Below are 72,089 nucleotides of genomic sequence, written 5' to 3' on the forward strand. Positions count from 1 at the left end.
CTAGAAACTAGATGAAGAACAATGAATTTTCTATTACTATGGTTATCAGCCTTTTGCTCACCACCTCTTGATGAAGCAGTATCCTGATGGCTCATCCTCTAGCTCTACTCTTAGAAGACCATACTATTAACCATGACCACAGATACCAGTAGGTCCAGGCACCTTAATTGCCATTCTAGCCTTACCACCCATAATAACTATGTCAAGCTTACAATTGGCCTCTGCCATCCTGAAACTTAATTATTCCCATTGCTACTAGGAAGTTGTGGTAGCATCTTCTCCAGTAAATTCCAGCCAATAGAGGACAATCACTATCAATTTCCTCAAAATACCAGTGTTCCTGCACCAGTGCATTCTTCATTTCTTTCAGTTAAGTAATGCCCACTAGACCCTCTCAAGAGACATAATCAGATGATGGAGTCTACCATCTCACATAATAAATTCATTAAAGTATTTCCACTTCCCTACCCTACTGATCTCTAACCTTTAGCATCTCTACTTCATTTATGTAGACCATTTCCATGCCTAGAGATCAAGAAACATTCTCAGCAGTGTATTAGGACTGGTTCAAAGTATTCTTGAAAGACATTAAATCCTTAGTCACAGAAAAGTGCTCTTGTATAAAAAATTCTTTCTTATCCATTTTGTATTCTACCTTCTATAAAACAACACCAACTCCCATCTATAACCTCATAGTTCCTGCCAATACAAATGGACCAGCACTTTCAACTCCTAAGGTATGTCAGCTATTTCTCTCCAAAAAAGAGATTGTATTTACCCAAAAGCTATGTTGAGACTTCTGTTGCTTAATCTTACGTGTGAACTAGGCAAGTCTGGTATCAATTGTTTTTTCAAACACCAGTCTAAATGTTGTTATGAAGGTATTTTTTACATGTGTTTAGTCGATAGACTAAGTAAAACAGATTAACCTCAATAATATGAGAAGCCCTCATCCAATCAATTGATGTTCTTAAGAGCAAAGACAGAATTTCCCTGAAGTAGAAGGGATTCTCACGCCTGCAAATCCTGCCTGAGTTTCAAGACTGTTGCTCAGTGGAATTTGAACTCATGATATCAACTCTTACCTGAATTCCACATAAACTAGTTTCTTAAAATGAGTCTCATTTTTTTTAATCTCTCATTCTCTTTTTACACACACACACACACACACACACACACACACACACACACACACACACACACACGCACACATACCCTTGTTGGATATATATTTTGGTTCTATTAGTTCTCAATCTCCACAGAACTAAACGCAAAGCCTCAATTTAATTATAGACCTGAAGGCAATGAGTAGGGACAGGTTTGATCTTGAAAGAGGATGCTCACTTACAGCAGGAGCATTCATGTTGACGATTTGTTTTTTAGGGTTACTTCCTGTTGTTTTGGTCCGGGTTCTCCCAGAAGCAGAGCCTGAGGCAAGATAGAGCCTTGAATTCAGGTGTTTATCCTTAGAATTCTCTGGCCAGAGAATGAAAGGAAGAATCATTTATCTATCACTTTGCACCCTCCATTGTTCATGACTGTGCTTCATATTGTAGCCACATGGGCACAATATGGACTCACTTCCTCCATAATGGACCTTGAAACTTGTCACATAGTTACATAAGAAGCAAAATAATAAACTCAAACATTCTATTCTCTGACCATAACCAACCTCCTGTAATTTAATTCTTTTATTTTCTTACTTTCATTTTACTTGCTTTCCAAATCCTAACTTTTGATTTCTGCATTTTGTCCCATTCAAAGCCCTACTGGTTTCAAGTAATCTCAAATCCTGTCTTCATCACTTACTAGCTCTCTGACCTTGAGGAAGTTACTTGAACCCTAGGCCTCAGTGTTCTTGTCTGTAAAATGGGATAATGACAGTACTAACTTTTTAAAGTTATTATGAGCATGACTGGAAATAATGCATGTGAAACATTTAACAGTGATACATAGATAACAGTCATTAAATCATAGTTATTATGATTATGATGGTGATTATAATAATGATATTTGTCTAGCTTAGGTACTATAGTTCATTATTTCATCCACTTCTTACCATTTGACATTTGGGCTTCTTTTGGTGTTGACCAACAAACTTTAAACCTTATTTTATAATCTCTTTATCTGAGTTGAAATACTATAGCAAAGTTAGATATAATTACCAAAAAAAAAAAATAGAGAGAAGATTAGGGCTTATATCTATTCAGGGTCCCTAGCTGAATTCTGTCCTAATCTCACCTCTGCTCTACAATGAGGTCTTTACTTTTGAGTGAAAACTAAAATTCTGACACGAACCACCTCAAAACCTCTCTCCTCTCCTTGCTTGTATGCACATATATGGGCATCTCATCCTTCCTCCCTGCCTTTCCTATTGAGAAGATACTTTGCACCATTGTCTAAATCTAAGAATCTAACATTTGTTCTTGCTTCATTAAATCAACAAACCTTGCGTTACCTAGATACGTTAGACAGGGTGTAAAACCCAGTCTTAAAAGAGCTCTAGAACTTGCTAGGCTCCCAATTTTTGCTCTATCATTTCCTAGCAGTATAGTATTGAATATTTGGAAAGCCATTAGCCCCTGGATTTCTCAGTTTGACCTCTAATAAAATAAAATGTAATTAATTACATAGGGTGGTTGTAAGGATAAGTTAATATCTGTAAAGTGCTCAGAACAGGGACTATAATATAATGAAGGTTGTATGACAAATAGCTGTTATTCTTCTTGATGTATGGGGAACATCCACTGAGAGGCTCAGTGGGAGGCAGTGTAAAAGGGAGATGCCCTCACCCTGCCTTCTGGAGTCCTGAGCTAGGAGAGTAGATCCCCCTTCTCAGGGGGGATACCTGAGCAAGGAAAACAAAGACTGAGGAGTAGGGGAGAAGATTGTTAAGGCTATGTCAGGGACTTTCAGGGTGACAGTGTCAAGTGTCCTCTGGTAGTGTTGTCAGTGTGACAGGACCTTCACTGTGCTTTCTTATGGCCAAGTCTCCCTAGTCCTGCCCAGTTGTCTGAGCCTGGTTCATCAGCTTTTCTATTGATCCTGTGATGTATTTGTTACTACTTCATTAAACTTATTTTCTGTTATGTTAACTGGTGCCCATTTCCCCGGTTTGGGGCCAGGAATCCTAGTGACTACAGTGATCACTACTGCTTCTGAAGTGCCCTCCTTCCATGGGAAACATCATTCTCTTGTTCCTACCTGAACACTCTTCACATTCATATTTTTCTGATTTTTTTGCCAAACGGTGATTTTTAACTTTATATTATCTTTCTGTTCCCTTCCTGGATTTTATTTTTCTTTCATTATTTTCATTTTTTCTAATTGAGCTCCCCCATGCCAATGTCTTCAACTACTTCAATTTTAATTGAAATGATTCCCACATCTCTCTTCCCACTTAACCTATCAGTCTTAAAGTCCAGATGCAGTGTCTGACTTCCTACTTGTTTTGAGACTGGGACGAACTGACTTTATCACCTCTATACCAGAATCGGCTCATATCTCTGCACTCTCCCAGTAAGTGATATATAAGCCAAAATTATGCAGGAACCATTCTAACTCTTCCCTTTCCTCCTATTTTCTTCTCCTTTTGTTACTGCTTTATTTCTGATCTCTCTTCTTCAGACTGAACAACTTAAGACATTCTAAACCTGTACATGTAAAAATGCAAATCTGAAATGGCTCTCTGTTCAACTATTACAGATAGTTTTGATTTTTTCATGTCACACAAAGTAATTCTAGTCAAATTATTTCCATTCAAACTCATCAACTCAAGACCATTGTGGAGGCCTTACTAGGAGGTATGAAGGACTAGAAATGCGAAGACACATACAACTGATTCCTTACTCTTAGAAAGCTTAATGTCTTCTGGGAAAGAAAACACAATGTTTCAGACACTTCTCACATTCCATTTTAGGTCTCTCAGTGTTGCCTTTCCCCTGTCTCTCTCCCAGATGTGCATGATTCCTGGATTGCTTAACACAGACACAAAGCATTTTGCCTCCTGTTCACACAGATACTCTCTTGCCACTTTCTTTCCACATTCCAGTCATCACACAGATCGGGAGTGACATAAAGTCTTAAATGTCGTTCAGAAAATATTATTTTAATTTAATAAAATTTTAACACATCAGCATTGATTATAAACAGAACCTAAATAAGAATGACCAAGCAAGCATGGAGGATGTTTGGGAATTTAATCCTTATATATAATTTTATATTGTCTCTAGTCACTTCTAGTTTATAATAATGGGAGGTATCTTTTTAAATAATATTCTCCCCATAAAGCCAGCAGCTACTTCGTTGGAGTGATGTATTAAACAAGTAAACATACTAAGAGTATTGATTAATTCTTTTTTTTTTCTTTTTTGTATTTTTCTGAAGCTGGAAATGGGGAGGCAGTCAGACAGACTCCCGCATGCGCCCAACCAGGATCCACCTGCACGCCCACCAGGGGCTATGCTCTGCCCATCCAGGGTGTCGTTCTGTTGTGACCAGAGCCACTCTAGCGCCTGAGGCAGAGGCCACAGAGCCATCCCCAGCGCCCGGGCCATCTTTTGCTCCAACGGAGTCTCGGCTGCGGGAGGGGAAGAGAGAGACAGAGAGAAAGGAGAGGGGGAGGGGTGGAGAAGCAGATGGGTGCTTCTCCTGTGTGCCCTGGCTGGGAATCGAACCCGGGAATCCTGCATGCCAGGCCGGCGCTCTACCACTGAGCCAACCTGCCAGGGATTAATTCTTTTTATTAATGAAATTCCCCTCAGTCATTAAGCTAAAACTAGAGTTTAACATTTTATATCCTCAATAAAATAAAAATTATTTTATTAAATTAAATTTATTCAATTTTCTCAAATTATTTTTATTAAAATGTTCTCTCTTACAAATAAAAAGTTAAGTAAACAAAATTCCTGCAACCACACATCAGGATGTTTGCAGTAAAACATATTTACATTTTAGGATCACTTATAAATATTTGCTTAAGACATCAAAATGCCTTGACTATTTGACTTGTGCATCAGCAATTCAAAAAATATTAAGACATATGTGTCTATATTACGATCTTTGTTTTTAACTTTGAAATCTTGTATTATGAGAGAAATTTATACTTACACAAGAATTGTGCAAATAGCGTACATTCTGTACCCAGCCCTTTCACACATTAACATCTTACATAATTCTAGACACATTATAAAAATTAAGAAATTAGTCTTGGTACAATACTATTAACTAACCTGCAGAGTTGGAGGAGGGGTTCTACAATTTCTTTACGAGTGCCATTTTTCTGTTCCAGAAGCTAATTCAAGATGATATTTGCATTTAATTGTCTTATCTCTTGATTTCTCCAATCTGTAACAGTTCCTAAGTAAACTTTTGGCTTTCATTACCTCAACATGTTGAGAAATATGATCAACTATGTTGTAGAATATCCCTCAATTTAAGATTGTATGATGTTTTCTCATTATTAGATTGAGGTTCTACATTTTTTGAATGATACCACAAAGGTAATACGTGCTTCTCGGTACATTGTAGCAAAAAGTATATGGAGTTGATATATATTATTAATGATGTTAACCTTTATTGTGTGATTACTGTGGTCTCTGACAAGATTCTCTATTATAAAATCATAATTTTTCTTTTATAATTAATATTTTAGCCGAGATACTTTGAGGCTATGCAAATATACTATTTATATATAACTTTAATCCACACTTTTTTATGACCATGGATGGATCTTGCCGGTGGCAGTTACTATTGTGGCATTCTAAAGGTGATTTTCTATTTCCATCTTTCCTTGTACATTTATTAATTAGAGTTCATCTATAAAGAGGATTGTCTATTTACTCTATTTATTGGGCTAGTTATTTATATCAGTATAGGCTTGTAATAATGTAATGTTTGTTTCAATTTTGGTGTTATAATTCAATAATAATATATAATTATTTCATTCTTCAAGTTGTTCTAAATTTGACTATTGGGAGCTCTTCTATGTTGACTTCTGTGTTTTTTGGCATGCCACCATGCCTTTTTCTTTTTGAAAATTTCCCTACTGTCAGACAAGTTGAAAATGCTCTAAGCTCAACTTATACTTTTCTTGCCCCAGACTTGCAATTGATCAATTATCAAGGATATTTGGATCATTTATTGGAGATTTAGAAACTAAGATCTGAACACTGGGTGTGCTCATTGCTACTAGGGCATCAGAAATTATAGAATAAAGAAACATAAGAAAGAGACAAGGCCCTGGCCGGTTGGCTCAGCGGTAGAGCGTCAGCCTGGCGTGCGGGGGACCCGGGTTCGATTCCCAGCCAGGACACATAGGAGAAGCGCCGATTTGCTTCTCCACCCCCACCCCTTCCTTCCTCTCTGTCTCTCTCTTCCCCTCCCGCAGCCAAGGCTCCATTGGAGCAAAGATGACCCGGGCGCTGGGGATGGCTCCTTGGCCTCTGCCCCAGGCGCTAGAGTGGCTCTGGTCGCGGCAGAGCGACGCCCCAGAGGGGTAGAACATCGCCCCCTGGTGGGCAGAGCATCGCCCCTGGTGGGCGTGCCGGGTGGATCCCGGTTGGGCGCATGCGGGAGTCTGTCTGACTGTCTCTCCCCATTTCCAGCTTCAGAAAAAAAAAAGAGAGAGAGAGACAAAATTGGCAAAGGAAATTCCCATGATGATATTGAGAAGTCTCAGGATCTGAGCTATGCTGAAGGCCTATATGCCACAAGACCAAGGAGGGGCAGGAGGGTGGAGATGTTTAGGAGAATGCCTGCAAGACATAAAAGGAACTGAGCAACTACTTGATATGTCTGACCTCATTAGTTGTCATAATATGTAGAAATTGAATATTGATTTAATCAAAATTTGAGAAGGAAGTTAAGTGGGAAGTAGAGAACTAAAGATGGGGCTGATATAACAGAGATAAGAACATATTTTTTACAGCAGAAGGTCTGTAAATAATAGTCCAAATTTAAAAAAATAACAATTCCTCTAAAATTACATTATTCAGTGATATGGTGAAAAATAGCAGAAAAATTGGTTTTAAAAGTTGAATGTCATTGCTTTTAAGGACTAAGAATGGAAATGTAAGAAGAATGAGGCAATAAACTGCTATTTTTTAAGTTAGTGTATTCAATATCTACACGCTTCTTTGTTATAAATAAAAAATAAATTTAAAAGGGAAAAAGAACACAACCACAAAAGTTACAATAGATAAATAATTTTGGGTCTGCCTTTATTCCAGAAGAAGTAAATTCAAAGAGAAATCCACATATAGAGTTATATTGGCAATTTTTTTCACTCCAGGTCAAAAGAATTCTAAAAGTACACAGGCAAAAATATAACAATTAACATAAAATAAAATAAAATATGTTAAAGATAAATAAAAACTGTGACCCAAGAATATTATACCCTGTCTACTTTGTATGAAGTCAATGGAAACTCCATTTCAAATATTTTAATGTTCACAAAACATATACCTACTTAGAACAATTTTTCATATTTAGTCTAGTTGACAGTGCATTTTACAGGTTGAGTGATTTGCAGAGAAGTTTTTTTTAACTTACTCAAAGTAACTATAAAAGGAGGAACTAGCACTGAAACTCTGGTCTGTTAGACTTTCCCCATGATGCTGGGTGGGAGCATTATTCTGGGAGCTTGGCAATGTGTCCTCCCCCCCTTCTTCCTTTTGTTTTTCTTTATGTTTGTGTGTGTGTGTGTGTGTGTGTGTATGTGTGTGTGTGTGTGTGTGTGTGTGTGACAGAGACAAAGAGAGAGACAAACAGGAACAGACAGACAGGAAGAGAAGAGAGATGAAAAGCATCAATTCTTCATTGTGACACCTTAGTTTTTCATTGATTGCTTTCTCATAAGTGCCTTGACTGGGGGGTACAGCAGACCAAGTGATCCCTTGCACAAGCCAGCGACCTTGGGTTCAATCTGGTGAGCTATGCCCAAACCAGATGAGCCCGCGCTCAAGCCAGTGATCTTGGGGTTTTGAACCTGGGTCCTCCACATCCCAGTCTGACACTCTATCCACTGTGCCACCACCTGGTCAGGCGTGTGTGTGTGTGTGTGTGTGTGTTTATATTTATCTCTCTCTTTTATATGCTTAAAATATTAAAATATATAAACAAACTCTGTAACAGAATTTTGAGGAAGGAGTTCCAAACTCAAAATACAAAAGTCTGTTAATTTGTTAATTTTTCTTAAAAGGAGAAAGAGAGAAATAATTCATATCCATATGTATGGTTTTTCTAATAAAACCATAGCAGCAGCAAAAGAGACAAAACCTTTGTGCTGGACACTGCTGGATTCTACAATGAGGAACAAGACTGATATGGCCCCATCATAACAAAGGGCATGTTTTAATGGGAAAAATAGAGACAAAAGAACAAAAATAAGTCAAATATAGTAGTACCTATCAGGTTGTAATAAGTGCAAAGAGGGAAACAAAGAAAGGCTATAGAGAAAATGGGGACTACTTTAATTTGGGATCTACTGTAAGATGTGGGGTCAGGAGAAACTCTGAGAAGATGACTCAAGCTGACTCATGGTAGATGAGAATGAGCAAGCCATGTGCTAGCTGGTGAGTAGGCATTACAGACAGAGAGACAGGCAGTGACCAGACTGAGAGAAAAAATGACTACTGAATTGTGTGGTCTCTTGTGGACAAACTTCTTATTACTTAATCCTGTCATTTTTTCATTCAACAAATATTTATTTGGTTCTTCTATGTGGGAGGGGTAATTCCAGCCATTGGTCAGACACAGTCCTGAAGACAAAGAGTTTATTTTCCAGGAAGGAAAATCTACAAGTCAACTGGAAAAGACTAACCAGAGTGAAGAGGCTTCCTGTGAGAAGGGCACCTAACACCAATTTGGGTGGGGTAACAGAACTAGGAAAGGTTTCCTACACAGGGAGTGTCTAAGCAGAAACCTAGACATGCCTAGGACTTATATGTAACAGTGCATGAAAACACAGGGAAGTTACTGTTCTTTTTCATTGGATTTGAAAGAGTTAAATAAATAACTTCAACATTGTTAGGGGTTGAATTGTGTTCCCCCTCCAAATTCATATATTAAAGCCCTAACCCCCAAGTACTTCAGAATTCAACCTTATTTTGAAACAGACACATTGTAGATATCATTTGTTAAGATGAGATCACTAGAGTGGGACATAATCCAATACGACTGGTGTCCAAATAAAAAGGGGAAATTTAGACACAAGGACACATATAGAGGGAAGACAATGTGGAGAAGTAGGGAAAAGACAAGGCAAAGAGAGAAGACTGGAGCAGATGCTTTTTCCAGAAGGAATCAGCCCTGCTGACATCTTGTGAACTGGGAGATAATATACTGCTCACAACAATTAGGGGATATTTCAAAAATGAATATGAAGCGATAAAATATCCCCTAATTGTTGTGAGCAGTACAGGTTTCTGTTAAGTCATCCAGTTTGTAGTATTTTGTTATAGTGGCCCTAGAAAACTAATTCCAACTATATGACATTCTGGAAAAGGCAGAACTGGGAATAGTAAAGAGATCACTGGTTGTCAGAGATGAGGAAGAAGATAAGGATGAGCAGGCAAGAACACAGGGTTTTATGGTGGTAAAACTACTTTGTATGATACCTTAATGATGAGCTCATGTCCGTACATTTGTCCAAACACAATGTATACCATCAAGAGTAAACTCTAAGGTGAACTATGGACTTAAGATGATAATGATGTGTCAATATGTCATCGATTGTAACAGATGTAGCACTGTTGTGGGAGATGTTGATAATGGCAGATGCTAATGTGTAGGGGTGGAGAGTTTATGAAAAATCTCTACTTTCCTCTCAGCATTGCTGTGAACATAAAACTGCTCTAGAAATAAAGCCTATTAAAAATGTTATACCTTGTTTCACAGAGCAATAAATTAAAATGGACCAAAAATTATGTGAAAGCAAAATAAATTTTTCTAATTTAGTAAACACAAATTATGTTTCCCTGTCTATTCAAAGAAAATAGTTACAGGTAAATATGCCATATTTGTAACTTTTACTTGATAACTATATTAATTCTCTATCTTATTGCATAAGTAGCAAGGGAATTCACAATTGATCTAAACTAGAAGTGTTAAGCATACTCAAAAAAAAAGGTTAAGGTTTTCTCCCACAATATTAATCCTAATCATGTTTTAACTGCACAGTGTGCTGCATTTTCCTGGGCTTGCAAACTCTGAAGATGGGAGCAACCTGACTGGGGACTTGATTATATTCTTTTATTTAGATGCTTATTGGAATTTTTTAAAGTTAAAGGAATGTATGTTCTTTACATGATTGAATAATGAAAATAGAAAGGTAATTTTCAAATAACAAGCAGGTATTTGTAGACATGGGGTAGGCTCAAGTTAAAATATTTAGGAGAATGAATGAGATGTCCTTAGAAGTTGTAAATACTCAGAATATGAATAATTTCATGTTATTTCCTCCCTTTCACTTTTTTATCTATTCAAAAATGAACACATAAAATGACAAAAGGAAGGAATAGATTCCCCTCTTTGTAGTCATCAAAATATCTAGAAATGCCCCCAAATTGCTATCTTTTCTTCTAAACTTCTATATATATCCACAGATTGGACAACAGGCATTTTTGCATGACTTCATTTGTTCCTTTCCTAGAATAGTACTCTGTCAAATTATTGTTTAAGTAGGCCACTGGTTCATATTCTTGGCAGCATATAAAACCATCTGGATGGTTGTGTGTGTGTGTGTGTGTGTGTGTGTGTGTGCGTGCGCGCGCGCACGCGCGCACGCATGCTTTTAATGAAGGTGCATGTGCTCCAATCCTGGAGATTCTGATTTAATTGGTCTGGGATGAGGCTCAGACATCAGTATTTATTTTTTTTAACTTTACAACTGATAGAAATGTGTTGCCAAAGTTGAAAACTCCTGATCTAAGGCAGTGTTTCTTGTCTTTGGCTCCTCATCAAAATCACTTTGAGCACTTCTTAAAAACTTAGATTCCTAGGCCACTATCTCAATATAATTCTCTAATTCTAAGGTGGACAAAATAAATCTTGACTTTTACAAGCACCCTCAGTGCTTCTGATAATTAGCCAAATTTGAGAAACATAGACATTCAATATAAATGCAAAACAAGCTAGACTGGTCTGCTTTTGCCTTAAGACAAAATTTCCTCAAACACATCTTACTGCTGCCTCTCATTTAAAAACATTTTTCTTTTTAACATTTTATATTTTTTCTGTGTGTGTTTGTACATGGGTATTTGACTTAGCTATCCATTAATCCCCCCACAGCATTGAAGAACCAATTTGCAATGTTTATTTTATAGAAACATGGCAGATAATACATTAAATAGTGGTAAAATATTTGTGTATGCGTAATCACTCTAAACACACACATGAACACTTTTTAAAATATTATTCTTTGGGGAGCATATATTTCTTTACAATCAGATACTACCTTCCTCATCAATTCTGAATCACCATGTTCTAACCAAATTTGGTATTCTTTTTGTTGATGTTATGTTAGTTACAGGTGTACAGCATAGAGATTAGGCATTTATATAATTTACGAACAGCTCTCTCTGAAGTTTAGTGTAACCACCGGGCACCATACAATATTACAATCTTAAAGAATATATTCCTTATGCAGTACTTTACATCCCCGTGACTGTTTTGTGATTACCAATTTGCACATTTTAAAACTTTCATCTTTGGTATTCAAATTTGGTATTCTTTTTTTTTTTTTTTTAAAGAGAGGCAGGGGGAAAGAAAGAGACAGGAACATAGAGGAGCTCCTGTATGTGCCCTACTGGGGAATTGAACTGGCAACCTATGCTGTCTGGGACGATGCTTCAACCAACCAAGCTATCCAGTCAGGGCTTAATTTTTATTGATTTTTAGAGAGACAGAGAGAGGAAGGGAGAGAAAGGAAGGGGAAGGGAAGCATTTGTTGTTCCATTCAGTCGTGCATTTTCTGTTTACTTTCCGTGTGTGCCCTGACCGGGGATCAAACCTGCAACCTTATTATTTCTGGACGACACTGTAAACCAACTGAACTGACCAGCCAGGGCATTTGGTATTTTTAACTGACATTTTTAGAGTCTGATAGTATTGGGTCTCAAATGCATGTATTCAAACACACTTCTTTCAATTTCCTTCAGGTCTTTCCTGCTGGAAACACTTCATTCTCATCCCCATTGGGGAGAGAACAGCACTAATTGGGCTGAGAAGGGAGTTCCATTCTGCTGACCAGCCTGTTCAGGTGGCTCTGCCCAGTGAGACTCCACAAAACTGCTTCTTGTTGAACAGGTATCTGTCAACCAAGGAACAAATTATAACTACCAAGTCCCGGTGGGTGGGGTGGGGATGATTGTCGTATTTTCACTATTTAAATACTATGTGCAGTATTCTAATTACAGTATCTGTTATGCATGTTTGTGCTTCTCAAATTGACATGGGTTCTAGAATTATACATTTCACCTAAAAAGATATTTTTGCAACTTATTTTCATGTAATATAAAGTTGTGGCTACAGATACAGTAGGATTTCCACATTAAGAGAACAAATAAAAGAAAATACAAATAAATAAACAATATCATCAACAGTAACAAAAGCACACATTTTCAGACAACAAGAAATCAGGTTTTCTTTTTTTATTTCCTTTCTTTATTATACACTTCCTTTTTAACCTGTGGATACTTTTCAGTTAGATCTTCAAGCCCTCTGTATTTAGATTTTTTAAAACATAGTCTCAATACATTTATTTTGTTTTAATTCTTCTACCAGAAAGTAAAATGCCAGAAAATATATTTTCTCTTATTTTTCTCTCTCTCTCTTTCCTCATAATTGGAAATAGAATAAGGTGGTCCGGGTCTAAAAACAAAACAAATCATATTGAATAGGCGATCAATGTTATACTTATTGGTTGTTTAACAACCAACTCTCCAGAAAACAGAAACAGAAACAAATAAAAAAAAAACCTTCTGATTTTGAACATTTGTGATTGTCACTATTGGAAAACCTGGCAAAATAATGGGCCTATTCTGATCTGAATCCAAACTCTGAGAATGAAATCTGGAATTGCCTAAACTCAGCATTTTTAAGACTCACTTTCCCTAAATTATTCCATTGCAGGGCAATTGTCTGTAAACAATTGATTGCAGAAGCTCTATAATGTAAAGGTAATTTGAGCCCAGTGCCCAACTGAGGCTATTTCATAAAGGGAGTATGCTTTAAAAGGGGTGTAATTTCTTTTGTTGAATATTAATCACTCCTAATCCAGTTGCATAAAGGGAACCACAGTTAACACAAATTAAAGTGTATTTTTGAAGTAGTTTAGTCTAAAACTATTTATGAGTTACTATCTTCCCTTTCTCCAGCCCATAACTATTTTATACACTATTTACTATATCTGAAAGTTAAAAGTTCTTTTATACTTTATTAATGAAAATAGAACTACTTATATGTAGATAATTAAGAAAAGGTTTCTTTCCATTCTTTTTTGTCTATTTTTTTTTGTATGATATAACTAATAACATAAAAGATTTTTACACCGTGGCCAGTTGGCTCAGTGGTAGCACATTGGCCTGGTGTGTGGATGTCCCAGGTTCAATTCCTGTTCAGGGCACATAGTAAAAGCATCCATCTGCTTGTCCACCATTCTCCCTCTTGCTTCTCTTTCTCTCTCTCTTCTCCTCCTCTCCTGCATCCATGGCTCAATTGGAGCAAGTTGGCCCCAGGTGCTGAGGATGGCTCCATGGCTTTTGCCTCAGGCACTAAAAAAAATATGGCTCTAGTTGCAAAGGAGCAAGCGCCCCAGATGGGCAGAGCATCTAGTGGGCTGGCAGGGTGCACCCCAGTTGAGGCACATGCAGGACTCTGTCTCTGTCTCCTCTCCTCTCACTAAAAATAAATAAATGAATGAATGAATGAATGAATAAATAAATAAATAAATAAATAAATAAAAGATTTTTACCATCTTTGCTATTTCTTTTAACTGAAATTCACTGCAAAGTTTCCAGAATTTAGAAATATAAATAACATATTGCAATGATAAGCATTTAACATCTACTTCTAGAAATTATGATTATAAAAAAGAAACACTATTTTATAGCTTTGATTTTAAAAAAATTTTTCACTAGTTTATTGTTTAAATCAGGAAGCCAGATCTCTGGACTGATAGAAAGACTTCTGACCAAGATTAATAGTGTAATCTTGGTCACACCGTTTTTCTCTCAGCATTTTCTCATTTGAAAATGGAAGATTAAATGAGATAATGTATATATAAAGGTTCTGTAAACTGTAATATGGTGTTTTAGTACTTTTAAGAAGATACTCATTCAAAATTTTAAAATTTGAAGAATAAAAGGAAAACCTGAATAACTAGTAACCTTAGAAGTTCCATTGTTGAAGGCCTTCAGCATCAATTAACAATTTAACAAAATTTAACAAAACAATGAAAATTTAACAAAATTTTTGATGAAAGCAATTTTACACTCATTCAAACTTTTCCAGTTAGGTCAGGACACATGTAAGGCACTCAACACAAAGGTATTATTCCAAGTTGATTTATGATAATTTCCTTAATCAGCTCTGAAATAAACTTCTGTTTTATTGTGTCTCCCTTTGTTCTAGCCATGTAGAGCCACTTTGATCTTGTTCTCTCTCCTCTGTGCCATTGTTTATTGCACTATCCACATAGGAAACCCTTCTCTCTTTCTTCTTTTATCAATAAACTCTGTAATAAACTCCTGGACCTTCCTCTAGCAACATTTCAAAGGTCATGTTTCTGAAAAGATTTTACTGACCTTTCCACTCTGAGTTGGTTAATTATCACTCACTTGTGCTCCCATCAGAGAGTGAGCTTATTGTGGTCAGATCAACTTTCACTTTTATTTGAGTAGATCCTAATCTTGAGCATGGGATGTAATCAGTATTTAATAAACTAGTTGAATCAATCATTCTTCTATCCTCCTGTCTTCTATTTTTTCTCATGCCTTTTCTCTTTCCTCTAGTATTTTTTTTATCTCTTATTCCTTTTTAATATTTTTGTCAAGCATATTATTTTAAGATTTACAAACTTGGATATTCTTGGATATTTTTTATTAAGTGTTTGCTATCAATGCTATCTAATTTTATGCTATAGAATTTAAAAACCATGAATATTGTGGTTTTGTTCAGATGCACTGAGATGTGTGCAAATATTTTAACAAAGACTAAAATAGTAGAATGCGTCATATTCCATTTTAAAAGTGGTACAGCTAAACTACTTCCTCAGTCTAGTATTCATTTTCTAGTATCCATTTTCTAGCTTAGTAGGTAAACAAAATATTTATTTATCTACCAATAAATCAACAGGAATTGCAACCTGCTTCTTGTCTGTGACCCAATTTCTCCTGATTCTCTTTCTAGCCATTTTATCTCTCTTTTTCCATATCTAATATATAAATTTAAAATTATATATTTAAAATTATAAATATATAATACATGAAAATTTATAATATTGAAAAAAATTAAAACAATTCAAAACCGGAATATTCCACTCAAGTCCAAGTAGAAGAAGAAAAAGAAAAAGAAAAAGAAAGTCACCAGAAGTTATTTATTGATTCTACTTCTTAGCCTGGCCCAATATCTTGCCTTCAGTTGTTCATGGTATAAGTTTGTATATTCTCTTCATTAAGATTAATATTCATTTTCCTTCCCCCACCAGATCAGTATAAAGAACATAATGGTAAAACCATGCATTTCCTAGAATTCAAATTATTTGGTTTAAAATAACGCTCTCAGGACTTCAGCAAAACATGCAATAAATAATGTGCTTCCCTTTCAGAATAGCGGTAAATTATCAAGAGTCAACCTAACAGTCAAGGCTAAATTGAAGTAAAGCTGAGCTTTTTCTCTTGACCTGAGACCTCTGATCTGTCTTAGGAGAAACATAATTTGTAGGCACCCATATATATACATCTTCAAAGTACAGGCAAAAATTCTCAGAAACATTCTAGTTCAAATTCACATGGGGAACGTTTACCAAACGACAACCCAATGTACAAAGTGTTTCTCTGTCCACACAGGAGGAAGTGTTTTGTTTGATTATGCAGTTTCTGTTTCCTATTATCATCTTTTCCATCATCTTTCTGTACCCAAGAAATAGTCACAGCTCAGAGTAACCATTGTAAAGACCAGTAATCTAATTCTCATCTTCACCCTTAGACAAGAAAAGCGACAACAGGACCACTGAAATGACAGTCTGTTTAATTTAATCTTAGGCAGGAACATTCTTAGGGAAACACATCATGAAACACTATACAAAGTCTGAGCAATAGGCATTGATTTTTGTTATATCCAAAACAAGCTGCAAGAACCTTGGGGAATGGGTTTTATTTTTAGTTCAATAGCAAAGAAATTAAAAATGGTTCCTTTTTAAAGTATGTATTACATTTGCTATATAGAGATAACAACACATATTTCTATCTAGTAGACAAATCAATTGGTAAAGCTCTGGTCGAATTTTGTGGTTGTTAATTCAGAAAACACCAGTAGATTCTCAGAGAAGATTAACATTTCAATGGATTTATAAGGCAAAAATACATTTGCAATATCATTAGATTTAATCACAAAGATATAATATATAAGAATAGAAACTAAAAGGATAACAACCTCTTATCTCAGAAAAGCTTCACTGAAGAGTTTTCATTAACTTGTTTGGCATGAGGGGCTAAGTCACTGGCCTATTCAAATATACCAATTTCCATATAGTTCTAAATGTATGCCAATGTATTGAAAGAGCATATACATCATTAAAAATAAATTGGCTCGACCTATGCCTGAATTTACAATATCCCTGGACTTTCCAATGACATGATCTAACACATCCCTTTTATTTTCAACAATTTTGTTTTGTTTTGTTTCTCTTAAACCAGTTTGTTAGGTGTGTGTGCTGAATAGAGAAAATTCTACATCATACAGAGATATATACTGACATTTCCTTTTCATAGGATTGCCAATGGTTTTTAACAGTAATAGGAAGTTGTCATTTTGTATAAAATGAATCAGCATTCTGTGTAAAGAGCCCTAACAAATCATTGCCAGTAATTGTTAGTATCTTTGCGGTTACTTCTAATTTATAATAACCTTTTACCTAGATAAAAGTCTATGAGTCCAATGGAATTGAAGGGGCTTTCCACTGAAAAACTGAACTAATGGGACCAAAATGCCCTTTAAAGCTAAGACTTTTTTTTCTTTGTTCATATACTTCTATTCTCCCATATGAAGATCACACACCCTGTTTTACACCTGTAGTATCTCTTATCTTTGGTCATGCATATTTAACACAAAGAGCCTGTTATGGCTTCCTTAATGTGTACAACATTCCTACCAGTCCAGAGTCTTTTAGAATAAATTGGATCCCCTGACAGGTAGTAATTCTATGAATAAGTGGCTATTTTGGGGCCTGGAGTTTATTTAAACCCAGCACTTTGTGCAAGTTGGTTGTGCATACACATAAAATTTGTTGTTGTATTTCTATAAGACACCTAGTTTGACTTTCTGAAAAAAGCATATTTTCTTGACATGCCTTTAGTTAAAACCTAAAGAGCTGCAAGAGTCATATGGGTCTTTAATTTAAATCTTTATCCATATGACCATAAATTTGTGGTGGAAAATAAATTGTGTAACATTTACATATTTAAAATAAATTCTTCCCTTCTACAACAGACTCTGCACTAAGAATGTAATTATTGTGTATTCTTAATTTCTCTCTAAATTGCTGACGTATTTGATATTTGCTACAGTGCCTCTTTTTACCCCATATTTTGTTATTCTTCACAAGGGATGTCTTTTTCTTTTTTTTTTTTTTTAAACATTTTATTTTATTTATTTTATTTTATTTTTTCATTTTTAGAGAGGAGAGAGGGAGAGAAAGACAGAGAGGGAGAGAGGAGAGAGAGAAAGAGAGAGAGAAGGGGGGAGGAGCTGGAAGCATCAACTCCCATATGTGCCTTGACCAGGCAAGCCCAGGGTTTCGAACCGGCGACCTCAGCATTTCCAGGTCGACGCTTTATCCCCTGCGCCACCACAGGTCAGGCTGTCTTTTTCTTTTAAATAAGATTTCTTTATTATTTATTCTGTATATGGTACTCATTGCCTAGCAAAATTCCAGGCTTAATATATGGACCCTTAAATATTTGTTGAATAAATAAATCTGTTTGTGTATCTTTAGAGAACTATTACCTAAGATACTTGGATTGCAATAATTTTGTTTGTTTCATTTTAACTTCAGTCTCTTTAACTTTTTATTGCATACCTAGGGAATTATATGGTGTAAAAACTAATGTGTTGTGAGCCAGACCCTTTTCAAATTGCTTTCTATGTAATATCACATTTACCTTTATAACACCCTATAAATTAACAGCTATTATTACTCACATTTTATAGATGAAGAGACTGAGGCACAAGGGTTAAGTAACTGGCCTATTCAATTAAAGTGATTTTATTTTATTTTTGAGAAATCAAATTTCAATGCAGACACAAAATACATTTATTGGTGGTTATACCTTTGGCAATAAAATACTACAAAATACCTTTTAGTTCTTACTCCAGAGTTTTTATTTCTCAAGTCTTTCTGGCCCGTAATTTTAAAGAAGCAGTTATATTATTATTTTTACCTCTATTATAGAAGAAAGAATTGCTCTTAGTGTGAAATTAACAGAAGGAATTTTTATCCTTTACTCAGCAGCTTGCGTATGTTGGTCTTGACCTTTACTTTTCAGTCAAGCATAAGTTAGAAACGTAAGTAGCAAGAGCAGGAAGAGTAATTTCTAGAATAAATATTTATAAAGTAAGCAGTTTAACAGACATTTTACTTAACTTGTGCATAAGATTACTCTCACAGAAGAGCCCAGATGCCAGTATTCTAGAATGTTAGCTGTTTCTAAGAGGTGTAGATTATAAGTGCTTCTGAATACATTTTTTTTTAATTTAAGTGAAAGGAGGGGAACTGGAGAGGCAGACTCCCACATGCACCCAACTAGGATCCACCTGGCAACCTCTTTCTGGGGCCGATGCTTTGCCTATCTAGGACCATGCTTGCAACCAAGCTATTTTTAGCACCTGAGGCAGAAGCTTCACAGAGCCATCCTAAGCACTGGGGGTAGGCAATTGCTTGAATCAATCAAGCCGTGGCTGTGGGATGTGAAGAGGGGTGGGGGGGGAGGGAAGGGAGGAGAAGCAAATGGTTGTTTCTCCTGTGTTCCCTGACCAGGAATCAAACCCAGGACTTCCACATGCTGGGTTGATGCTCTGCCACTGAGCCAACCAGCCAGGGCCTCTGAATACAGTTTACTAGTCTCAAACTGGTTTATTGCTCAGCAAGACAGAATCCTCACATACCTGATCATCCTTTTCAAAATGACCGCACATTGTTGACAGCCAGACCTGGGTTCAAATGTTTAATTCTCCATTGTCTATGGACTAATGGGCAAAGGATGATTACTTACTTTCTCATGGTTTCATCATTTGAAAGGCGTCCTCTGCCTAGCCTGCGATGGTGTGGTGGATGCAGCATCAGCCTGGGGTGCTGAAGTCCTGAAGTCGCCGATTCAGGACCCTGAGCTTGCCTGGTCAAGGCACGTTTGGGGGTTGAGGCTTCCTTCTCCTCCCAGCCTTGTCTCTCTTTTTCCTCTCTAAAATGAATGAATGAATGAATGAATGAATGAATGAATGAATAAACAAACAAACAAACAAATAAATAAATAAAAGGTGTTCTCATAGGGCTACTTGGGAGGACTCACTGAAATGCTTGTCATGGTTCCTGATTCTTAGCAGTAGCTCAGTAAATAGGACTTTCAATTTTCTCTCTGTACCCCAAACTGAGAAATTGCCATTTGAAAATATTTTCCCTCCTTTCTTAAATTCCATTGCTGATATTATGCACGATTAATAGTGAACTCATTAAGTTGTGATGGCAGAAATTATGCTAAAGTGCTCATTGCAAGGGTCCTTAGTATTTCAAAAAGTAAACAGTGAATTATTGTACTTTTAGCCTAGGATATCCTACATGTACCAGTAATTTGGATGTATGGAGTGATTTTAAAGATAGTTGGTCCCAGATAATAGTAGTTGCTTTCAAATAAAGGTACTTAAGAAAAGGATATTGCTTCATAAACAACAAAAAGAATGTAATAACAAAATCATATCTTGGCTATTTCTTTATCTCTTACTTTTATGAGGTCTATATACATTCTGGTAAATCCCTTGGGACATCTAGGACCAAACCACAGGGGACAGATATAGGAGGGAGTAGACAGTGCATCTCCAAGGTTACTGCTGTGGGTGAGTGCCAGCTCTCCGAGGGCTGCAGTGCTGTATGAGACAGCCTCCACCTGAATGCCTAGATGGGGAGATAACTGCTGATGAGAGGATTACACGTGCATGTCCCTGGATTTGCCAATGGCAGCTGAGTAGGTATCACTTCCTTGCATGGGGTTTGTGCACAACTGTACCCAGGGGCAAGGTAGGTTAATAAGGCTGAGAAGGAGGGGAGGACGTGGGAGTGGGTAATAACTGGGGAGGACTTCAGAGCATCAACCTGGGGGGAAAGGGAGGAGGGCCAAAGATTGAGGGTGTTTCCTCTTGCTTCTGCGTTATGTGTCAAGTGGCAGAAGTTTTGAAAGCTTCTGTGAGGAGGAGCTAGTGATTGGGTTTGGGGCTGTTTTGTACTTCACCCTCCCCACTTGTAGGGAAACCTCTTTCCATTCAGAGGTAACTGAATCGGATGGGGAAAGACTGACCCAGGAGTAGGAGGAAAGCAATTCTCCTGTGCTCCTCCTCTTGTCACTTATCACGACTCCTGACTATTCTCCAAATCCAGCTGGTCTGTGCCAGTGTTGCAGCAGAATACCCTGTACAGTGCCAGCTTTTGGGACTCTGCTTAGCTGCCTGTGCGACCGCCCTATTCTCCCGTCACTGTCCCTGACCACTGGGACCATTTCTGATGGCTGTGGCCTCCGCTGCCCCAGGGAGCCTCTTCTGTAAGCAGCTCCTTTTCTCTCTCCTGGTGAGTAACAGCCAAAGGATTAAGGAATTCAAACAGGTCTCTACGTGCTTCCTGCCTCCAGTTTGGGCTTGAAAGAGAGTAGGGATGGGAGCGGAAGGCAGAAGAGTCAAACTGAGAAAAACAATAACAGATACAACAGAACTGGGGAAAATCCAAGGAGGAGTAGAAAGACTTGGGACCCCGGTGGCAGGTGTTTCGCTTACTCTTTAAGTGTGCAAGGCCAGATTGTTAGTTTTTTGTTTGTTTGTTTGTTTAGTTTTTTAAAAATCAACCTTTTGAGAGAGAGAGAGAGAGGAACATCAGTTTGTTGTTCCACTTATTGATGCATTCATTGGTTGAGTTTTGTATGTGCCCTGACCAGGGATGGAACCTGAAACCTTGGCATGTCAGGACAACTCTGTAACCAACTGACCTACCCAGGCCAAGGACAAGACTGTTAGTTTTTTTAAGGGAATCCTTTGTTCAGTTTTGCTGTGGTGTTTTCCTAAGTAGTACTGAACAAATTCACTCTCTAGGCATTTGGCCCAGAAGGTTCTGAAGTTTGCTTTTGCTGCTAGTCATTAAATAAGCTCTAGTTGTTTAGCATGCTTTGTTCCATTAAGCTGTGAAAAGATGAAAAGCATTCTGGGTAAAGATATGAATTATCCAAGACATTCTTAATTTTTTCAGGAAGAATTAAGAGAAGGGTGGAACTCTTAGTTCAAGCAAAGGATTTTGGAAAAAAGATAATAAGAAAAATGTAACAGTCATTTAAAAAATAACATTAGCTTGGCTTCTACTTATGTTTTTAATGGCTCTGTAAGTGGGTACTCAGGTGCTAATTTTTATTTTGGTAGGGAGGGGAGAGGGGGAGTTGCCTACCTAATATAGCTGGCATTTTTAAGCACTGAATTTTTTTTTCATTTTAGCAAAAATATTTTAACTTCAAATTATTTTCAAAATATACAAATTTTATCATATGGAGATAAATATTTTCTCCATATAAATAATATACAATGATGGTTTTGTTCTCATCCTGTGACTGCCTGGGGGGTGAATAAGACTCGAAGACCTATTTGATTAGTATTATTAGTTAGGTAAAGGTGAAGGCTTTCCAAGGGTTCACCCAGATTTCTTTTGTTTTTGGTCTGTTTTGTCCAGCAGCTTTTGGTTCATTCCTGCCCTTTCATCCTTTATCCTCATACTGATCCACTTCCCTCCAAATTGCTAAACTGCTCATTTAACCTAAAGACTTGGGCTGGTACTTCTAGAGCCTTTCTTTGGCTCTACTGGTAAGGCAGAACCAATTAAATGGGCAGGAAGGAAAGAAGATGGATGTAGGAATGGGAATGTGGATATATTCTATGAGAATAATGAATATATATATGCAAAAATATGCATATATGTATATATGTATATGTATGAGTATATTTGGATATGTATATATTTCCACTTATAAAATGCCCTTTCCACATTATATATATTTAGATTATTAACAATAGAATTCTTTATGCTCAGCAAAGTTTTTAGATATAATCTAGTTTGTTACTTGGCACTAAGAATAAAAATATTTAAAAAGTCAAATTAGGTAAAATATCTCATATTCTAAAAAAGTGGTTATTTAAATTAAAACTGAAGGCAAATCTGATCTCTGAAATTGCAGTTTTTGGCAATATCTGCCTAACAGAGTTTTTGTAAAATTACAAACTATAATCTTGCACTACCTAACAACACTAGGGTCGACAATGAGACCACATATCCAACAGTGGTCCCATAAGATTCTAGTGGACTTAAAAAACTTCTATCACCTAGTGACATTGTAGCTGTCCTGATGTTGCAGTACAACACATTACTCACATTTTCGTAGTGATGCTTGTGCAAAAAAACCTTCTTTTCTTGAACTATTTAGCTTTTTAAGATGATGATAGTTGTAGCTTGGATTTAATTAGAATGTCTACCCTATCTAAGGCTACTTTCTATATTTTGAAATACATATAGTTTAGTTTTGTGAATGAGATTATTTAGACTTTGATGTTTATAACAAGCCAATCCAAGGAATGATATGATTTCTGTGAATATTTGAGGGCAGTGATCTTTAAGAAGTTAAAAAAATTTTTTCAAATATTTTCAAGATTTAATCAACTATACATACCTTCAAAATTTTGAGGTCTACAAAAATGATAATTTGTGTACAAATCTGTGATTATTATATTCCAGAATGAAGTACTTTCTTTATGCTGAATAATCAAAATGACACTTTTGAATGGCTTTAGAGATGATAACTTCTATAAAAAATCAATGATTTATAACACATTTTCTTAAAATTATACAGTATGATTTAAGTTCTAAGAACTACTGTTCACATTAATTTTTTCATTGATACTAGACTATGTTGTCCCTACAGCCACTTTCTTTGCTGTTTCTTTTTAAAATGAATATTCAATAATTGAAAGATAGGAAGATGGCTTAGTTGCTGAAATTGACAATATTCTTATCAATAAGAAAAAACTGTACTGTGAATATTTGTAATCAAATGTAATTCCTGATATTTTTTTCTCTCTCTTTTGAGGTTTTAATATTGTTTTGTGATGCTTGTCAGAAAATTTCTCTTCAAGTTCCTTCCCATCTCGAGGCTGAAACCCTTGTAGGCAAAGGTGAGAAACAGCATTAAGAATTTCATAGTTTTGACTGCTATATTTAGCTTCAGGCTGCTCTTGTAAAGTTCAAGATAAAAGCCGTATAGTAGCTACTTGGCATTAAAATCCAACATAAAGTGAAAGATGAACTACTTGTTTTTCTGATAGTGGTTACAAACAACTAAAGTGCCAAATTCATTGTGTACTTTTCATGCCAGAAAAATTAGTTAATATGAGAGGCTAAATTATCTTAGTTTAGCTCAAACAAAGTAAGACACCGAAAGCAGAAGCACATTTGAATTCATATTGACTAATCTGCTGCCAAATTCCAAAGCCAAGATTCTTTAATTGATTACATACAAAATAGATGTGTCAAAATTTAAATGTTGCTCTGGCTGGGTAGCTCTGTTGGTTAGAGCAGTGATCCCCAACCTTTTTTGGGCCATGGACCAGTTTAATGTCAGAAAATATTTTCATGGGCCAGCCTTTATGGTGGGACGGATAAATGCACAAAATAAAATTATGCAACCGGCGTAAAAACTGTGGTATTTTTACATATAATTGTCGAACTTACGAGACAAGAGTCAAGAGTGAGTCTTAGACTGATGTAACAAAGGGAATCTGGTCATTTTAAAAAAATAAAACATTGTTCAGACTTAAATATAAATAAAACGGAAATAATGTAAGTTATTTATTCTTTCTCTGTGGACCGGTACCAAATGGCCCACGGACCGATACCGGTCCACGGCCCGGGGGTTAGGGACCACTGGATTAGAGCATCATCCCGACATGTTGAGATTGTAGGTTAGATTCCTACTCAGGGCACATATAAGAATCAACCAATGACAGCATGAATAAGTGGAAAAACAAATCAATGTTGCTCTCTCTCTCTCTCTCTCTCTCTCCCCTTTCCTCTGTCTCTAAAAATCAATAATAATAATAATAAATTTAAATGCCTTAGAAGAAAATTTGTGCTTGAAGTTCATTACAGTAAACCAGTCAGTACCCAGCAAGAATTTATGTGATCTATTTCACAGATAGTTTGTGAAAGTAAATAAAATTTCAGCTACTCTTACTATCACAGGCATACCTGAAGCATAGGTTGGTAGTTTTGAGTCCAAAGATAACATTCCTTCCATCAAGATTTTTTATTGGCTTAAGTTTACATTTAGAAAATACACATTTCTGAATACAGAAGTGGTACCCCTTCCAAGATAGAGGTTGCTTGGACCAGTGCTTTAAATTGACCCTTTAGATGTTTTAAAAATATTTCAAAGATATATAGCCTATTCTTTATAGACATGTAGTAAATATGCTAAATGTATTAATTTTGAAAACAAATACAACATATACTAAGTATTGAGTTTATTAAACCTCCAAAAGATATTATAATATGGCTATTTGCAATATTACTGATAAATATTATGTAACTACTGACGAGTTTTATTATTATTTTTGAATGATCAAAGATGATTGCAAACAAGTTCAAAATGATGTCATAGACATACTACGTATAAAGCAACAAAATTTTATATATGTACAAATCAATAAATAAAAGTTAAAGTGGAAAAAATAAGTCCAGTGACACTAAAAACATTTTGTCTATTCATCAATTAATTTATGATGAAAGTAGTAGAAACTGTGAGTTCATTAATTTAATTAATTCTTATGGCCCCCCAGTTTTAGGTACTCCACAAATCCCAAGTGTAAGTTTCTGCTTCTCATGCACTAACTTGCAGTTGTTATTCTTGTAAAACTTGCTCTATTCCTATTTCATCTTACAAATTACTGTGAAATTTCTTCCTGCAGTGAATCTGAAGGAGTGTTTCCAGTCGGCCAGGCTAATCCTGTCAAGTGATCCTGACTTCAGAATTCTAGAAGATGGCTCAATTTACACAACACATGACCTCACTTTGTCTTCCCAAAGGAGGAGTTTTTCCATTTTTCTTTCAGACAGTCAGGAGCAGGAACAAAAAGAGGTAGAAATTGTACTGGAAGCAAGAGGAATGAAGGTATATTAGTCAAAGTTTTGACCATATTAATCTTCTAGTGTCGGTCCTTCATTTCATAGACTTCCTTACATGATAAAGTCATTGTTCTTTAACGCTCACTTATTTGTCTATTCCACTGATAATTAGCGCATTTAAATACTAGACTGTTTAAAGAAATGGTCAAGCTATTTACAAAATGGTATAGAAATGAGTAAGTCTATAACCAGGGAGCAAAGTCAAACTATCAAATGTTTCAGACAGTGCTTTGAGGTGTGGTAATAAGAACAAACAACCTGAAGAACAAGGCAGGGGTGGGTCTGAAATAGTGGCAATTGATTTAGGATGGAATTGTGGCACTCCACCCTGAATGGCTCTCTCCCAAGTTACCATGGAGTGTGAGTCTCTCTTTAAAGAGAAGAACAGATTGTCTAAAGCTTATATTCTCATCTTAACTGAAAATCCCATGAAGTCCATTTCTTTGGAGAATGGGATAATGGCCAGTCCACAGGAATGGCTTGATGTTCTGACTCTAGGTTCACTTTCTCACAGTGAGTGCTGGTGATCAAAGAGGGGAAAGGAGAAGGTTACTAAAATTCTCAGAAATCTCACTTTAAGCCAACTCTATCTATGAATTTGGTCTTAGAAAATAATTTATAAATAAGTGATTCGATTTATAAGTCTTTTGCAGCTAAATACCTTTTGAACTCCTCTTCATCAAATTTAGAATATGCTTAAAGCTTAAAAAACATTATTTTATGTCCAAATCGGAGACAGTTTTCACATCACATAAAATAAAATATACTCAAACAATTGCTGACCTGTATCTTTATTATACAGATGTTTTGAAATGCAGCTGGTGTTTAAAAAATTAATTTGGTGCTACCACTTATAATAAAATTTAAAAATCAATTCTTAAATATTTTAATGGATTATCTATTATTAGGGGGGTCTATACTTCTCAAGATGGCCTCTCTCCCCAATGCCTTATAAAGTTCTGATTGCTTACCTGGTTAAATCAAGAATTAGGTGAAACTAGTTTTTACACTTGTGTATGAGTTATGTGGTGTTTATCTTATTAATAAAACAATAGTCCTGGCTGGTTGGCTCAGTATAGTGTCAACTAGATGGTTGGAAGTCCCAGGTTCGATTCCTGGTCAGTGCACACAGAAGTGACCATCTGCTTCCCACTTCTCCCTCTCCTCCTTTTTTTTCTCTCTTTGCCTCCTGCAGCCATGACTCTAATGAGCAAGTTGGTCTAGGCAACTGAGGATGGCTTCAAGGCTTGCCTCAGACACTAAAATAGCTGGGTTGCTGAGCAACGAAGGAGGGGCCTCAGATGGGCAGAACATCAGCCCCTGATGGCGGTTGCTAGGTGAATCTTGGTCTGGGAGCATGCGGGAGTCTGTCTCTCAGCCTCCCTGCCTCTCACTTAATAAAATAAATAAATAAATAAATAATAATAAAAATACACAAAAATAGTTTGGAAGTTGGTGATTCGTGATATTGTTCCCTACACTAGTGGTTTTCAACCACTGGTCTGCGGCTAACCCTGGGTAGTTAACTCTTTGGCGGAGGGGTCAAAATTTCTGACAGACCAGCACCAGTTCGCGGACCTGAGGTTGAAAACAACCTATTTTCTTCATGTGTATGTATATGTAAAAAAAAATCATATGATTTATTTCTCCCTCTCTCATCAAATATAGGTTCGTAAGAAGAGACACACCAAAAACACAGTCCTCAGGCGCACAAAGAGACGATGGGCACCTATTCCCTGTTCACTGATGGAGAACTCATTAGGCCCATTTCCACAACATGTTCAGCAGGTATGGTAACTTTCATTTTGTTTGATTTCACGTTAGAGGGCTCTTTTTGGAGGTTATTTTGTTTGTTTGTTTCTTTGTCTGTTTTTAAACTTTCTATTTGAGTTGAATCAGGACTTTAACTTATTGGTTTTAATAAGCATTATGTATTCACCAGAAATAGAGTCCTGTAGAAATGAGACAGCATAATTTGTTCCTTTCCTCCAGAAACCTTATTTTGCACTTAAAGTTTCATATCCTCAGTTTCTGATGCTTTTATGTCTATACTCAAATTTTCCTAAATACCTTACCAGAAGTTAGCATTCATGTACAGAAAAACATGCTTACAGATTTTGCATAATTCAACTTTACATTTATCACATACCCTCACCAGAAAAGAGCCCAATATTTCTATTTCCCACACAGATGCTGTTACTACCACAGAGCTGTAGTGTAAACATAGACCAGCTTTGAAATTATGCAATTATTGAAGAATTAACTGTCGGAAGAGTGCTGCATTACTTCTACCTTTTTTAAATCACAAGAATTTCCATTCCAAATAATTTAAAATTACTGAAACTGTTACTATAATTTATATAGGAATAAGAGAAAGTGAAAAAGAATTGCAAAAGTATTGATATATTTAACTCCATGAATTTTCCATAAATATGCAGATAACATGAAATAATGTGAAATCAAATAAATCATAGAGTTCATGGCTTTGCACATACGGAATATAAATAAGAATTTGAAAAACATAAAAACAAGTGATAAAATATAAATCATCACAAGATGTTAGGTTAAAGATATTTTTTACCCTAAATTTAATATTTTAGGTCCAATCTGATGCTGCACAGAACTATACTATCTTTTATTCCATAAGTGGACCAGGAGTGGACAAAGAGCCCTTAAATTTGTTCTTCATACATAAAGACACGGGAGATATCTTTTGCACACGAAGCATAGACCGCGAGCAATATCAAGAGTTTGCGGTAAGGTTATTGAAATACTTATTCAGAATGATGTTGTTTATTACTAGTTTAATATTTCCAGCATTGTTTGTTTAGTTATTAGAAGAATCAATGATTTGGTTTTATATTTTAAATGTTGTTAATGTGTAATATGAACTTCAATTTTCTATTGATGCCTTTAATGAAGCAAGACAACAGATACTGTAAAGGAAGAAAAGTGGGAGATAACCATAGAAAGCATAACAATAAAACTTTAAAGGACAAGTTTTGATCTGTTGAATCCTAGGACAACAGTGAATTTTATCGAGTTCAAAGTGCCTTATGGTAGCCTAGTTTAATTATTTCCAACTTTGCTTGTCCATTATAAATGACATGAGAACTTAAAAAAAAATACCAATGCTCTATTCCCCAAAAGTCTGATTTAATTGTTCTGAGAGGGAGCTCAGCCTATTGAAAATTTGAAGTTATCCACAGTGATTCTGAATATAGCTTAAGGTTGAAATTTACTACTTTAGCCTCTTAAGTAGCATTGTGCTTTTCTTTCCCTCTGACTTCTCTCAGCAACAAGAATCTTATTTCATTTCCTTATTAATCCAGAATAAGTTTACCAATTCATTTTATTCTATCTAAACTACACAAAGGGAAATTCTAACTCTTCTGAAAATTAAAATTTTTTACTCTTGTTTCAAATTCATGTGTCTCTTTGGTGTTCTGATGTCTAATGTCTAATGTGACATACAAGAAAAAACCACTGTACATTTTGGGGTGATGGAGAATCAAACTATATAAGCAGTTGTACTTTTAATTAGAAGAGACTATAGTAAAGAAATTCTTTGTTAAAGGAGCACATAAAGGGGGAATTTATCTCATACTTGGGCAGTCTAGAAAGTAAAATCTTAGCAAACACCCAAAAGATGAGTAGGAATTGATGGCTTACATAAAGACAGCTATGAAAGAAGTTTATGATGGGGCAGGGAAAAAGGATTTAGCTAAGTTTTATAAACACTGGTAATAAAAAGACTCATTTGTTAAAAAATGAAATCAACAAGAACAACAACAAACCCTGCCTGAAATGTTGTTTGAAGCCGAGGAAGAGCATGAAATAGGAGGATAGGATGGTACGAAAAGGATAAACTATAAAGGACCTTATAATTCATGCGAAGGACCCTATCCTAAGGATGTCAGAACACTGTAAAAGGTATTGAAAAATTTGAAACAATATAAATGTTTCATTTTAGGAATTTTATAATTAAATGGTTTGCAAACATTTTGATCTTTCTGTCAAGAAGTCAAATAATACTACAAGTGCATGTAGGTGGGAAACAGATGATCAATTTCACTGAGGTGAAAAACTAGCAAAAAATAGTGTAAATTAGAGCAGAATGAGCTTAGGTTTGATATGGATATATTTTAATGCCAATGTAATGAGATAGAAGAATTCATTATAAGTGATTTATAGAATATTCATGACATTTTAACACAACAGGGATTGTTTTGTGGTTACTTTGGTCAAAGATAGGCAAATCATTAAAGAATGTGATTAAGGAATATTATTATTAAAGTTGTACTTTATGGAAATGAATCTGGCTCTTGAGTTCTACATAGATTGGTGAAGGTCAGTTAGAACAATAGCAGGAAATTTGGTAGGACAATTTGTTGGCAGAATACAACATGAATGTTGGTAGGATACATTTGAAGTAAAATGAGGATGATGGCATTGGCAAAAGAAAAGAGAAGGTAAATGATGGAGGTATTGAAATGCCATATTACTAGAACTTCACAACAGACTGAAAAGGCTAATGAAAGAGAAGGAAGAGTTAGATACCTGGAACTTTAATGAGAAGATGGGTACAGGAGGGAAATCAGGAAGGGCTAATTGTGGCGAAGAACTGAGTTAATACAGATTGCACTTTGGGTAGGTTTAGTTAGTCCTTTCAGGGAAGAAAATATGTTTAACTTGACAACTATTCATTGCACACCTACCACATATAAACTACTCAAGAAGAGTGCAGAAACAATTTGATGATGTTTAAAGGGAAAGGCACCAAATCCTGGCATTTGAGGTCAAGATATATCATCTTGAGATGGAATTCGGAAGATGTATTTGATTTTATTAACATTTTTATTACACAAGAAATGCATGTTTATGGTAGAAAATAAGAAAATGTAGGTAAATAGAGAGAAAAAAACCCCATAATTGAATCACCGATAGTTGATATATCAACTACAAGTAAATAGAATTAAATTTTTATTACACTTAAAAAATACTTATTATTAGCATGCATTCTAGCTAGCAGAACAGCAGGCAGTTAACTCAGAGAATGGAAGAGCCTCATTTGGTGGGAGCACATGGTAGCTGGGAGAAGAATGAGAAGGCTAAAAGAAGGCTGAAGCCATATGGCAGACATAGACAGTGTTGCTGTGTTATATCTCCATTGAATAACTTATTAGCTACATATACCTTTTAAGTATTATGTCTTTCTCCAACTCTTAGTTTTATTTTGTGCATAATTTCTTATTTAAGAATAAGCTGATGGTGTTTGTCTACCTTTCAGCTATATGCCTATGCAACAACTGCAGACGGTTATGCACCAGAGTACCCACTCCCCTTGGTATTCAAAGTTGAGGATGATAATGATAATGCCCCATATTTTGAAAACAAAGTGACTATCTTTAGTGTGCCTGAAAATTGCCGATCTGGTAAGTTCACATTTTAGGAAAACACTAGATTTTTGCTTTGATTGAATTACTCGTGAATGTTTTAAACACGGTTATGCTAAATATGTTTAAATGTTTGAGTTTCAAAGATCTTATTCTATATAAAATTTTGTGTAAGATCATATTCTCTTCAAGTGCAAACTCTTTTTGTGCTTATTTTCCTATGCATATATAAAATGCAGATGATACATAAAGTTACTAACTTGATTAGATTAATCCACAATGAATATGAATGTGTGACAAATATTGTTTATATTTTCTAATTTGACTTTGTACAAATGTGTCACAGATATATTTATAAAACAATGAATAATTATAATATTTACAAATTTTTCAATACATTTTCAAAGACCCAGAAATATATTACAGCATGGAAATGCTCATCTGACTTATAAGAATGTACACATTGCTTTATTAGCATATTTTCCAGACAAATTAAAAAAATAATTTAAACTTATTTGATGCTATGGACAGCCAAAATTGTGATCTTTGTATACTTAGAAGCATAAGAGAAATGCTTAGTTTTCTCTTTTAATCTGCAAGAAATGTTGTTAGTTCTTAGCCTCTAGTCAATTTCCATTATGTGTGTATATTTAATACTACTATCTCACAATAAGTACAGGCAGTCCCTGGGTTACAAACAAGACAGGTTCTGTAGGTTTGAAAATGTTTAAGTATTTATATGCAGAGAAAGATAAGAATAAATACCATGTTAAGACAAAAATCTGTCTAAGTTGAATTTAATAGGTAAATGTATCTGTTCCATCTTACATACAAATTCAACTTAAGAACAAACATACAGAACCTATGTCGCTTATAACCTGAGGACTGTATAGTTTGTTAAAGTAACATTCAGTACACTGATTTCTGGGCCATAAAACATGACCAGTGATACTCAGACTGATGCATAATGTTTGTGTCTAACATTTATTAGTAATTAATTGCTTAAATTATTAATTCACCACATTTATTAAAATATAAAATTATAAAACCTTTGTTATCATATGCAAAGCTGTCCTGTTTCTCTAATTAACATTATCATGTTGAGCTATAAAAGAAACAAGATATGTACAGAAGGTCCCATCTAAAAATGGCCCATGAACTGGGGTAATGGGGTGTGGGGGGAAGAATTTGAGAACCACTGTTACCAAGGGTGGGGTGAATGTTCTCATATACGTAGACTACAAATCATGTTATTCACAGTAATCACTTAATTGAAGTTTCTAAGACAGTTAAGCTTAGAGTTTTGGAGAGCATTTATGCTCTTCCACTTATCTGTAAAATTAATGTACTTGTGGTTTTGTGAAGAATATGCTACAGCAATGTCTTGATTTTATGTTTGTTTATAATGTTGTGATTTTATAAATTTTTGACAATATTGAATTTATGTAAACAGGAACTTCAGTTGGAAAAGTGACTGCCATAGACCTCGATGAACCTGACACTCTACATACTCGTCTGAAATATAAAATCCTACAGCAAACCCCAGATCATCCAAAGCATTTCTCCATACACCCAGACACAGGTGTCATCACCACAACTTCACCTTTACTGGATAGAGAAGTAATGAATTGATTATTAATTTCCCAGTCACTGAACTGTATTTAAACTGATAATGAACTCCCAGAGAAATTACAATAGGGCCCCATGTGGCCACCTCTCCAAGCATGCTTCCATACAGCCTGTGGTTAAGCCTTCTCTGGATACTTGCTTTGTCTGTACAAAGAATTTGGAAAGGTACAAGGTATTAGATGAGGTCTCACTTGAGATCATTGACTTGATTTGATGTGTGGATGCTAGAGGAAAAAGAAAACACTTTAAATTTTGAAATGTTATCTTAGACACATCAGCTTTCCATTGTCCTGACTGGCCGATCTCTTGCTCTATTTCTACTTATGCTGGTTTTTAGAAAAATGTTCTTCAGTGTTCCTTTTCTTTTTCTTTCAGAAATGTGATACATACCAATTAATAATGGAAGTACGAGACATGGGAGGCCAACATTTTGGTTTGTTTAACACAGGAACAATTACTATTTCACTTGAAGATGAAAATGACAATTCACCATTTTTTACAGAAACTTCTGTGAGTACATCTCTGTATTTATTTATCTAAGTCAGGAGTCAAGAACCTATGGCTCACGAGCCAGATGTGGCTCTTTTGATGGCTGCTTCTGACTCACAGACAAATCTTTAATAAAAAAATAATAACGTTAAAAATATAAAACATTCTCATGTATTACAATCCATTCATTTCCTACCACTCATGTTCATGGTTGCGGGTGACTGGAGCCAATCACAGCTGTCCTCTGGGCCAACACCAAATTTTTATTGGATAATGCATAACATACCCGGGTCATTGTATTGGATAATGCATAACATACCCGGGTCCATAACATACTCTCATGGAATTACATTTTAAAATATGTGGCATTCATGACTCTCTCAGCCAAAATGGTTCCCGACCCCTGATCTAAGTATTTATTTTTCAAAAAACAAATCTAGAATATGGTAGCTCTGGGGGATGTTGGGTTTAATAGCTACTACTTACAAATAACATAGGAAAAAAGAACATGATTTTTGTAAAAATCATTGAAGTTCCAGATATTTCTGGATGCTAGGGAAATAACTGCTTTCTTGGCCATATAAGCTTCTTAGCCCTTATATATGGGGTTCATGCCCTGTTCATGCATTTAGTGTTTTCTTGGATGCCAAGCTATGGTATAAGATATCTTGAATTTAAATGCCTCTTATGGGATGAAAGAGAAGAGGCCCTCTCTCTGGTGTCATTTGTACTTCAACATCTTAAGATGAAAAATACTAGCTTTATATCCTTTGCTCTGCTGGAAAGTCAATAGAACAGGTTCTTCCTGTGTCATGAGTGAGCGAACTTTCCCTTTGGAACTACACATTACAAGAAATATAGATAGGACAAAAATTACAGGAAATAATTCTTTTTTCTTGAGCTTATAGTAAAGAATCTTTATATTTTTCATTTATCTATAACCAGAAGACAAGTCAAAGAAGGGAAAATGTGCCATGATAGACCTATCCATACAATTTTTTACATCAATTGCTATAACTTATAAGGATAGGTCTTATTCTATATTTCAGGTGAGAAGATGGAAGGTAGTTAACTAACTTGCTTATGATCTCCTACATGAAGGTTATGGCAAAAGAAGGTTTATAGTTGTGTATGCGAAACAAGAGTTTATTCTTTATTATTACTTATTAATGATTGTATTATTTTCCACATGAACAACTGTAACCCTGCTTTTGCCCCACCCTGTACAAACCATGTAAGAGAAAAAACTGGGATTAGACTCAATATCTGTTATGCTCCAATGGCTATCAGGCATCATCCTTCTGTGAGTTCACCTTACATTTCTAGAAGATACTGATTTACTACATTTTTAATTTTTTTTATTTATTTTATTTTATTATTATTATTATTTGTATTTTTCTGAAGCTGGAAATGGGGAGGCAGTCAGACAGACTTCCACATGCGCCCGACTGGGATCCACCTAGCATGCCCACCAGGGGACGACACTCTGCCCATCTGGGGCGTCGCTCTGTTGCATACAGAGCCATTCTAGTGCCTGAGGCAGAGGCCACAGAGCCATCCTCAGCGCCCGGGCAAACTTTGCTCCAGTGGAGCCTTGGCTGCGGGAGGGGAAGAGAGAGACAGAGAGGAAGGAGAGGGGGAGGGATGGAGAAGCAGATGGGCACTTCTCCTGTGTGCCCTGGCCGGGAATCGAACCGGGACTCCTGCATGCCAGGCCGACACTTTACCACTGAGACCAACTGGCCAGGCCTTTTAATATCATATGCTTCCAGAATCTTATTTTTTTGGAGGTGGGGGAAACTATGATTTAATTACCCCCCCCCCAAAAGGAAAGACTTTTTTTCTTAAAGAGCATCAAATGGAATTTTTTTTAATTGTCATAACAGACTATCCAGTAATAATAAGAAATCAAGGTAGCTTATAATTATCTATAAATATTGAAGGCTAAATATATTACTATAAAACATTTACTAAGTGCTTGCTATGTCTAAAAAGGAGTGATACACTATAAATATTTTAGATTCAGAATAGAGACAAATTTGAGGGCTTGAATAAGTAGGAAAATCATATTAGAGAAGTTGGAAATTTAAGACATAAGTTAATCTTTCAAGGATGAATAAGATTTGAAAAAGTAGTAAGGAAAGAAGTGAATTATGCATTTATGCCTTAAGTTTGTAAGTTGTTCCCAATATATGATTGTACATTTCCATATTTGCTTTTTTTACTTTAAATATGTTTTAGAGGAGAAAATCGTATTGTTAAAGCTATAAATTTATAATAACAAGAGCAATTGTTTTTAGTATTTGACAGAAGTAGAAGAAAACAGAATTGATGTTGAGATTTTACGAATGGCGGTACATGACCTAGATTTGCCAAACACTCCTTACTCAAAGGCTGTGTACACAATCCTGCAGGGAAATGAAAATGGAAACTTCAAAATCAGCACAGACCCAAATACAAATGAAGCAGTCTTGTGTGTTGTCAAGGTAAACAAAAAAGTTATCAAGCAATACTTTGAAGAATTCTAACTGGATATATAAAATTCTAGCTTAATTGATATACAGGCATTTATATATATATATATATATATATATATATATATATATATATATATACACACATACACACACATGTGCATATATATATATATACATGTCTGTGTATAAATTTCTGTGTGTACGTGACTAGGAAATTGCGATGGAATGATAAAAAGTTACATGGCTTACAAAAATGTATCACTATTATTTTACCCTCATTTTTTCTTTTAGAAGAAAAGCATGGCTGGTACAAAACTTGTTTTAGAGATAAGACAAACCAAGGCAGAGAAATATTGAATTACTAATCAGATATTATCCCTAGAAGCATTCTTAGAGACCCACTTTTCTAGAACTCTTACTTTCTAGAACACAAGACAGAGAAAAGTGGAAGAATCACTATTTGAAATGAAAACTCTTGACTTTTCAATTTCCTTCATGCTCTTATTATGTCTTTGCCTCTCTGTAGTGTATTTTATAAGATGATAAATTACAAGTGTAGTGTAATTTATTAGTTATGAGACTAAATGTAGAGCCGCTATTCCCATTAATCCCCCTATATTTGAGGTAGCCAATGTGTTTGGGTTTTAAAAATTCAATTGCAATTACTGGCACCTACAATGATTACTTTAACTAAAACTGGTTCTGTTTTAAGTCTTTCTGCCCATAGCCCTCACTAACTGGTTACATAGGTTACATACTTCTCTCTTTAATTTCTTACAGAGTATATTTTATTAAAAGCTTTATGGAAGATTTTTAGAAAATGTTTTTTAATTAAAATATTTCCTTTTCTTTCTTTTTCTCTTTTATTTCCTCCTCCTTCTTCTCTTCTTTCTCCTCCCCCTCCTCCTCTTTCTTCACTTTTAGGGGTTTTTTTTTGTTTGTTTTCCTTGTTTTTATTCATTCATTATCTTGGTAGATTTCAGTCTCTAACTATTTAACTATTGTTTTGGATTCCTTCTAATTATTCAGTTCAGAACTGAGCATTTTGATTAGGAACTAAGTAAACCAAATATAATATAATGAGCTTTGAAAGGTGCTGCTAAATAATATCATTACATCTTTTGATTCAGATACTCAGATAACTATACCATTATAGCCAAATCTCATATGCTAGGAATCTAATTATTTTATGCACTTAACTTGGAGGAACTCCTGCTGTTTTGGTTATCACTGTTATATTGCTTGATAAGTAATGAAATAAATACTTATCTGAATTTAGTCAAACATTTATTCTGTATTCCCATTAACATTTAAACTTGTAAAAAAAAATGATGGCAGGACTTTCCCAAAGAAAAGTGAGAAGAAAAATTGGTTAAATTTAAAAACAAGTTTACATTTGATAGTGTTTGTCATTATAGCAGCCTAATTATTAATCTTTAACTACATTAGCACCTTTTTTTTTTTTACAGAGACAGAAAGAGTCAGAGAGAGGGATAGATAGGGACAGACAGACAGGAACAGAGAGAGATGAGAAACATCAATCATTAGTTTTTTGTTGCGACACCTTAGTTGTTCATTGATTGCTTTCTCATATGTGCCTTGACCATGGGGGCTACAGCAGACTGAGTAACCCCGTTGCTGGAGCCAGCGACCTTGGGTCCAAGCTGGTGAGCTTTTACTCAAACCAGATGAGCCCGCGCTCAAACTGGCGACCTCGGGGTCTCAGACCTGGGTCTTCCGCATCCCAGTCCGAAGCTCTAGCCACTGCACCACCGCCTGGTCAGGCGGCACCTTCTTTTGGTACATAAAATTATATTCCATTTTGTGCTAAAACTTGGAATCATCAGTATAAATCTTCAATAAATAGTATTATATATTGACTAATTAAAGTATGCTTATTTAACAGCCGTTGAACTATGAAGTGAGTCGCCAAATTATTTTGAAAATTGGTGTAGTTAATGAAGCACAATTCTCTAATGCACCAAACTCACAAGCTCCTACTATGTGTACTACTACTGTCACTGTTAGAGTTAAAGACAGGGATGAAGGCCCTGAATGCCATCCAGCAGTAAAAGTTATTCAGAGTAAAGATGGCCTGCCAGCTGGCCAAGAACTCTTAGGATACAAAGCATTGGATCCAGAAACGGGCAGTGGTGAAGGCTTAAGGTAATGTACTTTTCAAAAAGTTCCTGATGTATTTTTAATTGTGATGTACATTGCTTTCAAGTTTAAGAAAGTTCTATGTATTTTTCAAAATGACAGATTTTGAGATTATCTTCATATTTTGATTTGAGCATTTCCATTTGATTTCTTAAAATTAGGTATAAGAAGATAGGAGATGAAGATAACTGGTTTGAAATCAATGAGAACACCGGTGACTTGAGAACTGTAAAAGTGCTAGATAGAGAATCAAAATTTGTAAAAAATGACCAATACAACATTTCAGTGGTTGCAACAGATGCAGGTGAGTGCAGTTTTCTAGAAATAAAATGTAAATATAAGATATATTTTAAAGAAAATCTTGAGATGAAATTTGTTTATTTCCACATTAAAATTTAATGCAAAAAAAAATGTTTCCTGAGGGAATCTTGCAGTCATAATAAGAACCATAGTGTCCAGTCTAGCCATAACATTGCTCGTCTATAGGCTAAGACCAGAGCACATACTTTTAATATAATTCTTTCAATATAGGTTAAAAAAAAACACTAAAGAATAAGGATAACATTAACTGAGAAACAGAATTAATGTTGCCATTACTTTATAAGCTTGGGTGATTCACTGCTCCTGTATAAGTAAAAGTGAAATCTGAATGGCTCAAACCTACAGTGATGCTGTATACAATAATTTATATTTACTAATTTATTTCACAGACATTGATTGTCTAGGCAAGTTACCAAGGAAACGACAGTACATATAACAAGGTCAAAATCTAGCATGATGTCAAGGAAAGAATTATTATATTCTCATAAGAGTTTCTATGATATAAAAACTTTCCCCATAAAAGAAAGTATAAATATTATAAGAAGCAGAAATCAGTTCATTGCTGCCCAGATTAAAGGATAAAAGTAGATTTCACAAAAATGCAGTAGCTTGGTGAATGAAGATCTATTTGGGGAGATGGAAAAAATAAAGAACAGAACTATGAAATGTTAATTTTGTCTATAAACACAGTGAAATTCCAAATTCAGAATATAGGGATCAATGCCCCCATCTCATGGATAATCCAAGTATGCTCAAGAAGTAAAGATAAGGATGGTATAACTTTTCATGGAAAACCATAAGGTGCCATGAAGGGTTTTGTTTATTGGAACTTTAATCCATTAATATATACTGCCAAAAGCCAAATATATAAATAATTGTTTATATTTCCACACGAACATTTAGTTTTGATGCTTATAAATCCTTCAGGATGATTACCTAGATATCCTTCTAGCTTTTTACAATCCAGTTCATTTCCTGTTCTTTCTTATGTCAATCATTTCTGTCAATCAGACTGGTTTTCCTGCTGTCATAAGAAAACACTCTTAAACACCCTTTGTCTAGAATCGCACTGCCCCTTCTCTTTGAAATTCAGGTCCCTTAACTTCTTCAAGTAAATAACAATGACAACTTTCTGTGATTGTTCCCAGTAGTGTGTGTTCAATTCTTCTCTTATTACCTTTAAAGCCCTCCTTCCCTGGAATCCCTGGAATATGTTGATTATACAGGTGTTACCAAACTAAAGGGTTTCCTTTTCCTGAGTGCATCAAAACCCAGTCACACTCAAACAGAAGTTTGCAACAGAGAAAGTTAAGGTTTATTTAAGAAAATGGCACGAAGCCCAGTGTCACAGATGAGCAACTGCTCTGAGACCTGGCTCCCAGATGGTTTTTAGGGGATGGGTTGTATAGGGAAAATAAATCATTAATCATGGTGACCAAGGGAGTTCAGTTTGTGGTTAGCATCGTGGTCTCTATTGATTAGTAGGTGCTAAGGTAAGGGGCAGCTGATCATTGCATCTGACCCTAATGTTAGCCATGGAGTTGCTTCATCTCGTTTTGCAAGGATTGGTCTGTGGAGTTGTTTGGCTTTTCTGGGTCTGGAGTCCAAATTTATTTATTATGGTAATAAATGCTTCAAAATTTAGATGAACATTAAAGCAAAAAAAAAAAAAAATAGAAGTTTCATAAATTTTTTTATTTCAACTTTGAAAGCACACAATTTATTGTAGTTTATTATCCTATTGCAAATGGTAAAATTTGAACATGTTTTCTGAACTTCATTATCTAATAAACACAATTAGTAAGCACTATTTTACTTAAAAATATTTAGTGAGACTTGGGTGAGCATTAGGCCAATAATAGTGACTATCTAGTGATGAGAAAGTGTTTCTATTCTCAAGAACACATTAATTGAATTAGGATGAGGGTGCAGACTTATGTTTATGGTTTAATTATTTCTTTTACAAAGTATAACAAGAGTAAATGCATTCTGTTCCGTGTGTTGTTAACTTACAAGTTAATCAACACACACTAGGCACTTTCACTAAGATCTCAAGATAAATATGACTTAGCTCTGAAGATGAACATGTTCACAGTTCAGTGTGTGAGCCAAAGATAAGCCAAATGTGAGAAATGAAAGGAGAATATGGCTACCATTATTTATAGAAGTCCCAGCAAATTTCACGAGGAAGTGATATTTGAGTGGATTCTTGAAGAATAATAAGGTTTTGTCAAAGAGGAAGAGAAAAATATTCCCAGCAGTGGCACAGAATGTGTCAAAGCAGACATGGGAAGGAGTAGACCTAACGGGTTTGATGACAAACTTTACAAAGTTTGAGCAAAGAGTGTATAAGAAAAGGGTGTGGAGGGGAGGTTGAGGAAATGATTGATGACTGTTAGGTATGGCCAGAAAGGAGTCTCAGGATATCAAAACTGTTCAAGAAGAACATCTATTTGAGGCTTGAGTGGCGGGAGGTTGTGTTTTAGAGACAACAACCTCCCCGAGCAAAGGTAGGGGACGTTATGTAGGGGAATGATTGTTGCAGGTTGCTGGCATCTAACTAGCAGGTCCATCGGTCTGGCAGACATTCACACAAATGATCTGGTTTCTGGTTTCTTTGTGCTCTTGGGGACAGAAGGGTCCTGCCAACCTTCAGTTAGAACTTACAGAAACTATCACGACTCATGTTTAATTATTTTTACAACTAGACTGAAACTATTGTGATTTTGTGAGGGTCAGTTATTTCTGTAATCTTAACTGAAACTGGCAGCTTTTGGCAACAACTTTTAGCTTATGCCTGACAATGACCAAATGTAACATCTTCGTATTTTGAGCATGAATATAGCTCTTCATAAAGACAGATGTCAGAAATTCATTTTACTTTCAATTGATTATTCTGTTAGTGACATTATTCTTAATCTCATACCTTTCGATTTTAAAAAACACCTGTCATGATTCTGTATTTAGTAATGTGATCTGGAAAATGTGAAATTCAAGTCATTCAACTAGTAGAAAACAGTCATGTGTATATCATAGAGCTAGTGGAAGACAAATTTTTAAGTGAATATATGTCTTATGTTTTATAATTCTTAGGTGGCAGATCTTGTACTGGAACATTAGTTGTTCTTTTGGAAGATAATAATGATCACCCACCACAAGTCGACAAAGATGTGACAATCTGTCAGCATACTCAGGATTTTGCTGTTCTCACACCTGTGGATCCAGATGGACCTGAGAATGGCCCACCTTTTCAATTCTTTCTGGATAATTCTTCCAGCAGACATTGGACCTTAGACACAAAGGATGGTGTGTAATTATGCTAAGTTTTGTAATTGATATAAACTTAAGTTGGCTGATGGCCTTGACTTTCACTTAACTTTATGATAATAAATAAATATTTATTTTAAGAAATTATATTATTGATCCCCCCAAATAATATCTTGCTTTTTAAAGTAATAAATAATATATCTATGAAATATAAACTCTTGTTTTAAATTATATTAAGAAAACATAAATTTGTCTTAATGTAATATTAGTCTAATGTAAGCATAGAGCACTATCAATTAGTTTTCCTTGTTTTCAAGAATTCAAAATCATTTTTAAGAAAGAAAAATGAGCCACTAGAATTTTTCTCTTAAGCTAAACTCTATGCCTCCTATCCCCTTTCAGCATTCCAAGAATACCAAGTCAAGATAATATTGCTAGTGAAAGAATATATCTATATATTCTCTGTCTTTTTTCTCCGTAGGTAAAACTGCCATTCTTCGTGAAAAGCAACATCTTGATTATAACTATTATAATGTGCCTATTGAAATAAGAGATAGACATGGTTTTGCTGCTAAACACATATTGTCAGTCAGAGTATGTGACTGTACAACTCCATCTGACTGCAAAATGAGTAGTAAACTCCGCGAGAGTGATGTTAAGCTAGCAAATGTAGTACTTGGAAAATGGGCAATTCTTGCCATGGTGTTGGGTTCTGCATTGTTGTTATGTAAGTATACTTATCTAAAATGTGTTAGCTGAAATTTTTTTCTAATATTTTTACAAATATGGCAATTCTTTATATTAATGACATTTATAACCTTCGCTGAATGTGCCTTTTTTAAAAGCTTGCATGTACTAGAATGACTTAGGGTTCTGCATCATAGAAAAAGAAATACCTCTTCTTTATGTTCTTTTTGCTCATCTGTAAAATAAAGAGGCAGGATAAAATTAATATTAAGATTGCCTCTCATACAAAATATTAGTCTTTCAACCAGCCAGTTGATGTATGTAGTAGTGAATGTATCGCAAGAATTAGTAAAAAAAATTAACTCCCAAATGAACTTCAATGTTTTGCTCAATGTTATTCATGAAATGATATAGTTCACATCTTAAGAAGACTCCAGTGAGTGGAGTGAGCGGGAAAGAGTCATATGGTGAGCCACTGAGGAAAAGTAATATATGTGAAGAATGCTAAGGCTGCATTCTGCAAACTTTGTTAAATATGCAAGAGTGATAAAAATCATTGCCCACATTTCCCTCCCTCTCTCCCACCTTTCTTTATTAAAAATATGCTTTTCTATATGCAACCTATTTGCATTTATAAACTTTTCCCATAGTCTTTAGTGTGCCCTAATTCATTGATGTGAGTTTCTGGTTAAACTGGATGCTCCTCCTAGTACTGTGTTAGTGATGTACTCTTTCAAAACCTATCACTGATTTTATATAGTGGCCTTTCCTGTTTGTATTTTTGTCTAATGTTATTTTATAGCTCTAAACCCTTTATGTGCTCTGCATGGATTTTAAATACCAATAGTACTAGCTTAAATTTCAGTCAAATAAAGTTATTATTTTAGTATGAAGGAAATAAGAAAAGCATTTAAGTTAATTCTGGACCTGGGAAGAGAATAATTAATAAACTATGCTCACTTCATTCTCCTTACTTTTTATTGATCTGTTTCTTTTTTAGCCTAAAAACATATTCTCACTAAGACAGAGATGGTCTATATACTAATATATTTGTAATATTTTGTTTTCAAATTGATAACCCAAGGGTATCTTAATTTATGAAATAAATGTTTTAAGTTTTATGAAGAAACTTTTAAACAATCATATCATTCAAATAATTTAATATATATCAGTATGAAAAAATACTATTTTCCTAAATATTTTTATTTTTTAGGTGTTCTGTTTACGTGTTTCTGTGTTACTGTTAAGAAAACAGTAAAGAAATGTTTTCCAGATGATGTAGCCCAGCAAAATTTAATTGTATCAAATACTGAAGGGCCTGGAGAAGAAGTAATGGTAAATCATAATCACATTGTACTTTCTTTTGACTTGTATGGTGATACAATGAAGACAGTTGATGTTTACATAATAGTACAGCTATTGTTTATTGAGCATTTACTATGCCAAGTAGAGCTCAAAGTGCCCTTCATGTGTCAGTTCATTCAAACTTCACAATTCTATTGTACTAGATTCCCAGGGCTGCCATAATGAAGTACCATGACCTGAGTGACTTAAACAATAGAAATGTGTTGTCTCACAGTTCTGAAGGCTGGAAATTAGAGATCATGGTGTTTGTTGCCAGGGACATGTTCCTTCTGAAGATGCTAGGGAAGAGCCTGTCTCAAGCCTTTCTCTGAGAATCTGATAGTTCCTTAGTTTAGGGTAGCATAAATCAAATGTTCAAATGGCACTCTTCTTGTGTGCATGTCTGTGTCCAAATTTCACCTTTTGAATTAGGGCCCCACCCTAATTGAGTATGACATCATCTTAATTTAACTAATTATATCTATATTGACTTCCAATAAGATCACATTCTGAGGCAATAGGAGTTAAGACTTTAACATATAAGTTGGGGGGCACAATTCAACCCATCATACCTACCAGTGGTCCCCAACCCCCAGGCCATGGACCAGTACCGGTCCGTGGGCCATTTGTTACCGGTCCTCAGAGAAAGAATAAATAACTTACATTATTTCCATTTTATTTATATTTAAGTCTGAACAATGTTTTATTTTTAAAAAATGACCAGATTCCCTCTGTTAAATCCGTCTAAGACTCACTCTTGACACTTGTCTCGTAAGTTTGACAATTATATTTAAAAATACCACAGTTTTTACGCCAGTCGCATAATTTTATTTTGTGCATTTATCCATCCCACCCTAAAGGCCGGTCCGTGAAAATATTTTCTGATGTTAAACTGGTCTGTGGCCCAAAAAAGGTTGGGGACCACTGATACCTATGATACTGGTACTGTTATTATCCTGATTTTGTGTAAGGGGAATGGAGAGACATGGCATTAAGTGATTTGCCTATAGTGGGAAAGACATGAAAGTAAATTGTTAGTTTCAGTTTGATTCATTCATTTTATAACTCTAACTTTATTTTTAGGAAGCAAGTATTAGACTCCCCACACAAACATCCAACATTTGTGACACAAGCATGTCTCTTGGCACTCTTGGTGGCCAAGGAGTGAAAACCCAGCAAAGCTTTGAGATGGTCAAGGGTGGCTACGCTTTGGATTCTAGCAAAGGAGGTGGACATCAAACGCTGGAATGTGTCACAGGAACAGGACAAGGAGGAACCGATACTGGCAGATACGCATACACTGAATGGCACCGATTCACCCAGCCTCGGCTTGGCGAAGTAAGTGTCGTTGTCTTCAGGTTCATAGTCCATGGAAGTTAATCACTATTTATAAATCAGGATTTCCCAGAAGTTTTACTCCTCATAGACCTGGAATTCATCACCTTTTTAATGTTGAAGTATTGTAGATATGGATTTTAAGTTCAAATCCAAAGGGAAAATGATTTTGTAAAATTCAATTTTTAAAATAAGATTTACAAAACTTATGTAGGTATGGCATATGTCAACACATTTAGGAAGTATAAGAAGAGGGATAACTTCTTCCCTAAAAATTATAAGCACTATCACTTAAAGTGAAATATTTGTTAGAGAGTAATACACAGATCATAAATTATAAATATTTTTTAGTGTATTGAGTCCTTTGTGTGGTTATAAAATTCTGGCTGTCAACATCAACCAGATAAACTATTATGGTTTTATTTTGAGTTTTACTTCCTTGTTATATTTTCAGATTAATCAATATCAGTTAATATTTGTTCATTTAATATAGTTTTAATATAGCTATTTAATAGTGTATAAACAATAAGAATCATAGGCAATATTGGTTTTCCCCCAAATATGTGAAGCTATAAAGACCCATTTCAACTATGCAAATCTATATTCAAATGGGAAATAGTAAGTTGGTTGTAATATATATGTGTAGCTTTAGTTTTCATAAATGTTATCACTGGGAGAATTTATATATTTGCTGTATTTTAATAATGACTATAATACAGACCAATCGTGTGCATTTTTTATATGTAGGAATTCCTTAGAGGACACACTCTGATTAAAAATTAAACAGTAAAAGGTAAATCAAAGACATTTTTATGCTAATATATTTAGCCGTTTTTTAAAAATAATAAAATGTATAACACATAAGCACAGTCAACAGTATGGTGATAGCCAGAGGGAAAGGGGGTTGAGGGCTAAGTAGAGTGGGCAAAGGGGGGGAAATGAAGACAGAAAGAGATGTTGCTGGGGCAGAGGGCGCGTGACGCAGTGGGCAGATGGTGGTTTGTTGAGTTGTGCATTTGAAACATCTGTGGATATGTGGATCAATGTCATCCAATGAATTCAATAAAAAAATTTTAAAATGAGAATTCCCACAAAAAAAAAATGTGTTGTTTTTTTTTTTGTTTTTTTTTTTTTTTTTAATGCAGAAGGTGTATCTGTGTGGACAGGATGAGGAGCATAAACATTCTGAAGACAACGTTCGGTCATACAACTACGAAGGCAAAGGGTCTATGGCCGGCTCCGTCGGCTGCTGTAGTGATCGGCAGGAAGAAGAGGGGCTTGAGTTTCTAGATCATCTGGAATCCAAATTCAGGACGCTAGCAAAGACGTGTGTAAAGAAATAAGTGTGCCTTTTAAATAGAGTAACATCCACAAATGCTTATGTAAGGAGTTTATTGAATGTAACATGATAGCAGCATCTGCGAATGTGTTTGTTTGTTGGAGGTAAACTTCGAGTCATGTAGATAAGGATACTATAAATGTAAAGCTCCCTGAATTCTCTTCATCTGATGTCACTCCCATGTTCTCTAGAAATAACAGTTTCATTGGTTCATTTAATTTCCATGCCTGTACATACTACCCTTTTCAGGACTGTACAGTGTGCTTCTTGCACCTTACGTTCTTTGTATGCTATGGAAGAATATGTAGGAGAGCTGGGTGTTGTGGAGACTAAGAAAAAAGAATTTTTTATTTTAGATGAAAATTAAACACTTTCTTCAAAATCTTGGGGAGAATTATGCTTTTAGAATATTATCTTGGTGCCAGATAATTGCTTCTTCTACCCAAATGGCTATTTATTGAAGGATTTTTAAGTATTCTTTTGTACCATCTTCAATTTGGTAAATAACAGCTCTTTTCTCACTACACTTTTCACCTGCCAAGCTGCTCCTAGCACTGTTTATTTTCAGGAGCCTTTAGAATGCAGTCCTTAGATCTTCTTCCCAAGTGAATGACTTATCAGGTTCCTACAGCTTCTAGAATTATTGGAAAGACATGGACCAGAACAAGTTCACACCAATTTAAGCCACAGAGATTCTATAAGGATCACATAAGAAGATTTCTATGAAAGAATTGCAACCTTGATGTCCATGGGTTGACTTGGACTCACAAATATGTTTTGCTTGCTTATCATGATATAGAATTAATTTTAAAAATATAAATACTTTTACAAGAACACGCACTCTCTAGTTTGCCACAGGTTCACCATCTTCATTCATTTGTGAAATCAGCCCTGCAGGCATTAAGCTTGCAACACTGAAATACAGTGCTTAGACCTTGAAAATGCTAAAAATTGTGTGACCATTCATATTGAAACTTAGCACTCAGTCTACCGTAATTACTGTAAGAAAATGGAAAATAAGAAATAAAGTATGTCTAGCATGTATATGTAAAAACTGAGATCTAGTAAAGCAGCATTTACTAAATATTTGTTGAATCATAGATAAATGAACATGTGAGTTAATAAACTATTTTAAATGTATAATATATGGATAAGATACTATATGTTATTCATTTAGAATGAAATATTTAAATAATATTTTGTCTTCTGTGCCAAATATACATTTATAAATAATAACAGAATATATCACATAGAAATTTCTCAATCAGTGAAAACTTTTTTTTCATATAACTATAAACTAGTAAGTGAATGAAAAGAATAAGTGGTTACTTATTAAAAAATATTGCGATTAATCCCTTATTTTCAATTGCAGTTTTTAAAGTTCTTTTTACATGAAATTGGATATTAGAGAAGAATAAAAAAGTAGATTTAATAAGAAAGATTATATCTTATAAGCTATCCACATTTTCTGATTTTTATAGTCATTGATTTTTACAGTCATTGTAAAGAAAATCATTTTGGGGGTGTAGTGCAATTGCTGTTGTCTGGCATACATGTTACTCCAACAGTGATACCAGTTTTAAAATTTTACAATCTAGTATTAAAAATCTTGAAACATATCATAATATTATGATAAGTTATATTCTTAAATGTAGGTGCAGAATATTTTCTGAACAGTTAAAAATTGCTAGCCAGACATTAACATGTTTGTTTTTGTTTTTATATTTCTTAAATTTGCTTAAATATAAAAGAGAAAATTTATATCTGAACATAAAGTACAATTAAAAGCCAAAGTAGTATTTCTTGGTCAACAAGAGAAGATACTCTAAAAGTATTACTAGAATTATTAGAAAGTATGGGAAGTGAATATCTACTAAGAAGTTTTGGCTATTTTAAATGCATTAAAATATCTATCAAACTCACAGAGTAACTGTAACTGTTTTTTGATTTCTGTAGAAAATTCAAAGTCATTTCTGTTTACACTAAAAAAATAAATGTTAATTGTATGATTGATGAAATTTCTGAAACTCCACTGTACTGTTTACAAACTTAGTTTATTAATAAAACTTTGTATTTTATGGATTACTCAATATAAATTAATTATGAATCATTATAAATTATTTTTATTTAATTAAATCTATAAGTAAGTAAAATGTACAATTAAAGCATTATTAAGAATAGAAGAGGCCCTGGCTGGTTGGCTCAGTGGTAGAGCGTCGGCCTAGCGTGCGGAGGACCCGGGTTCGATTTCCGGCCAGGGCACACAGGAGAAGTGCCCATTTGCTTCTCCACCCCTCCGCCGCGCCTTCCTCTCTGTCTCTCTCTTCCCCTCCCGCAGCCAAGGCTCCATTGGAGCAAAGATGGCCCGGGCGCTGGGGATGGCTCTGTGGCCTCTGCCTCACGCGCTAGAGTGGCTCTGGTCGCAACATGGCGACACCCAGGATGGGCAGAGCATCGCCCCCTGGTGGGCAGAGCGTCGCCCCATGGTGGGCGTGCCGGGTGGATCCTGGTCGGGCGCATGCGGGAGTCTGTCTGACTGTCTCTCCCTGTTTCCAGCTTCAGAAAAATGCAAAAAAAAAAAAAAAAGTTAAAAAAGAAAAAAAAAAGAAAAAAAAAAAAAGAATAGAAGACTAGTGTATTATGTAGGGACCAATAAAATTAAGGAAGCATAATTTTTAAACACTACTTGATAGTGTTGCATAAAAATAAAAACCACACTTGACCTCTAATTCTTACTAACAAAATAATAACCATTTTCAAATATATAAACTAATTTAAATATATAAGAAGCATTCTGAAAACAAATGTGTAAAGTAGATTTATAATATACCTTTCACAGAGATAGAGCAAATTATTTAAACACCTCTACTTCTTAAAGTAAGTTTTGTGATTGATAGAAATAAAAATGCCCTTCAATAAAACCAATCTGTAGAGTTAGAGGTTGTTTATCTCACAACTTTAGAGAAAATAAACCAGTTAAAGAGAAGTGTGGCTTTCCTTTGTTTGGCCAGAAAATATATAGGATTTCAAAATATTAAAAAATTTTTTTAAATTTATTTATTAAATTCAATGCAGTGACATTGATAAATCAGGGTACATATGTTGAGAGAAAACATCTCTAGATTATTTTGACATTTGATTTGATTGTGCTGTATACCCCTCCCCCAAAGTTAAATTGTCTTCTGTCACCTTCTATCTGGTTTTCTTTGTGCCCCTCCCTTCCCCCAACCCCTCTCGCCTTCTTCGCCCCACCCCCCTCCCCCCACCCCTGTTGCCATCACATTCTTGTTCATGTCTCTGAGTCTCATTTTTATGTCCCTTCTATGTATGGATTCATATAGTTCTTAGTTTTTTTCTGATTTACTTATTTCACTCCATATAATGTTATCAAGATATTAAAAATTTAGTAGCAGCTGACCAGTGGACAGAGTATTGACCTGGAATGCTGAGGTCCCAGATACGAAATCCCAAGGTTGCCAGCTTGAGTGCAGGCTCACCAGTTTGGGCACAAAGTCTCTGGCTTTGTGTGGGATTATCAATATGATCTTGTGGTCTCTGACTTGAACCCAAAGGTCACAAGTTTGAAGCCCAAGTTTGCTAGCTTGAACAAGGGGTCATTGGCTCTGCTTGATCCACCCATCACCCCCCTTGTTCCATCAAGGTACATATGAGAAATAACGAAAAATTAAAGTAACACTACTACAAGTTATTGCTTTTCATCTCTCTCTCCAACCTCTCTCTATCTCTCCTTTCTTGTCTGCCTTTCTGTGTGTGTCTCTCTCTCAGAGAAAATAAAAAAAGTTTAGTTGCCTGTGTGCAACAATTAATATATGTAATTGTGGACTGTTTTTAGTTCCCATGTTTAGAACATTTAAATATAATCATGTGGAATTATTAATATAAAAAAAAACTTTAAGGCCTCCTTTGAGATATGCAAGGTATTACCTAGATTTCACAACAGAAATTCACACAGAATTATTTTTTGCCAGGAATCGTTCAAGAAAAACTAAAAGGAACTCTCTAATCCAAAGTGGAAATAAAAGAATTTTCTTGTTCTGGCTTTACCTCTACAAAAATACATAGGAAATTTAGGAATTAAGGATAGATGACATTTATATAATTCATTTATATAAAACTTAAAATCTAAATTTTCAAAGATATTTTGCTTATAGTAGGTATTTTATCGGAGGGATAGGTTACTGTTCTATACCCACAATATTTCTTACCTCTTTGAGATCCATACTGAAATTCTAAATCAGTGGTTATTTAAAAAAAATATTAATTGATTTTGGAGAAAGAGCATGGAGAGAGAGAGAGAAAAACAAACATCGATTTGTTTTTCCACCTATTTGTGCTTTTATTGGTTGATTCTTGTATGTGCCCTGACAAGGGATGGAACCTGCTACCTTGGTGCATCAGGACGATGCACCAACCGAGCTATACTTCCAGGGCTAAATCAGTGGTTTTAGAAGTGTGATTCCTGAAGAGCAGCAGCAGCATCACCTGGGAACTTGTTAGAAATGCTCATTGGGGGTTCCTCTCCCCCAGATCCACTAAATAGGAAACTCTCAGGGTGAGATTCTCTAAGTGTTCTTAAAGTCCTATCAAATTTACCATAGTGCTACTAGCTCTTTGCTACTCAGTGGTATTCACAACACCTGAGAGTTTGTGTGAAAAATGGATTCAGGCCTCAGCTCAGACCTATTGAATCAGAATCTGCATTTCAACAAGATTGTACATGAAACTTTGATAAGCACTGAACAGATAGGAATCTGCAAAGTTTAATAGAGGAACAACACAATTAGCCAATTAGAGTTACAACACAGGAGCTTCAGGAGGCAGGCCTATGGCCTCTGCATGGTAAGAAAATTTGTCCCAGCTCACCTGGTTGACCCAAATTCACTATTACCTTGCCTCTCACTGCCCACAAAGCAGAACCCCCACTCTGATTTCTTATGTATCTTGATATTGATTTTCTGAACTTTGTACCTAACTGCGCCATATCTTGGAGGGTATGCAAATTTAAGTAACTGCATGTTCATCGCCACTTAGTGAATTTATTTTGCTAACTCATAATTAATGGGGAAAATAATCACATGTTGACATTATTTTTTGTATCTAACAAATTTACAAAATTGTGTTTTAAAACCAATATGAATAAAAACCCTGATAGTTTAAGCAACATACAGCATCCTGAGATCATTCTGGCAAATAGGTGTCTTCATGTATTCTCTTCTTACTGAGGCTGTCATCATGTACGTTTTTAACATTTTATTTTTCTGGGTGTAGCTGACTGAGTATCATAGGTGTGCCTAAGAACCTGTGAGAACCAGTTGTGTTATAGTAAGTAATCCTATTCTGTCATGATTATTTCTTTCTGTATCAGTCTGGAAAATCAGATAAAAGACAAATTTTCAGAGTTGGTTTAATTTTAATGTTTTAATTTAATATTAATAAATATTAAATATAGTACATAATAGAAATATATAGTATAGTTATTAACTATAGTATTGATCATTAATATTAAATATTAATTTGGTATTGATGCTTCAATATTAAATATATTTAATATTTGCCACTGACAAACAGATATCCCTTGGTATTTTGTGGGAATTGTGGAAGAAACTACTGGCTATCTCCCAACCATACTCTAACCTAGTTTTTTTCCGAGAGGTCAAGCTCTGATTTCACCTAGAGTAGCATATACCTACCAAAGAGACCATTATTTCCCAACCCTGTTGAACTAAGTGCAACGTGTCTTAAATTCTTGTCAGTGATAAACAAGTGAAATGCTATGTACAGTATAAGATTTCTGAGAAGGTGACTTGAAGGAACTAATTCAGTAGACAGATTTTTTTTTGTTGTGTTTGCTTGTATTTGTTGATACCTAGAACACAGATATAATGCCTGGTGCTCCAGCAGCCATGTTGTGATGCTTCAGATTAGAAGCCATGAGCCATTTGTTGGGCATGGTGGAGCATACAGAAAGAAGGGAGCTGGATCCCTGATGACTCTGTGGAGCCTCCAGATCTGCTATGGACTTCTTGCCTTTAGAACTGTGCACTTGAGTGAATAAATCTTTGGGCTTTAAAGAAATGACATTTTAAGTTTTCTGTTAAATGTATTGAATTTAACCTGATTTAGGGAGAGAACAGACACCGGATGGAAATAATTGATTTGCATAAATCATGATTCAATAAACTTAATCTGCTTTGAGAACTCCTTTTTTTGGGGGCAAAGTTTCAAAAATAATGAGTCTTGAAGACATTTCATTGTTCTCTAAATAGTCTCAAGGCAAAATGAAATATTAATTATTTCATGGAAATTCAAAAAGGTATACCTTTTCTGGGTCACTCTAAAACATTCTTTTCTGTTCTCTCTAAAGTCAGAAGCCTGGCTTTGTAGGAAAACATGGGTCTAGGATTAAGGAGACCTGAATTCTTATTTTAACCTATTGCATAATCTTTAACAAGTCATTGAATCTCATTTACTTCAATCTTTTCAACTATTGAAAGAATTTTATTTGATAGTTTTAGCAGCCAAACTATTTTGTTTTTCAATGAAGGGATAATGTTCTTTTTATCATTACATTTTCTTTACACCTGTGTGTATGGCCAGTAGTCACAGCCGTCACCACCATCATGGCCATGTACATGCACTTCCCCATTAGATTCAGGCAGATGGTAAAGAAACAGTGGAGCCAAAAAATGGTGGGCCATTCCTTTATTCAAGTTTCGTACTGGCTGAAGAGCAAACACACAAGGAAAAAAAACACTTCCCTTTCACTCAGAGCTCACAAAGCTACTGACACATTCTCCAATACCACAACCAAGAATATCTTCTTCGGTTTTTCCTAGAATCATAGGCCTCACCCGTCTCAAAGCTACTCACCTCTGGTTCCCCATCTGCACATTGTCTCCTCTCTGCACAAAACTAGTTTTTACTTAGGACAGCAAGATGGTGATGGAGTAGATAGATGTACCAACTTCCACCTCCTAGAACCAAAGTGGATTACAACCTAATTTTAAGAACCATCATCTGGCCCTGGCCGGTTGGCTCAGTGGTAGAGTGTCGGCCTGGCGTGTGGGGGACCTGGGTTCGATTCCCGGCCAGGGCACATAGGAGAAGCGCCCATCTGCACCCCTCCTCCTTCCTCTCTGTCTCTCTCTTCCCCTCCCGCAGCCAAGGCTCCATTGGAGCAAAGATGGCCCCGGGTGCTGGGGATGGCTCCTTGGCTTCTGCCCCAGGCGCTAGAGTGGCTCTGGTCACGGCAGAGCAACGCCCCGGAGGGGCAGAGCATTGCCCCCTGGTGGGCAAAGCGTCGCCCCTGGTGGGCGTGCCGGGTGGATCCCGGCTGGGCACATGCGGGAGTCTGTCTGACTGTCTCTCCCCATTTCCAGCTTCAGAAAAATACAAAAAAAAAAAAAAAGAACCATCATCTGGAAAAACCAACTTTGGACTAAACTAAGAGGACTCTTTAACCAAGAAACACGGAAGAAGCCACACAGAGACTAATAGGAAAAGTGGAAATGCGAAGAGGGCTGCCTAGCTCCCAGGCGCAAATGGTAGCCCAGAGGAACTTGCATGGCAGGAAACAAGTTTAGCGGAGAGGGGAGGGTCCTGGGCCCCAGGAACAAAGCCCCAGCCTGCAACCCCAGAGCCTATAAGAAGCGTATAAACAGTGTTTATGCAAAACAAGTCAGGATACTGTTTGTGAGAAAGAGATTTATCAGACCCAGGATTCTTCATAAAGGGACCATGCAGAAAACCTCTTTCACAACCACTAACTCGGGGCTCCAGGAGACAGGGAGAGTTGAGAGGACCAGAGTAGCAGGAAGAGAGTGTAATCTAGAAGGCACAGGGAGAAACACTTTGAGGGACAGCCACCCTAACCCCTGGGATGAGTTACCCCCCAAATCTAAAGTGAATATTTCCCCTGAGACCAGCAATACCAGCAAATGGAAGCAGGACACCAGCCAAACAAGCTCCCCACTGCACTCAGAGCAGAGTGGCTTAGAAAAAGGGAGCCTTCAGGAATACGGCATTGAGTGCTGAGGTCTGAGCAGCAGCACCCCCACTGACACTGCTGAGGGCTTGCCAAAGAGCGAGCAGCAGTGGGACGCAGAAGCATGGTCCCTTTGGTGGGGGTGGAAGACTGACCACCACAACTGAGGCCTGGCGTGAGCTCGGTCTCTCCTGGCAGGGACGGAAGGGGCTCACGAAAGTAGTCCATCCCAGCTGTGGGCCAGATGAGCAAGAGCGGTCCTGCCTGCAATCCCACCCACAGGGGGAAGGTGTAGCTGGGGAACTGCAGAGACCTGCAACTGAGCACCGGTAGGCAGCCCTGCCCGGCCTGTTGAACAGGGGCACGCAAGTTCAACTTTGCCTGTGGGGGCGGGGTGAAAGCCAGAGAACAGGCTGAGACCTGCTTCTGAGCACAGGTGTGAAGCCCAGCACAGCCGGTGGAGCCAGGGCATGTAGCCGGCAAAGAAGCAGAGTTCCACTTGGGGGGGGGAGGGATGAAAGACAGGGAACAGGCGGAGACCCATGGCTGAGCATAGGTGCGCAGCCCTGCCTGTGGTGCCAAGGCCTGCAGCCCTGGTGCAGGCACAGCCCCAGCCATGGGGCAGGGCGAAGGCCAAGGCCAGCCCAGGCTTGTAGACCAAGCACGTGAACACAGCCCCTTCCAAAGAGGAGAGGTGGATACCACAGTGACTGCCACAGTGGGCCAGCACCGGCAATGCCCATACCCAAATGTGCAAGGCAGTGGCAGAGGGGGTGGTGGGCCTGCAGACAGATCACACCTAGGGAACACAGAGGTCACACCCATTGGACTCCAGTGGCCACACCCTTCTTATACACAGACAAAATGAGAAGGCAGAAAAATGCAACCCAAATGAATCGAGAAATCCCCAGAAAAGGACTTGAATGAGTCAGATATAACCAAATTACCAGATGCAGAGTTTAAAATAATGATTGTTAGGATGCTCAAAGACCTTAGAATAACAATAGATGAACATAACAAACATCTAAATAAAGAGATAGTAGGTATAAAAAAGGACATTGAAATAATAAAAAAGAATCAGTCAGAAATGACAAATACAATATCAGAAATGAAGACCATAATGAAAGGAATTAAAAGCAGGATGGATGAAGCTGAGGATGGAATCAGCGAATTCAAGGACAAGATAAACAAAGGCATGGAAATAGAGTAGCAAAAAGAAAAGAGACTCAAAAAGTCTGAAGAAACTCTAAGAGATCTCTGTGACAACATAAAGGGGAATAATATCTGCATCATAGGAATTCCTGAAGAAGAAGAGAAAGAACAAGAAATAGAGACTTTGTTCAATAAAATCATAGCTGAAAAACTTCCCTAAATTGTTGCAGGAAAAAGACAAACAAGTTCAAGAAGCACAGAGAATTCCATTAAAGAGAAACCCATAGAAATCTACATCAAGACACATCATAATTAAAATACCAAAGCTAAGAGATAAAGAGAAAATATTAAAAACTTCTAGAGAAATAGGGCTATCACTTACAAAGGAACCCCCATAAGGATGACATCCCACTTCTCAACAGAAACACTTGAGGCCAGAACAGAATGGCAAGAAATATTCAAAGTAATGCAGAACAAGAGCCTACAACCAAGACTACTTTATCCAGCAAGGCTATCATTTAAAATTGAAAGAAAAATAAAAAGCTTCCCAGACAAAAAAAAAAAAAAAAAAAAATCAAGGAATTTATTACAACCAAACCAATGCTGCAAGAAATATTAAGGGGCCTGTTGTAAACAGAACAAAGGGAGAAAAGAATATAGGATAGAGAAATACAGCTTTAAAGAACAAAATGGCAAAAAACAACTACATATCAATAATAACCTTAAATATTAATAGATTGAATGCTACAATCAAAAGACATAGGGTAGCTGTGTGGATAAGAAAATAGGACCCATACGTATGCTGTCTCTAAGAGACCCACCTCAAAACAAAAGATGCACATAGACTGAAGGCAAAAGGATGGAAAAAAAATTTTTATGCAAATGGGAATAAAAAAAAAGCTGGGGTAGCAATACTTATATCAGACAAAATGGACTTTAAAACAAAGGCTATAGTAAGAGATAAAGAAGATCACTATATAATAATAAAGGGAGCAATTCAACAGGAATATATAACCATTATAAATATCTATGCACCTAATATAGGAGCACCTAAATATATAAAGCAGACTTTGATGAATATAAAGGGCGAGATCAACAGCAATACTATAATAGTAGGGGATTTCAATACCCCACTAACATCACTAGATAGATCCTCAAGAAAGAAAATTAACAAAGAAACAGTGGATTTAATGGACACACTAGATCAACAGATTTAATAGATATCTTCAGAACCTTCCATCCTAAAGCAGTAGAATATACATTCTTTTCAAGTGCTCATGGTACATTCCCTAGGATAGGCCACATGTTACGGCACAAAAGCAGTCTCAACAAATTTAAGAAGATTGAAATCATATCGAGCATTTTCTCTGATCACAATAGCATGAAACTAGAAATTAACCACAACAGAAAAACTAAAAAATACTCAAACACTTGGGAACTAAATAGCATGTTATTAAATAACAAATAGGTTAACAATGAAATAAAAAAAATAAAAAAATTCCTAGAAACAAATGATAATGAGCATACAACAACTCAAAATTTATGGGACACAGCAAAAGCAGTACTGAGCAGGAAGTTCATACCTTAAGAAGCTAGAAAAAGCTCAAACAGAACAAAGGTGGGAACCTTTATTCTAAAGAAAATCAGAAAGATTCTCCTGGTTGTGGAACAAGAGATCATGTGAGTGGGTTGTGGTACCCCGTGTGTTTGTCTTTACTCATTGGCTGGTACAAGTCTAGAATAAAGGAAAATAGCCCACCATTTCTTGGATTCATTGATTCATTACCATCTGTTTGAATTAAATGGGAACCTGCATGGGCCAGGCAGCTGTGATGGTGGCTGCGGCTCCTGGACTTACAAGTGTCCTGATTTTATTCAAGTGAAAAATCACATTTTCACTTGTAGATTGAGATGAACATGTGACTAAGTTCTCCCAAGGGTGTATAGGCAGAAGTTGTTGAAGAGAGTTTCTGAAGACGCTACCTAAAAAGAAAGTCTTCCTCTCATCTCTTTTGTTTCCTGTGATGGCTCAAGTTGCATTTGCCATTTTGTGGTTCTGAAATAATTTATACAAAAGAAAGTTGAGCAGAAAAAGTGCAGGACACTGCTGACAGTAAGAAGCTTCCTTAGCAGTACAAGACTCTGAATTTGTTTTACATTAGTGAAATAAACTTTGACCTTGACTAAGCTACAGTTTCTGTTATCAAGTCACTGAAATCAGGTTTTAAATACCTTTTAATATAGCTTCCAATGTGGAAGAGCAGAATTCCAGCTCTGGCAATTAGCATATAAAATCACCGTCTGTCATACAGAAAAAAACCACATTATCTTCCTTGTCACATGCTGAAACTTCTGCAATTTCCTTTGTTTGTTAAACTCAACCTTACTCATTTTGAAATCTATTTGAAGTGGTATAATATAGTACTCCAGCCCTCTGGGAACTACCAGTGTTGCTTAGAAAAAAGCTACTCAAGACACAAACTTATGTCAAGAGAAAGAGAGAGGGGAGGCCTGGATAGAGTGGATAGAGCATCAGACTGGGATGCCGAGGATTCAGGAGGTTCAAGACCCCGAGGTGGTCAGCTTGAGCGTGGGCTCATCTGGTTTGAGCAAAAGCTCACTGGCTTGGACTCAAGGTCGCTGGCTCGAGTAAGGGGTTACTCAGTCTGCTGAAGGCCCACAGTCAAGGCACATATGAGAAGGCAATCAATGAACAACTAAGGTGTTGCAATGCTCAACAAAAACTAATGATTGATGCTTCTCATCTCTTCGTTTTTGTCTGTCTGTCCCTGTCTATCCCTCTCTCTGACTCTCTGTCTCTGTTAAAAAAAGAAAAGAAAAGAAAAAAAAACTAAGGTCCAAGAGTTATTAGTACCTATGTTTTCTTCTATGTACTTTATTGTTTCACGTCTTATATTTAGGTCTTTGATCCATTTTGAATTAATTTTAGTACAAGGGGATAAGTTGTAGTCGAGTTTCATTCTTTTGCATGTGGCTTTCCAGTTTTCCCAGCACCACTTGTTGAAGAGGCTTTCTTTTCTCCATTGTGTGTTGTTGGCCCCTTTATCAAAACTTATTTGACCATATATATGTGGTTTTATTTCTGGACTTTCTATTCTGTTCCATTAGTCTGAGTGTTTATTTTTCTGCCAATACCATGCTGTTTTGATTGTCGATGCTCTATAATATAATTTTTTTTCTTTCATTTTTCTGAAGCTGGAAACAGGGAGAGACAGTCTGACAGACTCCCGCATGCGCCCGACCGGGATCCACCCAGCACGCCCACCAGGGGCGACGCTCTGCCCACCAGGGGGCGATGCTCTGCCCATCCTGGGCGTCGCCATGTTGTGACCAGAGCCACTCTAGCGCCTGAGGCAGAGGCCACAGAGCCATCCCCAGGGCCCGGGCCATCTTTGCTCCAATGGAGCCTTGGCTGCGGGAGGGGAAGAGAGAGACAGAGAGGAAAGTGTGGTGGAGGGGTGGAGAAGCAAATGGGCGCTTCTCCTGTGTGCCCTGGCCAGGAATCGAACCCGGGTCCTCCACACGCTAGGCCGACGCTCTACTGCTGAGCCAACCGGCCAAGGCCACTATAATATAATTTGAAGTCAGGTATGTAATGCCCCCAGCTTTGTTGTTTTTCCTTAGGATTGCTTTGGCTATTCGGGGTTTTTCATAGTTCCATATATATCTGATGATTTTTTGTTCCATTTTTTTTTAAATGTCATTGGAATTTTGATGGGAATTGCATTAAATTTCTATATTGCTTTGGATAATATGGCCATTTTGATTACAGTTTTCCTTCCTATCCAAGAACAGGGAATATTTTTCCATTTCATTGTATCTTTTTTGATTTCCCTTAACAATGCTTTGTAGTTTTCATTATATAGGTCCTTTACATTCTTTGTTATGTTTATTTCTAGGTATTTTATTTTATTTTTTTGCAACTGTAAAGGGAATTATTTTTTTTTAGTTTGTTTTCTAATGTTTCATTGTTGGCATATAGAAAGGCTATGGATTTTTGTATATTAATTTTGTATACTGCAACCTTACTGTACTGGTTTATTGTTTCTAGTAATCTCTTTGTAAAGTCTTTGGGGTTTTCAATGTATAGGATCATATCATCTGCAAAAATGTGAAACCTTTACTTCTTTTTTTCTGATATGAATGCCTTTTATTTATTTATCTTGTCTGATTGCTTGGGCTAGAACTTCTAGCACCATGTTAAATAAGAGTGGAGAGAGTGAACAACCCTGTCTTGTTCCTGATTTAAGGGGGTAAGTCATCAGTTTTATGCCATTTAATATGATGTTAGCTGATGGCCTTTATCATGTTGAGATATTTTCCTTCTATACCCATTTTGTTGAGTGTTTTAAACATAAAATTGTGTTGTATTTTGTTGAATGCCTTTTCTGCATCTTTTCATAGGATCATGTGGTTTTTGTTCTTTGTTTTGTCGATATGGTGTATTACGTTAACCGTTTTACGTATATTGAACCATCCTTGAGATTCTGGGATGAATCCCACTTGATCATTATATATTATTTTTTTAATATGTTGTTGTATTTGATTTGCTAGTATTTTGTTTAGTATATTAGCATCTGTATTCATTAGAGATATTGGTCTGTAGTTTTCTTTTTTTGTGCTGTCCTTACCAGGTTTCGGTATGAGAGTTATGTTGGCCTCATAAAGTATGTTGGGAAGTATTGCTTCTTCTTCAATTTTTTGGAAGACTTGGTAGAATAGGAACCAAGTCTTTGAATGTTTGATAGAACTCACTAGTATAGCCGTCTGGGCCTGGACTTTTATTTTTGGGGAGGTTTTTAATAGTTTTTTCTATTTCCTCCCTGCTTATGGGTCTGCTTAGGCTTTCTGCTTCTTCATGACTCAGTCTAGGAAGGTTGTATTGTTCTCGGAATTTATCCATTTCCTCTAGATTGTTGAATTTGGTGGCATATAGTTTTTCATAGTATTCTAAAATAGTTTTTTATATATCTTTGATATCTGTGGTGGCATCTCCTCTTTCATTTTGAATTTTCTTTATATGAGTCCTTTCTCTTTTTTTCTTGGTGAGTCTTGCCAAGAGTTTGTCAATTTTGTTGATCTTTTCAAAAAACCAGCTCCTTGTTTTGTTAATTTTTTCTATAGATTTTCTGTTCTCTATTTCATTTATTTCTGCTCTGATTTTTATTATTTCCTTTCTTTGCTGGTTTTGGGTTGTCTTTGTTCTTCTGTTTCTAGTTCCTTAAGGTGTGAAGTTAAGTGGTTTACTTGGGCTCTCTCCTGTTCGTTCATATAGGTCTGAAGTGATATAAACTTCCCTCTTTTGCTGTATCCCAGAGATTCTGATATGTCATATTGTCATTTTTATTTGTCTGTATATATCGTTTGATCTCTGCACTTATTTCTTCTTTGACCCACTCATTTTTTAAAAGTATGTTGTTTAGTTTCCACATTTTTGTGGGGTTTTTTTAATCTCTTTTTTTGTAGTTGAATTCTAGTTTCAAGGCTTTATTATCAGAAAATATGCTTGGTACAATTTCAATTTTTCTGAATTTGCTGATGTTATTTTTGTGGCCCAGTATATGGTCAATTCTTGAGAATGTTCCATGTAAACTAGAGAGAAATGTGTACTCTATCACTTTGGGATGAAATGTCCTGTACATGTCTATCATATACAATTGCTATAGTGTTTTGTTTAAGGCCAATATTTCTTTATTGATTTTCTGTTTGGATGAATTATCTAGAGCAGCAGTTCTCAACCTGTGGGTCGCGACCCCGGTGGGGGTCAAACCACCAAAACACAGGGGTCACCTAAAGCCATCAGAAAATACATATTTATTATATAATACATTTTTAAATAAAATATGTATTTCTGATGGCTTTGGCCGACCCTGTGTTTTGGTCGTTCGACCCCCGCCAGGGTCACAACCCACAGGTTGAGAACCGCTGATCTAGAGCCATCAGTGGCGTATTGAGGTCTCCAAGTATGATTGTATTTTTATTAGTTTTTGTTTTTAGGTCAGTCAGTAGTTGTCTTATATATTTTGGTGCTCCTTGGTTTCGTACATATTTATTAAGAATTGTTATGTCTTCTTGATTCAGTGTCCCCTTAATCATTATGAAATGACCATTTTTGTCTCTGAGTACTTTTGCTGTCTTATAGTCAGCAATATTAGATATGAGTATTGCTACACCTGCTTTTTTTTTAATGTTATTTGCTTGGAGTATTGTTTTCCAGCCTTTCACCTTGAATTTATTTTTATCCTTGTTGCTTAAATGTGTTTCTTGTAGGCAGCATACAGTTGAATTTTCTTTTTTAATCCATTCTGCTACTCTGTGTCTTTTTATTGATGAGTTTAATCTGTTTACATTTAGTATAATTATTTACACTTGAAGGTTCCCTATTACCATTTTATATATTGCTTTCTGTTAGTTTTGTATCTTGTTTGATTCTTCTCTTTTGTTTTTCTATCATTTGTTTTTGTTTGGTTGCAATCCATACTTCTTTTCTCTGTTACTACCTTTTTTAAAGTCATGTGCTTCTGTGGTGGTTTTTTTCAGGGGTGGTTACCATTAAGTAATTAAAAGGGTGCCTACCATGTTCATTGTAGTACACTATCTTATGAGTGCTTCTGCACTCCATTGTCCTTTGCTACTGTTAATCTTTCGTCCTCTCCCCTTTTTTTGTTTTTGTTGTCACAGTTTAAATTTGGTTTTATTGTGTTCTTGGTGGAGCTTTTACTTGTGGTTTTGTTTTGTTTTGTTCTTTGAATCTGGTTGGAAAACCCCCTTTAGTATTTCCTGAAGTGGGGGTTTTCTGAGGATAAATTCCTACATCTTTTCTGTATTTGTGAATGTTTTTATTTCTCTTTCGTATTTGAAGGATATGTTTAATGGGTATAGTATTCTTGGCTGGAAGTTTCTCTCTTTCAGGACTTTAAATATTGGGGTCCACTCTCTTCTAGCTTGTAGAGTTTCTGCTGAGAAGTCTGATGATAATCTAATAGGCCTTCCATTATATGTTGTATTCTTCTTTCCCCTGCCTGCCTTGAGAATTTTTTCTTAGTCATTGGTTTGTGCCAATTTCATTATGATGTGCCTTGAAGTAGGTTTGTTGGGCTTAAGATATCTCAGTGTTCTGTTTGCTTCTTGAATTTGAGGCTTTAGTTCTTTCCACAGGCTTGGGAATTTCTCATCTATTATTTGTTTGAATATGTTCTCCATTCCATTTTCTCTCTCTTCTCCTTCTGATATATCTTATGTTACTCTTTTTGATGGAGTCAGACAATTCTTGTAGGGCTTTTTTATTTTTTTTTAATTCTTGATTCTCTCTCTTCTTCTCTCTGTTGTGCCTCAAGTTGCCTGTCTTCTATGCCACTAATCTGCTCTTCTATCTGGCCTGTTGTATTAGCTAAGCTTGTTACCTCATTTTTCAGTTCATGAATTGAGTTTTTCATCTCTGTTTGATTTGTATTTATAGTTTCAATTTCCTTGGTAATATATTCTTTGTGTTCATTGAGTTGTTTTTTGAATTTCCTAAATTGTCTTTCTGTATTTTCTTGTATATCTCTGAGTAATTTTAGGATTTCTATTTTAAATTCTCTGTCATTTAACTCCAAGGTTTCCAATGTATTAAATTGTTTTCTATAGATTTTTCCTATCTATCAGTGCTACATCTCTGTTTTTTGTATCCATGATATTCAATTTCCTTTTCCTTAATAGCATCTGAGGGTGGTTTTGTTAATACCACTAATGAGAATTAATAAAGAATAAAAAGTAAAAAAAAGACAATAAAAATAATTTAAAAATTATTATTATTTTTCTTTTTCTTTCCTTTTCTGAGAAAATACCATAAAAAACTGAGACCTATATTGTGCTAAATGGAACAAAAATTACCTATAACAGAGGGCCTGAGTTGAGGAGAAGTGATAAAGGGGCAAAAAGGAGGTAGGGACCCACAAAATGCAAAAAAGGAAAAAAATTTGGATCAAGAATTAAATAATTTGCTTGTCAATGATGGTCAACTTAGAGATATAGTGAAAGGGATAAGAAGGAAACAGGAAAAAGAAAAAAAATACTATTGTATTAAGTGGAACAAAAACCACATAGACTGGAGAGCCGGGGTAGGGGGGAATGTTAATGAGTTAAAAAGAAAAGTAAAAAGCACACAAAATGCCACAAAGAAAAAATTTGTATCCAAAATAAAATAATTTGTTCATTAATGAAGAACGAATGAGAGAAAAAGTAAAGGAGAAAAGAAGAAAGAGAGAGGGAGAAAAAAGAAAAAAGAAAAAAAGGAGAATTAAGCATTTTGGAGTATAACCTTCATAGAAAGGAAAAAGAAAAGAAAAAAATGGTAAATGTAACACCTATGGGTAATGTAGTTCAAGATGAAGAGAAAAGAATAAGATGAGCAGAGAATAAAAGGACCAATATGGAAGAAAAGAAAAAAAAAATAAAATAAAGATAAGAAGATGAAAGAAACAAAAAAAAAGTGGAAAAAGTTATAAAGACTGTTAAAGACTGTGGATTTTTCTTGATTTTGAGAGGTTCTCTTCTTCCTTTTTCTTTTCTCTTCCTCTTCCTGGTTGGTGGCACTGTACCCCAGGCTCTGCCACTGTGGCATGCTTAGGGAGATTTGCAGTTGATGTGTCTCTATGGTGATTTCATATACTAGGCTTCAGTCTTGTTGGTAGTCAAGGCTTGTTAGTGTTTGCAGTCTCCAACAATGAAAGAGTCCATTTTCCTGGTACCTCTTTCCTAGTCTCTCCTTCCTGAATTTGCAGCCTGATGATCCAGCTATGAGGTTACTGCTGCTTCTGCCTGGAGAGTAAGAGGCTCAAAGACCTGGCAGATCCCCACTCTATCCCCACTTAGCGCAGGGTTCTGGGTAAGGCTCTGTCAGTCAGAGCACCAGCATAATCAGGGAGGGCTGGGAGCCAATTGCTCTCAAGGTGACTTTCTATGAGCCTCCAGGTGTTTCCAGTATGCCTCAGCACTCTGTGGGACCACTGTCCCCAGGCTTTTTGCACTTTGTAACCTGTATTGGCTGGGAAGAAGATGCCCTAGTTGCTGCCTGCAGAACAGGAGGTCTTAAAAGCTGCCAAGTCCATCTTTTTAGTGCACAGCCCTGAGTATGAGAGCTCTGCCAATCAGAGCCACCAGCTTAAGCAGGTGGGGAGGAGGCGTGTTGACTTCTGTTTAATTCCGCAGGTATACCTAGTTAAATTTGCCTTAGCATTCCATGGGATTGCTTTCTGCAGGATTCTTCCTTATTAAAAAGCCTATAGCCCAGCCTGTCTAACTTCTGCAGTGTTCTCTGAGGTTTGTTCTGTAGGAATATGTTTTTCACCCTGTATCGGCTGACAGGAAGTTGCCCCTGCCCCTACATGCAGAGCAAGAGGCACTAAGAAATATCACATCTCTTGTCTTAGATCGCTGATCTGAGAGAGACCTTGTCAACTAGAGCCTCGTGAGCTAGTTAGGCAGTGAGCAGACTGCGGGTTAAGCTAATTTCAGTGATTGGATCCGCAGATCTGCTCCAGAGACAGACTGCAAGCTGCCTGCACGCCCCTCAGCCTAGTGCTTCTGTATTTTTTCTTCCCCAGGTTATTAGCCTGAATGGCTGGGTGAGGCGTCCCTCCTTGTGCACTGTTGCTGGGAGAGCAGGGGCCACACTGAGGCTCTGGTTGCAGCCCATGCAGAAGCCTCTGACCCTGTCCTTCTGTCCGGGAACTTGGGTGCCCAAGCCCGGAGTGCTAGGAGGAATTTCTCACACACTGTCCATACTCACGGACCAGGATATCGGGGGTAATGGCCACCACCACTCACCCGCTTTTTCTGGGTCCGGCACCGGCGTTGGCTCACGTAGGCTGAGTTGCTGCATGCACACTCTTTCCTCAGCTTGAACGTCTGTGCCCCAGCCCGGCTCCCTCCGTGCCACCAGCCCCCACTCTCTCTCAGTTCCAAGTGAAAGCAGCCCTTGTTCAGGTTAGTGAGGAAGGCGGAGTGTTCTGTTTTCCATCTTATTTCCTTCAGGGTTGATTATATATTTAGCCAACTTTTTGCCCAATCATACCTTCTTGTTCAGTGTGTGGGACTTCCAGACGCTGTAGGGATAGATTTTTCTGTCTCTGGTTGTAGAACTTGTTGAAATTTTGGGGAGAGGTATCGGGAGCGCTCCTCATGGCATCATTTCTCTGACGTCACTTCAGAATGTTCTTTTCTTTTACTAATTAATAAGCACAAAGGAAGGGGCAATCCAGAATCTCTAGGCCAGTGGTTCTCAAAGTGTGCGCCAGGGTGCACTGGTGCACCCTAGAAGATTTCGAGGAGTGCCCTATGGTATTCCAGAGAAATATGTGCCTGTTGGGTACCAAAAAACCAACAGGGTTTTTGGAGTTTAGATTTTTGAGGGACAGAGGTGTGGGGTATTGGCTGTAAGCTGACAGTCTGCCCAACCCTCTACCTCACTTGCCTGATTATGTTGCAAAAGGCTGTTAAGCTATGGTGCTGGATTGTTTAAACTACCCCCCATGTTCCCTGGAAAGACTGGAGGCAAGTTTCTTCTATCCTTTGGTGTAAAATTAAGATGACATGTATGGTTTGCAGCAAGTGCCTAGATATAAAAATAAATATAGTTACTCTATTATACCGTATCATTATGGAAATACCACTCTTTTTGTTAACACGTCATTATTATATTTATTATTAACACATCATTATATTATTTTTAGATAAATATACCCAAATAAAATGGATAGATTTCTCAATAAGAAGTGTGATATTGAAGAATTCAATTCTGGAAGTGATCAAAAGTTAAGTGTAAATAAAATAGGACTTGAAGGTTGACAGGCAGAATTTAATTTATAGCATTTTCTATCACATAACACTGAACAATATGATTGGATTAGAAACCCATTCATGGAAGTTTCAAGTGATTTTGGTTTAATATTAACAGAAGAAGAACTGGCAGCTATATCCACTGATCGTGGATTGATGATTAAACATAAGGAAGACTTTTCTTGAAGCCTTTTGGATTTCTATAAAAAAAGAATATATGGCAGTATCTAAAAAAGCTTTGAATACTTTACTACAATTTTTAACATCTTATTTATATGAATTAGGATTTTCTACCCTCAACACAATTAAGAGTAAAAAGAGAGGAATTCTTCAATGTATTGATGAGGAAATGAGAGTTTGCCTTTCAAATATATGCCCAAACATTGAAGAAATCGCTAGGACACATCAGGCTCATGTTTCTCATAAACACAAGAGTGAAAAAACTTAACACATTCGTGCCAGGACCTGCCAAATTTACTAAATCTTACTAAGAATGTATCTATATATATAAAAAGATAACTTTAAAAAAAATTTTTAACCCCTCTTTTTTACGAATTCTAAAAAGCATAACTCAAAAAATGTAACATAAAACTGTTTTTTAGCCTGACCTGTGGTGGCGCAGTGGATAAAGCGTCGACCTGGAAATGCTGAGGTCGCCAGTTTGAAACCCTGGGCTTGCCTGGTCAAGGCACATATGGGAGTTGATGCTTCTAGCTCCTCCCCCCTGTCTCTCTCTCCTCTCTCTCTGTCTCTCTCTCTCTTTCCCCCTCTCTCTCCTCTCTAAAATGAATAAATAAAATAAAATAAATAAATAAAAATTAAAAAAAATTATGAAAAAAAACAACTGTTTTTTAATGTCAGAATAAATTTAATTTTGTCATATTTATGTCATTTAATTACCATAAAAGCACGCTTAGACTTTATATATTTTTCTTTAATATTCGACTTAATTATTATAACATATTTTTCAGAAATTTGTATATAGTGTACCACAACCCACTCACATGATCTCTTGTTTCACAACCAGGAGAATCTTTCCATTTCTTTCTAGAATCAAAAGCTCCCACCTTTGTTCCCCTTCAACTCCCCACTGTCTTGCTTCCTGCCTCCTCTGCAATTATGTGGTCTCTCTGCCCTGCTACAACGTGGTCTCCTCCTCCTAAAATGGTAAAGAAACAGTGGAGCCAAAAAATGGTGGGACATTCCTTTATTCAAGTCTCACACCAGTTGACGAGCAAACTCACAGGGAAAACACTTCCCTTTCACTCATTCAGAGTTCACAAAGCCCTGACACATTCTCCGGTTCCACAACCAAGAGAATCTTCTCTGGTTCCTCCTTGAATCAAAGGCTCCACCAGTCTCAGCAGAGCTCGCAAAGCCCCTCAATTCTCTGGTTCCCCAGCTACACACCATCTCTCTCCCTCAGCAAAACTGGCTTCTTCTTCAGTACTCTGCATTCTCTCTGCAAAAACTGGCTGGGACCACAAAAACCCCTCCTCCAGCAAACATTAGCAAAAAAAAAAAAAAGGCCCCTCCCAAGCAGTAATGAAATCTGCAATTTGCAATCAACTGCCCTGCTCTGAGGGCAAGCACACACCTGGCTATCCAGCACTATTTTTTAACAATAAAGGTGAGCAAACTAAAAAAATACAAATTTTACTAACTCATTTGCCGAACAACAAGAGACATTTTTTTGTACTCTTATCTTTCTTCAAAACAGAATAATTGAAAAGGGCTGCTCTTTCAACCAAGCTGGCGTTTACTTTGATTATTTTCCAGGCCCTATAGGCACTAAAGCTTGTACTGCTTGCACTACAGGAATTTTCAATTTAAAATGGATTACGTTGTGTTGCCATTTGGCAAACAGTGTAATTTTCTTCTTCATTATCTTCATTGTTTATTGCTTTTTTTCCCCTCTCCTCATTGCAGTGTAAGCTCTAGTAGAGCGGGGATCTTCATGCCTAGAACAGTGCCTGACAATGGAGGGGACACAATGAATGCTGAAGAAATTCACTGAGCACCTATTATATGCGGTCATTACAGAATACTTTCACAAATGTTATCTCTTTCAACATATTAATAACATACTTTCAAGCGTAGGTGTTATTATTCCTATTTACTAATAAGAAAACTGAGTCTGGGAGAGCTTAGTTGACTTAAATAGGATCAGACTGCTAGGTGTTTATAGCGCCAGGATTTAAATGCAAGTCTGACCAATGATTGCCCCTTGAACATTTCTCTTAAAAGGATCTTCCATAATACATGGGCCAAAATGTTTTTAGCTTCTTAACTCTATGAGAAAAATATGTTTTCTATAAATTTGTGTTAAATGTTTTATGTATTTACACCCTTTTATGTACATTTTGATCTTCAGCTGCTAAATTTCTGTGGGAAGGAGGAAGACACCATAGTCTTCCTCATGTTGGAGCAATCCTCTCCACACTGGAATCAATGGGTCCAATGGCTTGCTTCCATTTCTAGTTAACCTAACTCTCTGAATACTGATAATAATCAAATTGAGATGTCTTCTTTGAATTTCACATTCAAATTCTTTACAAAATTATTTCCAGCTTTATCGCTCACAGAAATCTCAAACTCAGTATATTCAAAATCAAATCATTTAACTCCTTCACAAGCTAGCACTTTCTTGCTGTCTTTATTCTTTTTAATTAACAATATTATTCATTATTTGTTCAAACATATATGAAACCCAGAATTCTGCAATTATCCAAACATACAAAGAATAGAAAATGAATGCATGCCAGAAGAGACAGATTTATACATCAAATAGTGACAACACTTTGATCAGATAACAAATAACAGAGGAATGTAAGAATATGCTATGAAAATATGCAGAGTTAGGGTAAATAATTAGAGGCAGAGGCACCCTAGAGTGAAAGTCCTGAGCAGACAAGAGTCCAGGGGCCTCACTGACCCTGGGCTGAAAACAGCAAAACAGCAGTATAAGATTCAGTAACAGAAATGTTTAGGCTCTCAGGACAGAGATAATGAGTCAGCATGTTCCTTGTCCTTTACTTCACATCCTGAAAACTTCTGCAGTCTGCTTCCTTGAGTTATTTGTACTGGTTAATAAATAGCTAAGTAAGGTTGGGGATGATGGGGCTTCAGTCCTTTGGTCTGCGGACCGGAGCTGTTGCCTCCCCTCGGCCCCTTGGAGCATCTGGTCTCTGGGTGGTTCATTGTCACTGCGACAGAGGCAAATATTGAAGTTTGTTTGCACACTAAAGACTGGAGGTGCTCTCCCTTACATGAGGAGTTAGGGAATTCTCCCTGAGCAAAATGAAAGAAAACATTCTAGCTGAAGTGAAAGTTGGGATTACCAAAGCAAACAAAACCAAAAACAAACAAAGAAATACAAAACAAGCTAAAATAAACAAAACAACAAAAACAAGAACTACTAGAATTCCAAGAAGCACAGTTTGAAACCAGTGTTATGGAAGATGGGTTGAAGGGGTTGTGAAGCTGAAAGACCAATAAACTGGTCCTGATGAGGGATGAGGGATCAAATACAGCAATGAACCCGGAGACAGATGCGATGTAAAGTGAGACAATGATAAGGAGTCTAGGATGACTCCCTGGTTTTTGCCTTGAGTGAGTGGGAGGATCATGAACCCTATTTAAAAGGTGATGGCTTCAATTTGAGATATTTTGAACTTCAGGATTTGTGGACGTTTCAGGAGACTATTTCCTGTCTCAAAGTTAAAAAGAAAAGCCATACTTGACATTCTCACATTTTAATTTTTTATTACTTAATATTCATGGAGTTCATCCCCAAATGCTAGAAGCTTATTTAGGGCAGGGACTACCTTTTATTTAGCTTCCCATCTAAGTAACTAGTGGTATAAATACTTTTTCCCTCTGTGTGACTATTTAAAGTATCTTGTCTTTCCTCTGTTCAGTGAGAACAGACCCTTATACCTCTTCCCTCCCACCCTTCCCAAACCCCCCACTGCAAATCCTACTTGTTATGAAAATCAAGATAGTTAGTAATATGCTAGTGAGAATTACTACTGAGAGAAATAAAATGAATATGACAAAGAAAGATGTGAATTATATTTCAATGTATTTATTATAAAAAAAGAAAAACGAAGAGATGAGAAAAAAAGAAGAGTTCAGAGAATGAGATGATTGTTTATTTTATTTTATGTGGTGATGGTTGCTGAAAAATAAAAAATGAGAAGTAGAAAAAAAGCACATTTAAATTTCCAGGAAGTGCAGCAAACTGTGTCAGAGATATTGAGAAAGCCATGGGAAGAAAATATTTTAAAGATGGTTGCTGTGTATTATGAATACACCCTGAAAATATTAGAAAAGATATGAAGTGTTTGAACAGGATTTTGTTTTATTAACAGTGTTTTTGAGAAAGCCCGCTCTGCTGATACTCAGCATAGGGTGGAGGTAGGCTAAGAACTAACACACTAGCTTGCTGCATAATTGATTAGGCATTTTTTCAGTTTTATTGAGGTATAATTGACAAATAAAATTTATATATATATATAAAGTATACAATGTGATCATTAAATATACACATACTTTATGAAATCATTACCAGAATCAGGTTAATTAACACATGCATCAAACTCAAATAGTTACCTTTATGTGTCTGTGTGTTGAGAATGCTTAGGATCTACTCTCTTAGTATGTTTCAAGTACAAAGCACAGTATAATACAAACCATAGTCACCATGCTGTATATTAGAACCCTAGAGCCTATTCATCTTATAACTTTGACCAGCATTTCCCCATCTCCCCCTACCACCCCAGTCCTGGTAATCACATTTTAATCTTCAGCAGGAAATCTATCTATATCTATAGCCCTATCTCTCTCTCTCTCTCTCCATATATATCTATATTTATTAGTTGGTTTCTTCAAAAGTGATTAGATGAAAAATAATTACCATAGTTAAATAAATTAATTTCTGCTAATACTTTCTCTGCAGCAAGTTACATAGGATTGTTTATATAAAATGCAGCTTAATTGCAAATCAGTGCTTATAATTAGGAATTGTGGGAATTATTATTGTACAGTTTCAGCCTCATGTTTTTGAACACTATTAATAATTTTTATATGCTTTCTGCAACTGAAAATTATGTGAAACTTTCATGCTTTATTTTCAGTAGTTCTACAGTGTAACAGACTTTAGAGGGGGCTTCATCTCAGAAGCCTCATATAAACAGAATGTAAATTTCTGTTTTGCTTATAGCCAATGTTTTATATGTGATTATATCAAAGTAATATCCTAATCTGTTAATAATTAGGCTATGGATTATATTCAGCAAATATTTATTAAAGGTCCACATTATAACAGGCATGGCTATAAGCGCTAAAATAGAGATCAATGTAGAACCTCATGAAAATTACACTTTAATACAGAAAGACAGATTAAGAAGGAAAAATAAGTTAAAATATGAACAGTAGATAGTAGGGCGGAGTAGTTTGTGGTAGACCAATGCTCTCACCAACATCAACTAGAAGACTTAGATAAGATACAAAATTTATCTGTTTTGAGCAATCAGAAAGTTGCAGAATCAAGATCTGGCCAGCTGGCTCAGTGGATAGAGCATCAGCCCTGCTTGCAGATGTCCAAGGTTTGATCTCAGTCAGGACACACAGGAGAAGTCACCGTTTGCTTCCCCTTTCCTCTCCTGCTTCTCTCCTCTTCCCCTCTCTGGCTCAATTGGTTTGAGAGTTGGCCCCAGGCACTGAGGATTGCTCAGTTGGTTTGAGTGTGTCAGCCTTAGATGCTAAAAATAGCTTGGTACTGGAGCATCAGCCTCAGACAGGGGTTGCCAGGTAAGTTTCGGTGGGGGCACATGTGGGAGTCTGTCTCAATACTTGCCCTCCTCTCACGTAAACATAATAATAAAGTTGCAGAATCAACAAGAAAGGAGAGGCTAATATTCCAGAGAGGTGAGCACCAGAGAAAGATGAGCTT

General features: G+C 36.2%; 1 protein-coding gene across 2 annotated transcripts; it reads left to right on the forward strand.

Annotated features, from left to right (window-relative positions):
• The first annotated feature begins 20,877 nt into the window (after positions 1-20,877).
• On the forward strand, positions 20,878-47,141 carry DSC1 (desmocollin 1). Of its 2 annotated transcripts, XM_066352416.1 has the most exons (17): positions 20,878-21,049; positions 23,598-23,682; positions 25,474-25,676; positions 27,359-27,478; positions 28,291-28,446; positions 30,981-31,125; positions 32,540-32,706; positions 33,091-33,225; positions 35,505-35,690; positions 37,588-37,847; positions 38,003-38,145; positions 41,256-41,468; positions 41,911-42,156; positions 43,330-43,451; positions 44,544-44,798; positions 45,543-45,588; positions 45,941-46,006. In XM_066352416.1, the coding sequence occupies exons 1-16, from the start codon at positions 20,987-20,989 to the stop codon at positions 45,576-45,578; spliced, it is 2,535 nt and encodes an 844-aa protein (XP_066208513.1). In that variant the 5' UTR covers positions 20,878-20,986; the 3' UTR covers positions 45,579-45,588; positions 45,941-46,006. The 2 variants fall into 2 exon arrangements, with proteins under 2 accessions (XP_066208513.1, XP_066208512.1); XM_066352415.1 differs by lacking the exon at positions 45,543-45,588 and having other exon boundaries at positions 45,941-47,141.
• The last annotated feature ends 24,948 nt before the right edge of the window (positions 47,142-72,089 follow it).

This window comes from Saccopteryx leptura, chromosome 11, assembly GCF_036850995.1.
Source record: "Saccopteryx leptura isolate mSacLep1 chromosome 11, mSacLep1_pri_phased_curated, whole genome shotgun sequence".
Lineage (NCBI taxonomy): Eukaryota > Metazoa > Chordata > Mammalia > Chiroptera > Emballonuridae > Saccopteryx > Saccopteryx leptura.

Bases quoted from the DNA above. Each gene is read 5' to 3' on its own strand.
- DSC1 (XM_066352415.1), top strand. From the start codon at position 20,987: ATGGCTGTGGCCTCCGCTGCCCCAGGGAGCCTCTTCTGTAAGCAGCTC. The intron at 42,157-43,329 runs GTAAGTATACTT...TTTATTTTTTAG, and splicing joins GGGTTCTGCATTGTTGTTAT to GTGTTCTGTTTACGTGTTTC. The intron at 44,799-45,940 runs GTAAGTGTCGTT...TTTTTAATGCAG, and splicing joins CCCAGCCTCGGCTTGGCGAA to AAGGTGTATCTGTGTGGACA.